We start from the raw sequence: 72,089 nt of genomic DNA, 5'->3' as shown, positions 1-72,089 counted from the left end.
ATTTATGGTGGCTGGAATGGGATTTTCTGAAAGTCAGAGCTGCTGCTGTGCAGTGCTTCACTTTCCTCTCATAATCCACATCATTCTCTAATAAGATAGCTTCACACCTAATGAGAACCCTTGACTGCAAGTCTCATTAACCCCCTCTGCCTCAGGTGCTTATTAGCATTCTCCTCTTGTATGTTTGCTTGGTGAAATACAGAACAGAGGAAGGGCATTACAAGGGAATGGAAGATAGTGTAGAACTGCTGTAGTGAGGTTGTTTTGAAAGATCCTTGCTTGGGGGGGAGAATAACAGATGTCGTATCTTATTGCATCTTTTAAAACAGAGGAGTTGTCAGTGCCCTGGTTCATTTTAAAACGGAGAAAATTTCGTGGGTTACAGAAATGTGCCACTGACACAAGCTACCCTTAGATAGACTAGCATGGAATGGATTAATGAAAATAATGTTATTGGACAACTTACAGTACAGTCACCGACCTGAAAAATAAAATTAGGCAAGGAAGAACATGTGCAGGATAGAAGGGGAATACAAGTGATCTTTTGTGTCCGGAGAACAACTTCAAACTTAATGTCTCATGGGGTGGGGAACAGGGCAGAACCAAAAATTCTTGATCCCTGGGAAGGCTGAATATCCGTATTCCCCATGCTTGATCATGCATATCAGTATGTGCCATGCTTGTATTCTTACTTACGGTATCTTTACCAAGAAACCATGTATTGATGATGGATCATTGAGGGCACGTACACATTACGTGTCTAGTTCTACTAAATGGTGAGTTGTGAGGGTACAAACGTTTAAGCCCTGGAATTTGATATGCTACAGAGTGTTTCATCTGTTTTCTTTGGCTTCCATGGGCGCTATCCATTGTCCACTATATATGTCTCTTTGGTCGTCTAACAAGGGCTTTCTGCATTAGCCAAACCAATTTTCTGTATTGCATGGCAGAAAATCAAGGTTGAACTCTGCCAAATTTGTATGGGACAAATATTTGAACTTGGAGGATAAAAACAAAATCCCTATAGCTGAAAGGTAAAGGTGAAGTGTTCCTTGCACTGGCCTGTACAATATCAGCCTTCCTGTTTAATTTTAGTTCTTTTGTTTTTCCCTTATTGAAGTATGTTGTTTCTTGTACTATTGATAGGACTGTTGGAGTCTATGCTGTTGCTTGTCTAGCCTGTGAGGAGATAGACTGGTCTTGTGTCAAGTATCCTGAACAGGGATTCTCAAGGAAGTGGTTCTGTTCCCAGACGTGGTGCAGAGATATCACATGTAATCACATACAATTCTTAATCGGTCTGTATTTGCTCACTTGTGAAATGGGTGCAACATTACTTAATAAGAACTCTTTGGAAGTGAATGACAACCATGTGGTATAATAGTAAGAGAAGAGAAATTATGAGCCCTGGGTGCTATTATGGCTGTACCTAAAAAATATTTTCTTAGCTTTGTAGCTATGCTTAACTGTTGCACAAGTTTTCCTCAATCAGCCTCTGTCTTCTTTGGGTTAAGTCCTCCTTCATTTATTTATAAGCATTTCTTTATGCTCATCACAATTAATTTAATAGGAACTAATTGTAGCCAAGAATCAATTTATCCAGTGGCAATTTTTTCCTGACTAAAGCAGAAAAAAAAAAAATTAGAAGTGGAAGTTGTATTTTTAAGCACCAGATGATTTAGTTTCAGAGGTCTCGATCAAATTAAATGGAGGATCAAATTAAGTGCCAACCGGTGACTGAATTACACTGAAGATACTGTACTTGAACCAACTAGTTTTCCTTATGCAAATGCTTGTGAGGTGAAAATGGGTAGTTATTCACAGCTGTAGCAGCTGTGTCTCATATTTTTGACTCACTCTTTCATCTGTCTCTCAGTCACTTTAGAGGAAATATTTCTTCTCTAGGAGACACATTCAAACTGCATGTTCCCCTAATGCAGCAGTTCAGTCTGCTTCCAAGAAATGCCATACAAGTAATGCAGTCACTCTGACTCCTAAACATGAGGCAGTAATGTAAAGAAAGTAAGCATGTCAGAACTGCCTGTGAATGAGCGCATGAGCTACATAACTTGCAGGATACAAAACAGAAAGAGCTCAGCAGAAGCATTGTATAGTGTTTCCTATGAAATACTGCAAAAATCTCTTGTTCACATTCTTAATATCCATGGTTTTAAAGCAATGTAATTTTTTTGTCATATAACTCAACATTCTTCTTTCAGAAGTGTAATTGATTTAAGTACCGTATGGAGTTCTGTACCTTTGCTAAGAGAAGGAATAAGCATGAGAAAATGAATTGTGGTCTCATAATGTGAGATTTACTATTTTAACCAAAACTGCAAATGGAGAGTAAAACATTTTATTGAGAAATAAACCAATATTCAAAGTGTTGTTTTTCTTCTGTGTTTGCATGAGGCACCTCAGAGTACATGCCATCCTTGGTGCAGCTTCGTTTCCTTTATGTAGCCATATGGTGTCAGGCGTAGCTAGTAACTAACAGCTGGGAGGATGAAGTCTAATCAATAAGTTCTGACAGCCATTTTGCACCAATCACATTAGACAACTCTTTGCTCTATAAACCCTTACTAAAAAACCTGACCACAGCCTCCTCTAAATCCTGTTCTTTTTGGCTGCTGCCAGCAGCACTTCTTTGAGAGGCCAGTGGCAGATTTGTATCTCCAAAGTCGTGAGGAATGTGAAAGCTCTCTTCTAGCCTCACATGCCTTCTCATTTGTCTGAGCAAGCAGCAAGTCTTTCTATTAATCCTATGAATCAGCTGGTCAGTGTTTTCAGTCTCCAAAGGTATCCATCTTTCGTGCTTTGATCTGCTGATTACTTGGGGCAGAGTATCTTGCTTGTAAAATGGCTGGAACGGAAATTCCATTGCAATATTGGTGTGCCCCTTGCTTTTAACTGTCTCTTGGAATGTCAAAGATAACACATTTATTGAGGAGAAAGCATGCCATTTCTACAAAGAAACTTTGCGTAACTCAGCCTTTGTCTGAGGCCTTAAGCACAACATATACTAGATTGAGACTGACCCAAAAGCTTGCCTACAAACTCTCTCTGATAATCCTGTGGGATCTGAAATTTGGGTCTAACATGGTCAGAGTCCACACAGAGAATTCATACAGTGATCATGAAGTTTTTTTCCCTTCACCTACTCTCTCTTGGTTGTCCTGGTGTGCATATATTGCTATCTGAACGGGTAGCCAGAAAGCATGAAGCTGTCTATGTTTGATCAAGGAGGTTTCAGATAGGAGCCACTGTTTCCTTCTGGCATACTGTGTAAGCTATTTGAACCCTACACATTGTGTTCAACAAGAACTCAGGTGATAATGTCTATTAGGGTAAATAGAGAGCAAGGCTGGATCACTGCGGATTTACAGCTGATGGTGTATTGATTTAAGTAAAAGAATGTTGAAATTTATTGTAAGAGATGACAGCGTAAAAGCAGGATGGAAGATAAATGTTAGCGAAACTAATGGGATGTGTAATGGCTTAGGAAAGAAAATGGTGAGAAGAGAGAGTCGATAATCTTTCAGGTATAGGATAACTTCGTTATGTTCTCCCTCAGCTTACTGTGATAGTTAATCATAGTTTGGGATGTTCTTGGGCTATTTATGATATATCTTATAGTAATTGGTCACAAAAATTGTAAAATACAAAATGGTAACATTAAAAAAAAAATAAAATATGGCAAGTCTGTCATTGTTTCATCCTTCTGGATTTTGGGTTCTAGTCTTTGTCCCAGCTATTAAGAAAATATGTACTGTAACCAGTAGACTTATTTAATGGAAAAATTTTTATTTACTAAGTTCTTCTAATGTATTTCTTAGCTCTGTAATGCAAGTTGTAACATGTAGTGCTGATAAATACAGTGTGTTGCAGAGATTTACTTTCTCAACAGATAGCAACAAGGTGATAATGCCAGTAAACTGTGGACAGCTGCTGTTTTGTGGTAGTTTTCAGTGGTCTGTCTAGTGAAGCTATTAAAAGGTTTCAGTGCTTTTTCTAGGAAAAGAAATCAAATGCTTTTGGGTTTTCATTTCTCTCACCAAAATTTTGTAGCCATGTAAGGATAGTTAAATTTCAACCTTGTGCTGTGTCACTCCCTAGGTGACTCAATGAATGTGGTGGTCACCCACTCCAGGGATAGTCAGAGGGTTAAATCCTAGCACAGGCATTTTTTCTCCCTCCTAATTTCTTAGATTTTTGGCATTGCTTCTGAAATGTTGGCAATAGATAGCCTATGGTTTTTCAAATTGCCCACTCTCAGTAGACATCCTGATTTAAGATGGCCAGCTGTTCATCATTACTCAGGGCCCTCATTAAAGCCCAAATATGCTGGACTCATCATTACACTCCAGTTATGGAGTGCAATGTAAATTGGAGTTAAAGCAAATGCTTAAATTTTTGTTAATTTAATTTTGTTAATTTGTAGACTTTATTTGATTTTTTTTTTTTACAGTTTAAATAATGTTTCATAATGTATTATGATTTATACAAAGTAAGCAATGGCTTGTTATGATTTTACTGAAAATTGTCTTAAAATTAACTCAGTTTAAAGTCATAGATTTAACATAGTTATTCAATTACAATAACTTGAGATACTAGCAAAATTACTGTTTATTGTACTGCTTATATTATTACTGACTATAGCTTTTTATAGTAAATCAGTAAAATCTTAGCATATGGAACAATGCTGCTATATTAGTATATACATTACGGAAGAGCTATTTGTTATGTCTGTGGTTGCTAAAGGTTTTAGTTGTGATTATTAGTCATGTACTTACCAAAAGAGTAAACCATCTTGCTAAGATTGCAGTAGTGGGACCAAGCAGCCAACAACATCTGAGCACTCCAGGTAGATTGAGGTATTTTGGTTAATGCTGGACTGAGCAGAGTACATTGGGTGTGGAACAGTTTGTCACTTCATTGTTTTATGGCAGTGATACCAGGATGGTATAAATATCAAAGGATGCTGTTAGATGAAACTTGGCTTGAATCTGACCCTTAGATTTTGTGAAGTGTTACAAAAACTTGTATTAGAAAACTTTATTTGACTGGCATTTTGCATTAAGACAATTTTTTTCTTTATTTTGTGTGCTCCCACCCGAGCACTACAACTATAATGCTGCGCTAATGTGCCTAAATGGCATCAAAGACCCAATCTGACTTTTTGTTTGTTTGTGGGTTTTGGGTTTTTTTTTTCTTTCCACACTGTATAAACTGTCAATAGGAAAAGGCGTAGCAGTAGGATCAGTGTAATACTCTGCGGTTTTTTGTTTTTTGGTTTTTGTTTCCTTGCTAATTAATCTAACTGTTCAGTTATCTTTATTGTTCCCTAAATACATCCCTCATTCTACTCTGAACATAGCCAAACAAAGCTTCAAAATGCTGTGGATCTCATAATTTCTTTGTCTGCTAAATTGAAACGTCGTCTTCTATCAAACTTCTATTCTGTTTATATGTTGGTATACAGTCGAAACAAACTTTAGTATTCTCTCTGACAGTCAAATATCCTGAGCTCCTTTGATTGTTCATTATAAAGCAAGTTTTCTAGGCCTTTAGTTGTTCTTTAGGTTATATTTGAAACAGTCTTATTTAACACAAAAAAAAAAAAAAAGAGCCAGATCTGAACTCTTCTATGGTGCTTATTACACCAGTACATAGGACTTGGTTATTTCTTCTGTATTTCAGAGCTGGTTGCTGGAGTACTTTCTTTCACAGCAAGATTTGTGAAAACATTTCCTGAAGTACCTGGATTTCTTGAACTGCAGCAAAGGGTTCTGGATGATTAACCTGGGAATAGAGGTTGTGTGGCTATACTCGATACCTGCCTCAGAAGTCTGTGTTTTTAGATGTATAATCTTTTTAGATGTATAATCTTATGCTTGGGGGGAAGGGAACATTTGAAAACTTCCCAGGATGATCCAAATTGTCTTGGGCTTCCTGTACATTCTCCCTTTTTTGGGGGTGCATAATCTGTAAATTTACTGGCTATAATCTGGGATGTTTCTGTCCTCCCCTGAGCTGTTGATTTAATATGCAGGAAATAGCTCAGGTCTCAAAACACACCTCCAGAAGCGCTGCTGTTCAATGGAGGCTCTACGTTTAAAACAAGGTCTATTAGGGAGGTTTGAATTTTTGTAATGTGTGCCATGCTGATCTTGCATAATTATAATTCATTATTTCAGGTCAAATCTAATACTTTACAAAAAATCTATCACATTAACAAGTTTACCCTCCTATAAGCAAAAGCTTGTTTGAAAGCAAGAGTTGGATTTCATAAACCCACATTCATTGTCTTTGATTACACTGCATTCCTTTTAATGCCTAACTGTGCCATAAATTAGTCATTGCATTATTTTGTTGGGATTGGTGCCAGATCTACTGATTGCTGATGTTAAACCGGTCAGTCCATTTGCCTTTGTGAAGTACTGTACTATCACCACTTTATTTTCTTGCACTGCTGAACTTTTTAGGGCTCCAGAAGCTATTGAAAGTCTAGTTTAGTGATGTAGGTTGCTGCCTATCCAGCTCTTTTTCTATGGCTGCGGGGGGGGGGGGGGGTTGGAATGGGTGGGTGTTTGTTTTCCTGAGGACTTTGTTTCTGAAATGTTAAACTGGTATTTACATTTGAACAGTAACTTAAGATGATGCAGAAGTATTTTGTTATCTTTAAAGGATGCAAATACTTTATACCTTTCTATCACAAAATTCAGGAGAAAAATGCTTAAGACCTCTGCTTTTTTATATATCTGTATTATTGTACATAACTTGCAAGTAATCTGTATGTGCTGTTACTGAGATCAATTTGTGTTCTTGCTGTGCTTAAAAACCTTTTAAGTGTTAGTCAGAGAATTACTTTTATGTCTATTGTTTGCTGTATAAAATTCCTGGTCTTTCTAGCCTTTAATACGTATTCACTGTTATAATGCTGTCATCTCTGTGTGAGTGTGTGTATTTATTGACAAACTCTTCTTGTCTTTCTAAAAGAGACATTTCTTAGTCCACATAATTTTAATTCATAGCAGATGGATTGTGACTTTTGGGGATATCACATAGTTGTTCAAAATGGTTCTTAACTATTTTGACTTAACTATAACTTGATATTTTTCCTTCTCTGAGATGAATAGACTCTGATGTTTTTGACCTTGGTAAATGGATATATTTACAGCCATTGCACTTAGATTAGTAGGTTCATGTTTACACCTGTTGCAATGGTTGTTATCTTGTTTTGGGAATGCTTCATCTGTCCGGGTAATGGCTGATGTAGAATGACCATGTGTTGGATGTGAAATATTTGTGAGTCAGTTTTTTTAATGTAGAACAAGTATAAACTGCAGAATATTTTAGTACTAACATTCTATTATTTGAAGTTAATGGTTCAGCTTGGTTTTTTCTTTGCAACAGATGATTAAGCAATGGAGAAGGTTGCTGGTCTGTAGGAGATGCCACCTGGTATCTTAGATGGTGATCGTTCATCTGTAAAAGTTTGAGAGTTCTTGCTTCAGAAGTGCGGTAGACTTGGAGAGAAGCAACGTTCTCTATTTTTCTTTCCCCACCTGATTCTTATTGATTGCCTCTAATGACTTTTTAAAAAACATTTCGTTTTAATTCACTGATTTTTTAATGCTGACTAATGCTAACTACCTATGTAAATGAGGAACTCTTCTTTCGTATATGGGTCCTTCACTGGTAGTGTAGCCATAATTCCCTCATTTCAGGCCATATCATCAGTACAGTGTCCCACTGGAGGCAGTTTCCATTAACATCTTGTGGCACTTTTCTTCCCAGAAGTTCTCTGAAGTGCATATCTGTATTTCTTGAGTAGTACATAGAAACATGGGCTCAGAGAGGAAACAAAGTTAATCCTACAAGCAAAAGACCTCCTGATATCATGGTGAGAGTGATTTACCAGCTCTCAGTATGCTTTTAGTGTTTGCCCTTGCAGGTTGTCTGTGTGCAAACAGTAAGAGGAAATCTAGGAGGTTATATTTGTTCAAATAGATGCTGATTCAAACGAGGACTTAAGTTTGTGCCCCATTCTCAGGATGCAAGAAGGCTCATCTCTATTCAACAAAGCTTTTATGCCACCACTTAGATAGGCACATGCTCAAGTGCTTCACTGAAATAGAAACGTAATTATTTTCTGTGCATTGACTTAAACTCTTTGCTTAGACTGGCACTTGTCATGTCTTCAGTAATCTGCTCCTGATTCCTAAACAAATCCCTCTGTCCTTTTCAATAAAGGGTTTAGTACTGAGTTTTACAATACGCATACCTGTGTTTACAATAATGAACTTCAATGACAAGTGGAGAGCTGGGGTGAGGAAATTGCAAGCTATGGCTAACAGACACCCTTGCTTGCTTGCTTGCTTTCTACCTGCTTAATCAAGTAGATCATGACACCTGATGAATTTTCCATATCAATGCTAGAAAATAGCTTTCTTAATATATTAAAAGTGCTGCCTTCAGAAAATTTTGTCTTGTCTGGTTTTTTTTATTTGTTGGTGGTTTTGCTTTTGCTTTTGGTTTTTTGTTGGTGGTTTGGTTGTGGTTTTTTTCCTAATAGGGTTTGATGTCGTGTTTGTGTGGCTGTCGAATTATTTTGGGAGAAGGGAACTGCATTAACACAGAAGGGAGCACTTGCTTAATTGCTGAGGCTTGTATGCAACAGAACAGCACTTCTGTTCATTCCCATGGTGGACAAAAAACCAAAGAGTGGTATTTTTCAAAGCTACCTAAGGTGATGTGAGTGTGCAAGTCCATTAATATCTTTCTAAATGGATTTAAAAAATGTAGGTGTCTCAGGGAAATAATTTATGGGAAGTAATGGAAATGGACTTTTGCAGTGAAGAAAATAGAAATATTTGTTGACTTGTTTTGTTTGTGCTTTTTTGGTTTGGGATGGGTATTTTTCTGATTTGTTATGTGAAGTGCAGTGTAATTACAAAGAAAATCTGCGGGAGTATCACTCAGACAGTTGGAGTGGTGGGCATGGAAAACTATATGTATATTTATTTTTATTGATAAAGATATACCAGAAGTTCAAATCTTCCAGAGACATTTAGAAATAGTCAGAAATGAACCCCTCTGTTCTTGCAGGCACAGCCAGCCAGTACTTCAGTATGCTATTACTGAAATAATATAATAATATCATGCTATTAATTTCTAATCTCTAATGCTCACTGCAGTATTACACTTCTAAAATGTCCCATGTAGTGTGACGTGAACCAAGTTAATCAAGAAAATGGCATTGAACAGTGAAACTGTGTTTGCTTGGCAAGCAGATGTTTCACCAAGCTTGAAGAACAAAGTCTGATTTTGGTAAGTCTGGGACTGGAACTTGTCAAGTGCTTCTGCTTGACGAGCTTCCTTCTGAGAGGCTTTCCCTCCAAAAGTGTCCAAATTAATTGGATTCGAGAATCAGTCCTTGTCAAATTTTTTGATGTGTTTTAATGCTGGCATGACTTTTGGCAGACAAAGTTTTCTGGGCTGCATTAGGTGTATAGTGTCCTTGGACAGGGTTCTGCTGTTGAAAAATTATATACAAGCTATAATCTCTTTTAGTATAGAAACAAAGAGAGAATGTGAAAGACAACTTTGTTCCTGCAAAAGTCTTAAAAGAAAAATGTCAATTTCTTATGAAATGTTTTCCCCTCGGACAATTTGAATGCTGAAGTTCTTATGACATATTAGAGTTAATGTGTTCTTTTTTCTCCACCCCTCTTTTTTCTTTTTTTTTCTTTCCATTCCCCTACATGTGGCAGATATAATATAGAGGCTTTTTGTAGCTCAGCACTTCACTCAAGACTCAAGCAAAATGTTATCTGGACACTTATGGGTTTGTTGTTTTTTAGCATGCAGTCCATACTCCCATTATTTTTAGGGACTGCTCATGTGCCATATTCCTTGTGTTCTGCATGCGCTTCTGTTCCTTCACATTTTAAAGCAGATGGGTTGGCTCATTCTTTATCCATATATTCTGTTCTCTGCCCCTCCGGTACCTGGTGGGGGCCTACAAGTATGCTGGAGAGGGACTCTTCATTAGGGGCTGTAGCAATAGGACAAGGGGTAATGGGTTTAAATTAAAACAGGGGAAGTTCAGGTTAGATATAAGGAAGAAGCTCTTTACTGTGAGAGTGGTGAGGCACTGGAACAGGTTGCCCGAAGAAGTGGCAAATGACCCATCCCTGGCAGTGCTCAAGGCCAGGCTGGACAGAGCCTTGGGCAACAAGGGTCTAGTGTGAGGCATCCCTGCCCATGGCAGGGGGTTGGAACTAGATGATCTAAAGGTCCTTTCCAACCCTAAATATTCTATGATTCTATGTATATCTATGGTTCCTCATAGCTAAAAGTACTACTGGTGCTTGCATGACTGAATGGTAGCACACTCCTAACCTTTACTCATGTCTAGGTACAGGCTTACCTAAAAGTAAGTTATTGCGTATCAACTGCTATTTGATATTAGCCTGTACCCTGAACTGAAGTGTATGCCTGTATAATCTCAAGTGGCTTTACGAAAGTGTTCATATTTTGTTGATTTTCTACTAAATTCTGCACATATTTGTAGTGCATGGGCCTGACTGCACTAACACCATCGCCTTGTGCAGGCAGCAGAAGCATCTAAATTTGAGGAACTCAGAACGATGAGGCTGGCCTGGAGGAAGGGATGGGACAGCAGGAAGTCCATGAAATACTATCAGGGATCTGGGATGGATTGTATCTTGCCCTTGCCTTCCCCTGTGTTTACCTTTATTTAAATCTAGCAAGGAAAGATGAACAGAGCTGTGACACTGTTAGGGGTGGCAGTGCTGATATTGAAGATATCCTAACCCTGTCTGCCATGCATAGGTGACTGCCAGAGTTTGGGGGGCCCAAAACCTGACTTGGAAAATCAGACACAGACAATAAAATATTATTTTGATTAGGTTAGCAGCAGCATTAAAATGATACTCCTTTTGAGGTATTTAGCCATATGTTTGGCTTCTGCTTCAAGGGTTTCCCTCATCTCCCTGCGGTTTCCCTCATCTCCCTGCAAAAGCTCTGTGTTTGTGTTTTAATGAACTGTATTTTTTTTGTCTGTGCAAGGGACCTTCCAGGAAGATTCTGTCTTTTTGGGGCATAAACCCCTTCCAGCTATGAGGAGAGATGACAAAGTCACCTTTGCCCCACTGGCTACCTTTATTGGAAGAGAAAAAGAGAAGAAATGGCTAGAGGCAGAAGTGTTTTTCTTTCCCAAACTTCCCTACACCCCCACTCCACGGGATTTCTGAATGTGTTTACTCATCACAGACCTAGGGTTGAGCTACTTGTTACCTCAGGGCAATGAAGGTCTTAAATTACTGTGGGGTGGAAGTCAGACTCAGCCACCCTACTGCAAACACCTCAGTCCCCCTCACCTTGTTATTCCTGGTCTGTGTAATTTGCAGCCTGCTTGTCAATAGGTGGCAGTGCTTTATAAGGCAATTGACGTGGGTAAGGGTGGGGGTGAAGGAGACAGAGGGAAAATGATGCCTCCAATTTCGCTGGGAAGGAGGAGATGGGTTGCTGAAAATAATGCAACTACTTCTCATCCTGGTTACTGTGCTTCTTAGAGGCTGCATGTGCTCCTTAGCCTTTATGCTCAACTCTCAAGCATCCCACCAATGTGCAGAACCACAATGAAGAAAAATCCCTTTCTTTCTCCTGGCCGCATTTTCTCTGACAGAACAAGTAGTGGTTTTTAGGTTTGGTGCTCTGTTGTTGTTTGCGTTTTGGGGTTTTTTTTTTTTCTTTTTTCTTTTCTTTTCTTTTTCTGTGTTGGTTTTGGGTTTTTTTGTTTGTTTTTTGTTTTGTTTGTTTGTTTGGGGTTGTGGGTTTTCCTGACACTGAGCTCTAGGAAAAGCTAAGAAAACTCAGCTCGAATTCGGGTTTCTCTGCCTGTGGCCCAAAACCTGTTCTCGTTTATATCAGCAGAAGAGCACACACAATATGTGAAGTGCTTAGCTGGTTAGTCAGGTGTTCTGCTCTATACCACAGCAGGTTAGGCTTAGACTCAGATTTTTGCTTTTGTTTAAAGCATTATTTTTGCCAGCCAAACCCTCCTCCTGCATCAGCCAGCAAGAAAGAGAAGAGCTTGATTTTGTTGGGGAAAAAATCACCTTTAGCATATTTTCTAATCAGGTAATGGGAAACTCACCAATTTTCATTGAATTCAGTTATAGCAAAATTGTGCTTTGGCCATGGACACTAAAAATAATTCCTCAAGCATAAAAGGCTTTAAATCAGCATGCGTTACATAGTGCCTTCCCTGTAACTCCATAAAATAAGATTGTAGCTCTTTCTGTTTGTGCAGAGCTTCTCTCCTGAGATCTCTGATGTACAGAAAGACTGAAGAGAAGGCATTCGACCATTTCCTTGTGGAATGTCATCATTGTAGCAGGTTCCAACTCAAATCAGGTTATTAGACTGGAGAGATAATCAGTATGTGCATCGTTATTTCACAGTCATCTGTCTGAGACTTAAAATACTGTGTAGATTACAAATTAGTTGGGAGGGTGGGGGGAGTGTCTACCCATGCCAAATCTAGGCTTCTGCGGTCCTGCTAACACAACATTTCACAAATTACACAGTGCAGGACACAAGGTTGGATGGGCCATAAACTTTAAAGACCCTCAGTGGGATATGTTTGTTTTAAACTCTTAATTATGGCAAATTTTTTCCCAATGATACAATGAGTTTAGAAATACAGACAGTTATGTGTGCTTGGTGTTCTGGATGGGAGCACACCATGTAGCTATCTAAAATGAGAGCTAGTTGGATGTTGGAATTGAAAAATAACAGATATTGTAGGCATCAGAGATGATCCAAATGAGAATTGATGTTTCTCAACTAAGCATGGGCGAACAGGCAGGGTTAGGGCAATAAACATCTACAAGTATCTGGAGGGTGTCCACACCAAGCAGAAGCAAAAGTGTTGTTTAGGGTGGTCCAAGAACTAAAATTAAATTAAATTTGGCAAAGGAAGAGGCAAGCTAAATATTGCAGATGATAAGGAAACAAAAATCCCTGAAACAGCAACATTCTCTTAAAGAAACTGAAATCAGTTTTCACTTTATTTTGAGGTATCTGGCTGCTGGGCTGTCTATCTAGTTTGTAAGAAAGAATCTTTGCATGTTCTGTCTTATTAAAGTGTAATTATTCTAACTGTAGGGTAATGTTTTTCACTAAAGCCATTAAATGCTTCTGAAGAGTTATGTTTAGCATATGCTATTCTCTCCTCTCAGATGCAACCCTTCTAACAGGAATATATCTTTTCATTCAATACAAGAGAGCTTGGGTGGGTGGGTGAACTTTCTTTTTCTTTTACCTCTTCATTTTTTTTTTTTTTATTTTTTTTTTTCGGGTGGGAGGTTTTTAAATTCAGGCTCTGAAAGCTTTCACTGTATCTCTGGTTTTGGTGGGCCTGTAGGTAATAGATAGACAGATTCCCAGTCACAGAAGAGATGATACCTGCTGAGGAGTGAATTGAATGGGAGGATGTTGCCAGCTCTTTACTGTTCCTTAAGCACTCCACACGGTGTCCTGAAGAGAGTTTTTCTTTCTAATGTCAAGCCAACTTCGGCTCCCTTTCTTTCTTGTTCTCAGCCTCTTGCCCAGGTCTTCTGCAGCAGACCTTAAGTTTAAGAACTGTGCTAGGAGAGAAAGCTGCTGCTGCCCACTCCCTGCCTCTTGTAGTCCTGTGTTCTCAAAGGGTGTTTCCATGTGAGTGATGCATAAATAAAATTGTTGTAGCTTGGGCTGCAGGTTAGGTGGTTGTTTTCCATGTTCTGCTGAAATCCTGTGGCTGCTCCTTTTCATCTCTGCTCTCTTGGGATGGGAAAGTTGAGGTTTAAAGAGGTGAGACTGCTGCTAGTTGTTGCTGTGTAACTGAGGAAATTGTTTCTGTCCTCTGTAGTTACTATCCCACAGATATATTACTGTTTCTGCTGCTGGGTTTGGTGCTGGGTACTCCACTGACAGAGATGTATGCTGTTTTGTACTGCTTGATGGCTATCTTCTTGACAGGCACTAGGTCCTGAATAAGCATGGATCTTGAGGTCAAGGGTTCCTTTGTTGAAAAAGTTGCAACAGATCTTGGGATTTTTTTCTGCGTATGGAGCAAGAATGAAGTGTTTGGAATAGGCTTTGCTTGTACCCCAACTTGTCTGCAAAAGTAAGGTCATTCAGGCTGTTCTTAAAGGTCAAACAAGGTAACATGAGGAAGTATAAATTGATTAGGCTGACTTCAGCAATGAAAAACTGAAATGGACTCCCTTTAATGAAGAATTAAATGCTGGAATATACATTCTGTAAGCTGGCATACAGAGTTGGGAATGCACTTAGAGGGAATTTCTTCCATTCTAGAAGTGGGAGATGCAAAGAGGATGCTGGAGAGCTGGTCTTGGCAGGCATCAACAGACATGAAAATGAATTTATGAAATTTGACTGCTGTTGCTTAGAGTGGGGAATTGACTTGCTACCATGCAGTAAATTATGCAGGACAACAAAGGTGCAGTTATAAGTGCCTTGTGAACTGGTAAAGGGACAGATATCAAAATCCCTAACAAGGGGGACCATCCCTGAGTAGATGTTTTTTGAATGAGGCTGTGAAAGCACCAGTATTCAGTCCAGACCTGCCTGTTCAGCACTTTCATTGGTCATCTAGCAAGTAAACATGAAACTGGTACTGAAGGGGAGAGCAGCCAGAAATGCACACTGGGAGAGGGAGATGAAAGACTTTGGTTTATCAGAAAATTGTCTCAGGAACATTTGCAGTGTAGTACATAAATACAGAGGGGAAAAAATGGTTTCTGTAATATATTTAATCTAGTGAGAGAAAAGGCAAGGACAGAACTAGTGGCTGAAAGTTTAAGGCCAGCAAATTTAAAATGGAAAATCAGTATGCACACAAAAAAATGCTATTGAGACTGACCGTAGGAACAAATAACCATGAATGAAAAAGGATTTTCCATCTCTGTGTTCCCATCAAAACTGTCTGGGGGATAAATTTTAGCCAGAGTTTATCGGTCTTAGGGGTACATGGACAGACTGTATTGTTTTTAGATATAAAGGTGGCCAGAGTACATAATTTTAACAGTTTTCTTCTGGTTTTAACATCTTTGAAACCACTGCCAGCAGTGGTTTAAATTCACTATAAGTCTCTGCTACTTGCTTTTTGCCTCCCCGCAGGGGCGGAAAGTGGTTATATGTCATGGTAGAAACACATCAATTTAAATAGCACGATAGTGTTGTGCAAGAAGCAGGACTATCACGTAATATGGAGCTTTCTTACCAGTGCTCTGTTGTCCGAGTAGATACATGCAGTTACAAGGTTTGGTCTCATGTTAACAGTTCCCAGTTTCTGGGATCAGAGTTTCTAACTCCAACGACTCTGCTATGTGTTTGGGGGCATCTGAAGAAGGTTTTTGCAGAATGTTCTCAGCTTTACACAGGAAGAATTGGAGCAGTAATGATGTAATATTAATGTGAGAAGCTATTCTTTTTTCCTTACTGTTACCGCTACAGATAAACCAGTCCTCTATAAGGCAATGTAGCTTTAATTACTCTGTAATTATAATAAGGCACCAGGAACTTGCTGAATAGGTCACAGAACACTTCCTTAGAATGAGGGTTAACTGTTCTAGTAGTAAGGAGCTACAATGTCCTTTTCTACAGAAATCTTTGTCTTTTGGAGGGATGGTGTAATAAGCAGGGTATATTTGGTATGAAATTACATAACCCCAACAAAAAACAAATGACACCCTTCCTATATCTATTTTTAGGTAATGGTGATTTATTTGAAACTATTTGAAAAATAGTTCAGCTTACAGCATGGTAGTGCTTGTAAATGGCAATAGTTTGTTTCTCAATATCTACAAAAGAAGACAAACAAGTAAGGCCTCTGTTTAGAAACCTGTCTTGACTCTAGAAAGTTTATTTGGCGTGCTCAAGATAGCCTCCAAAAATGGGTGGCCTTCTGAGATTCAGAAAACACAAAATTCCAGGGCTGATTGGAGATTGCTGAATTTGCCAATTAAAGTCTTGTCACAGCCTTGGGGAAAAAAAGAAGAAAAGTACATAGGAACATATGCACTCACATGTCTCTTTCCCTGCCATCAGAAAGGATTTGACAGAATTAAGTGAACCATAGTGAAAGTATACCATGGAAGCATCTGGTCTGTGGTTTCAGCTGAATGCCCTTCATTTCATTGTCTGTTTGCTTGTGTGTGATGAATTTCATGGACTGGCTCAGGCTGTTCGGACTACCTTGCAGGCAAAGGATGTTACCCTCAAGCACAGCACTCAATGTCCTTCATAACAGATTGACTTCCCAGGAGAAACACAAGTATCATTCATGCACAGATGATACAATGGAAAGCACATTCTTATGGTTTTGTGAATTGAAAGAAATTGCCCTGTTTCTAGTACAAATGAACATTCCAAATAAAAATACAGCATGGAGAGACCCAGTCAAGAACAGGTTATGTTCTTGGGTTATAGGTCACTTGTAGGCAAATGAAAGGAAGCTAACTGGAAATCTTTTGTATAACCCTTGCAAGAATGAAGGTGAAACTAAATATCTGTTCTGTCTCTAATTAGCACATTATCTTTTTGCAAGACAACAAAAAAGCCCAAAACATAATGGAATGCACAAATGAAAAAAAAAAAAAATCAGAAAAAAAAAAGAAGATAAGTTCTAGGACTTCTCCAAAATCTCAGATGTGTGAATAACACTGAACTTTAACCTTTTTGTGTGTGTGGTCAGTTGTCCAATTATATTGAATGAAAACTCTCAGTGAAACCCTTGTTATTTTAAATGTGGTTTTGTTTGGATCTTTTGTGAAAAAGAGGTTCACGAGCAGAACAATCAGGAACCTAAAGGAAATAAAAGTACCACTGTGGCCCTATAAGAAATGGATTTGATGGCAGCTATCCCGTTAAGGATCTGTCCGGTTTCCTCTCTCTCAGCAATTTATAAGAGAAAATGCATACGTTTTGGCAAAGGCAACGCTCTACCCCTTCTATTATGTGAAAGTGATAGAGATAATGCAAAATTTTGTGGGCAGTGGAGATGCAGGAGTATGTATGTTCATGAGCATGGCTATTAAAATGTAATTACTTTTATTGACTAGTTTAGATTAGATTTCCCTGTGAGGAAAGCTGGATTTCAGGAATCCATCCAGAAGTCATATGAGGAACAGCTGAGCAAACCGGGGTTGTTTAGGCTGGAGAAAAGGAGGCTCAGGAGAGACATTATTTCTCTCTACAACTGCATGAAAGGAGATTGTAGTGAGGTGGGTGTCAGTCTCTTCTCCCAAGGGCAAGAGGAAATGGCCCCAAGCTGTGCCAGGGAAGGTTTAGATTGGATAGTAGGAAAAATATTTTCACCAAAAGGGTTGTCAAGCACTGGAACAGGCTGCCCAGGGAAGCGGTTGAGTCACCATCCCTTGAGTTATTTGAAAGACACAGATATGTGACTTCAGGACATGGTCAAGTGGTCGGCTTGGCAATGTTATGTCAACAGTTGGCTCAATGATATTAAAGGACTTTTTCAACATAAACGATTCTATGATTCACCTTTACAAAATCAATTTCCTTTTCATTGTGCCAGCAAGATAAATTTTCCTCATCCATGTGAATTCTTCCTTTTGCAATCTGACATATGTGTCCTTTTCTTGATATGTGAAATCTTACTCTTAAGTTTTAGACCAAATCCTTCTTGAAAGGTTTGTGGTGCTCAAGTGATCAGTTATTTTTCTCCTCCTCTCCACAAATAGTTTTTTATTTCCAGATAGGAGAGAGACAAAATACCAAGTTTCCAAACCAGATTTCCTTTAGCTGGGAAATATGGGGGATTCTGCAAAGAAAACTGTTCATTTGAGAGGATTGCCCAAGTCCGCAGCTTCAAAGACTTGAATAAGCTTTCAAAATAGGTTTATGTGTACCAAGAAAGATTCACGAATTTTCTGTTTCCAGAGTCTTATATTTAAAGAAGTGCACACACACACAAAAAAAAAAAAAAAAAAAAAAAAAGGCAAAATGTGTTTGATTTTGTTGAATAAGCATACGCATTAGGAGATGGGTTTTTTGTAGCCTGCTAAATGTGGGTAGCAACAGTGAATAATAGATGAAATATCTATCCTTGGTGTACTATAAAACTACAGAAAAATAGTGCTAAATAAAATTTTGTTTGCTGTAACCATAAAAGCTCATTAACAATAAAGACATTGTGAAGTGCAGCTTTACTTTAAGTGGAATAAACTGCCCATTTTCATAGATTTCATGGGTTTTTTTCCTTATTTGAAATCTCAGTAAACTTCCTTGTGAAAGTTCTTTCTGATATCCTAATTCTGCAAGGAAAAGAGAAGTAAAACTACAAATATTCAGATTTATGGGATATAAAAATGCATTTTTTTTTTTTTTTTTTACACCATTTGGAATGAAAGTTATTTTTAATCTACAGATAGGAAGAATGTGAGGAACAAGCTCCAAAAATAGAGACAGATCAATATTTTATCAATCAGTAAAAACAGTTTAGAAATAAATTGTTCACAGTTAAGTCTTTAAGTCTGTGCACTGAAAGCAGAGATTTTTTTCATTGTTATAGATGGAAAGATGCCTTCAGGGTAACGCTCAGAATGGGACCTTTACTGTAGACTTCATAATGGCAGTGTTACCAAGCACCTCTATTATCAAGCTGGAAAGATATTTTCATAGCTAGAATGCCTGTTTTCATTATTCTGTTTCAGGCCTCAATATGAAAGATTTAACTTTATTTCTTCACTATGAGAGGCCTGAGGCACTAGAACAGGTTGCACAGAGAAGCTGTGAATGCCCCATCCATTAGAGTTGTGGTAAATGGCTCGATGTCCAGTTGGAAACCTGTAACGAGTGGTGTCCCTCAGGGATCGGTGTTGGGACCGGTCCTTTTCAACACCTTTGTCGGCGACGTGGAGAGTGGGATTGAGCGCGCTCTCAGCAAGTTTGCTGACGACACCAAGCTGTGTGGTTCGGTTGATACGCTGGAGGGAAGGGATGCCATCCAGAGGGACCTTGACACGCTTGTGAGGTGGGCCGATTCCAACCTTATGAAGTTTAACCAAGCCAAGTGCAAGGTCCTACACCTGGGTGGGGGCAATCCCAGGCACTGCTACAGGTTGGGCGGAGAAGACATTCAGAGCAGCCCTGCAGAGAAGGACTTGGGGGTGTTGGTTGACGAGAAGCTTAACATGAGCCGGCAGTGTGCGCTTGCAGCCCAGAAAGCCAACCGCATCCTGGGCTGCATCAAAAGAAGCGTGACCAGCAGGTCAAAGGAGGTGATCCTGTCCCTCTACTCTGCTCTCGTGAGACCTCACTTGGAGTACTGCGTACAGTTCTGGTGTCCTCAACATAAAAAGGACATGGAGCTGTTGGAGCGAGTGCAGAGGAGGGCCACGAGGATGATAAGAGGGCTGGAGCACCTCCCGTATGAAGACAGGCTGAGAGAGTTGGGGCTGTTCAGCCTGGAGAAGAGAAGGCTGCGTGGAGACCTCATAGCAGCCTTCCGGTATCTGAAGGGGGTCTATAAGGATGCTGGGGAGGGACTCTTCCTTAAGGACTGTAGTGGTAGGACAAGGGGTAATGGCTTCAAACTTAAACAGGGGAAGTTTAGATTAGATATAAGGAAGAAGTTCTTTACAGTGAGGGTGGTGAAGCACTGGAATGGGTTGCCCAGGGAGGTTGTGGATGCTCCATCCCTGGCGGTGTTCAAGGCCAGGTTGGACAGAGCCTTGGACCACATGGTTTAGTGCGAGGTGTCCCTGCCCATGGCAGGGGGGTTGGAACTAGATGATCTTAAGGTCCTTTCCAACCCTTACTATTCTATGATTCTGTGATCCCTGGTAGTGTTCAAGGCCAAGTTGGACGGGGCTTTGAGCAGCTGGATCTCGTGGGAGGTGTTCCTGCTCATGGCAGGGGGTTTGGAACTAGATGATATATAAGGTCCTTTCCAATCCAAAACATTCTATGTGTCAACTATATCTTCAGCACACAAATATTTGAATATGAAGAGACCTTTGCCTTAAACTTTGATTTCAGTGCTTACAAAATGTTAGGCTATATTTTTCTTCTTGAGTCTTTGTGGCAGATAAAGACTCACCCTAAACAGAGGAGGGGCAGGTTAGACAGATGTTCTGTGGTTGAAATTTTTGGGCTTTTATTGGTTTTCTCTCCAATGATATCTTTCCTTGGGGTGACTGAGTGTCAGACAAGGCACACAGTGTGCCCGGGTAAGTGGTCTGTGCTGGACTTGTAAGGCTTAAACGTCTTGTGAGGAGAAATTGTGAGCAGCAAGTGGATTTTACCATCATAGTCACTAATCGTTCTGCACTTAAGCAATCACCACTCCTTATAAGTGAGGCCTTAAGAATGAAAGTCTTTAACACAGAAAGCGAATGCTCAGTTCAGAATGTGTACTGTTCTGAACAGCTCGCATCACAGATTGGGTTACTTGGTTAAAAATGGTCAGAAGCACTGCATATCCATCCTATGGCAATAACATTTGCTGCTTTTTAATAGGCGCAAGAGGTTTCCTAAAGACCAATTCGAAACATGTGTATAAATGCAAGTCCTATTGTTTAGCTTTTAAAATGTTTTTATTGCAAATGATTACTATCTTCCAGAATTTTGTTTTGTATATAAATGTTTCCATTTAAGACTTAAAGTAATGTACAACCCACAATGATATCAGCGTGTTAAAACTATGAGTAGCCTCAGAAGTAATTATTATAGCATCAGAGAAAGGTTTGGGTTGGAAGAGACCTTTAAAGATATAGTCCAACCACCCTGTCATTGCCAGAGACATCTTTCATTAGATCAGGTTGCTCAAAGCCCCAACACTTCCAGCGATGGGCATTCACAATTTCTCTGGACAACCCATTCCACTGTCTCACCACCTTCATAGTGTAAAAGAATTTCTTCTTTATGTCCAAACTAAATCTGCTTTCTTTCAGTTTAAAACCCTTGCCTCTTGTCCTGTCACTACAGGCTTTAATAAAAAGTCTCTGTCTTTCTTAAAAGACCCCTTTATATAGGGGCAATTCATTAGTAGGTGGAACAATTTCTTCCACCTACTTCCAGCAAACTCAAGCTGACGGCTTTCCAGAAGAAATGAAGTGTTTAGTAGATCTGATTTCTGAAAAATAAGGCCTGTCTACACTAACAGTAAAGTCCTGTCACTGTTTCCCAGAGAGGTGTTAGTGGAATTTTTTGACTACAGAAGACAGTATGCCAGATGATTTTTATTATCAGCAAATGTCTTTAGTTCTCAGTCAGGGGTTTGAATAATACATAAATTCATTTATTTAATTATATGTCATGTTCATAGTTGTCTTTAGTTATACATATCTGAATATAGAGGAAAAAATATCAAGGAAACTGATGAAAATAATACTGCTTCTAGCAAAGTCACTTGTCTAGTAATGTTACTAGAGTACTGAAAAAATGTCATACCATAGCATTACTAGTGGTTTATATTTCTAGCAGGATTCATATTTGCATAATTCCTTTACCTTCATCTTTCTTAGGACTTCAAAGAGTAAACAAATATCTATAATTGGTGCTCTCTCCATTAGCATATTTACAGAGCAGACTGTGGTCATCGTCTTAATATGCTGGCCATACCACATTCTGTACATCAGTGCCTCAACTTTAAAATGTCTACTCTGGTCTTTTAAACCTTTGATAAAAGGGAACATAATTACTGAAGAATGCCTCTGTGATATTTTGATTCAGCTGTCTGTTCTCTGTTCTTCAGGAGATGAGTTAGGCTTCTTACATTGGAAGATTCTGTAATAGTAGCTCCTCAAATAAAGACTTCGCTGTTTCTGATAGTTGTTTCAGATTATTCTTCCCTACATATTTCACTTTTTTTAAAAAAAGTTTGTTCTATCCAACGTTTGTGTCTTCAAGTATTGTATTAGCCCAACCTCTTGTTTGGTGCTTATTCTAAGGAGAATAATCCAACACTTCCATTTGCTGCTTATTGCACTGAGAGAGACAGGATTGTAGATTTCAAAGAAAAAGGAGAAGCTAAAGTGTTGTGACAACTAGCTGATGTGTCCTTGGCCATGGGTATGGCAGCTAGTGTCCTGCATGCTGGATAGGCAGGACCCAGACTGGGCAGAAAGGAAAAGAGATGTGCTCAGGGGAATTTCACCCATCAACCAGGCTGCAGTTTGGTGGGATACGGTTTCTTTTGCTCAGAAATTTTTGCCTAGACATATTGTGTTGTTTTCTTTCATGTGTTGGGTTTTGTTGTTGTTGCCAACGGTTGTAGCCTTTCTGACCCTCCCATGCACCCCAATCTGCCTCCACAAATCATAGGTCTTTAATGTGACAGGGAAGCAGTGAGGGTTTTGGCTGCTGTAGTCTGCTCTTTATTTTTGTGGAAGCGTACATCAGCAATCTCTTTTTATCTTTTTTTTTTTTTCATTCGAAAACCAGATGTTACCATAAGAATCACATAAGAATAAGTTTGGGTTTGTTTTTTTATGATTTATACATATATATGTATTTAATCTTTAGGACTGCAGTCAAGGACACAACCACATAGATTTCTATAACATCACAACTCTTGCAAATTTAGGCATGGAGTACCTCTGGCATTCTGTCAGAACTCTCTGAGAAGTTGGTCCAGCAATGCTTTTGTCATATTTCCTGTACGCTCCATACCTAGTGCATTTCACAAGTTCCTAAAATGAACATAAGAGGATGGTACTTGCTGCAGCTAAATGAATGTTTTCCTCCATTAGTGTGTAAGGTTTGTAGGTTGCCATATCTGAATATAGATGGAGACAAATATGATAAAGCATCACTTCAGAACTGGGTTGTGTGAAAAACAAACCAGAGGAAACAAACTACTAATTTGAGAATATAATGGCTCATCAAAATTACTTTTAGCTGCTGAAATTGTCTCAGGCCCTATCTTAGGTGGGGAGACTTTCAACTGCACTCTGATACCAGCTATAATGAATGGCTTCATCCTAGCACCAGTCATCTGTGGTACTTTGGTGATAACAGCAGTGTCTGTGTGATATATGATCTTTATCAGCTCTGTGCCTTTTCTAACATTAAGCTGTGTTCTCAAAAGTCGTTTGTGCTGTAATGTCATCACTATCACCAGCAGATCTTTACTTGTGAATGGACTGAAATTGAAGCACGCCTTACTTTTAGAATTCCATATTTTTTATACTAGCAGATCACCTAGGTTGTTTTCATTCAGTAAATATTATGCTTTGTTTGGGTCAAATATCATATCCCAAGTCTCTTGCTCACTGTTCCCCTTCAGGCAATGAAATCTCATTCTGCGGTGGTGGGATCTGGTCTTGCATAAGTTCTCTGACCTTCACAGGTTGCAGTAGTTCCTAGGTAAAGCTAAAAATATGTCCCTTCCCTACCTAGGCTTTTACGATGCTAGTAGACTGGAGCTCTAGGACTGGTACCCTACCTGAACTCTGTCTTGCAAGGAACTCTTTCTCTAGCTTGTTTGTGTTCTGTAAAGGCTTGATGCATCACCATACTTTGTTAACTTGTTTCAGTAACTAGGACACTAGATTCATGTGGTGTATTGCTGTTAATTTCAAAAATGTGTCATTAGTGGCTCAGAAAAGACATACGTTAATTCAGACCCAGTACAGCTGAAACGCAAACAAGCAATATATACAGCCCTTACCCAATGGTATTACAGGGCTGGCACAACTGGTTTGTGTTTCTCTAAGTTTGCTATTTTTCACCTACGACATTCTGAGAACATCGGATAACTCTGGCATAAATAATGTACCCTCAGTGACTATTTCCTTATTTATACATTTAATAAACAGTATTTTTAAAATTCTAGGCTTATACGTTAAGTATTATATTTTCGTTACGGTATTAAACAAGGAGATAAAATTATATTTTCATTACAGAATAAATCAAGGGCACATAAAATTAAGATCATCTGGAATTGCAGTGGGTGATGAAGTATTATTTAGCATTGGGGGATCAGAATAACTTTAACAAGTTCGTTTGCTGACCTTTTTGTGTAGAACAGTTGTTCTGAAAAGTAGCTCTCTGCAGGAAAAGGAGTGATTTCTTCTTAAAGCAGCTGATACTTGGGAAAAGATAGGTAATTGGCTTGACTGTCCCTTTATCGGATGAGTTGTTATATATTGGCTAGAAACTGTAAACCATGCATCCAACCTCAATTCTTCCTCTATAAGTATGGGGGCTTTTTGAGGCTTTTTGGGGTTCTGTTTTGGTTTTCTTTTTTTGTTGGTTGGTTAGTTGGTTTTTTGTTTTGTTTTTGAGAATAGATAGTAGTTGTAATAATGTTTTTATGAGACATTTTGTCTGGACTACAAGATGACTTTTACTACTTCTTACATAAAGTTTGTTATTTTTGTGTGTGTTACTAATAAATTTACTTGGTTATTTCGCATGTTGCACACAGAGAAGGAAGTTTTTATTCCATGATGATCTTCCCAGCTAAAACCTAAAACCCCTTAACATGATACTGTTTATCACATCACTTAGTGTTACTTACAGTGTGACAGAAGAGTACAGACCCTGAAAAACCTTCCCACACTTTATTAACAGCTGCTAAAAAAAATTAAAAATATTAATGAGAATTCATTTCTTCAATAAAAAAATGATAAATATTAAATGTGGACCATCAGATAAATGCCATGAACAACCTTGTTCTTGCAGAGCCCCCAGGCCACAGTCCTGGGCTCCTGACCTAGTATTTTTTCTTCTCCACTGTGTATAAGAGAAGAGGTGGTTGTAACATGAGCTGGACTTCTTGCTCCTGATTGAAAATGGAGGTTGGATAGCACTAAATGTACTTAAGATGGCCGTTTAGTTTGCTTGTTTTTGCTGTTGCTGTTCTTTAACCATCTGACTTGACACATTGTTTCATCAATGATACCAGACTTTGACCCTTAAAAATCCTTAACAGAGATATTCTGTAAATCTTCATAAGATTTGTCCATGCGCTAAATTAATGTCTTCACTTTCACCCCCTATGTGGAGTATCTGGAAAATCCTATTCGCTTTCTTGTCATCAAGGTGTTACTTTCTCATGTAAGAGAGATGGAGGGAGAAAGACCTAGGGGAATGGCTGTGCTGTTTGTGGTGAAGCCATTCACCTCGCAGTCTGCTGACCATCTTGCTGGAGACTGTGGCTATTAACCATTGGCTAGTAGCCACTGATCCTTATGTCCGCCCTTTGTGTTTGGTAAGTGTGACGGAGTCAACCACTTCTTTTTCAAAGAGTACTGCAGACCTATATGAAATACAAAACCATACTGACCTGAGGGGGGGGAATCTCACGATTCAAAAGGTGTGCTGACCCCAGCATTTTCCCAAAAAGCAGAAAATTCAGTACAGTATGTGCTCTCCTGAAACATAACAAAACAGCCCAGATAAGCTTTTCCACATGATGCTGTGAGCCTTGTTTCTGAGACACTCCTGTTTTCCTCTGTCCTGAGCAGCTCCTTGCTTTAGCATTGATTCCAAATCCATGTATGCTACTAAAGGAAAACCAAGAAACCTCCTAGTAAATTGTCAGCACTCCATAGCCAATTAATATTTGTTGCTTATTCTTTTCATAGTGGCAGCAGACTGCCCACCAGGGATCTGCATCAGTGGCAAAGAAATCCTTCCATGTCACTTTATGGTTTAAAAGCTTGATCCTGCTCATTTGTTGAGCTCCAGCATGCTTGTTCCTTTGCATTCCTCGGGATTATAAGATTGCTTTAGAAAAACAGAAGAGCCTGGCTTAGTTACTGGGTGGTGCTTGCAATGTTGTGTGTCCTATACCTGATTTATACACTCGGTGTGCCTAGAGGGATATGAATTATCTTATGTCCAGGCTTCTCCAAGATTAGAAAATATAGGTCTGTGTGACCCCAGTGCAAATCATTTCTAGCATCTCTCTGCTCTGAACTTTCAACAGTCATGGCCCAGTACATGGGCTAGCCCAAGGAAGCTGGGACCAGAGGCAGGAGCTTTGACAACTTTTTTTTTCACCTGGGCTTTAAACAGCTTGCTGCAAACTGTGGATAATGTTGATCTGGTACCAGCCTTAGCAAATTAATTGCTGCACTGTAGCTCTTTCTACTCATTATGTGTCCATGTGTTTTATATTTAGAAGGCGACAACCTTAAAAAGACCTTGAAAAATTTCCTAGTTCATGCTTCTGCCCCTGAGGCAGATCAGCTGTGCCTCAATCTTCTTTAATGACGTTTGTTTGCCAGGCCTGTGGTCTAAAACCCTTCCAGTGGTGGTTCTCCCAATGTCCCCAGACAACCTCCTTCAATGTTTTCCTCTCCCTACTGCTTGGAAAGATTGTCCTGAATTTGACAGCAAGAGAGATTCAGGTTTGCAAAACTATTATTGTTCCTTGACAATAGAAATTGGAAAATCATTGATTTTCTTCTTCTTTGCAGCAATCTTTAACCTACATGAAAGCAATTGCATTTCAGCCCTCTCTTCCTTATGCTGGACAGCTCCAGTTCTTGTGTACTTTCCTTAGAGAGCAGGCTTTGCAGCTTGCTGATCCCTTTTGTTTCTCATGTGAACTGGCTTCACCTTCTTGAAATATGATACCCAAATGCAGAAAATAAGTCTTTTTAGAACTGATCTAAAAGATAGTTTTCTGATTTTCAGGCCATATTTCTGTTTGCAAGTCCAGCTGAATGCATTCATTTTTTTTTCAGGAACAGAATGAATGTTGTGTGGTTCAGCTTATGGCATGCTGTAATCCTCAGATCCCTTTCTAGAGAGCTATTGCACTTAGACAGTCATTCTCCATGTCATATACTCCTTTGGGTAACACTTGTTTTGACTGAATGGCAATCTCTGTTTCCAGATCAATTTATCCACATTGGCTAGATCACCTTGAGCTCCAATGCTGGCTTTTGCAGCTTCTCTATCCTCAATGCAATGTGGTAGACAGAATCCTTGATGCTATTTGCTAGGTTCTGGAAGAGATTTAAAGAAGATAACAAGTGGTTCAAAGCATGTGTCACAAAGAAGCAAGGTGCTCTCATTGCAAATCACTTCAAATATTTGTAGTAGAGCCTGATACTGGTCTGGAAGCCCAAATAAAGCCTAAGTTAATGTATTTTAGTGCTGTGCTGAAACAGGACTCGAGAGAGCTCATTTCAACACTTTTCTAAAGTTCTTGATGGTGAATTCTGCAAAGCAGTGATGGTCGTATTCTAGCAAGAGACTTTCCCCATGTACCCTCTGTGATAGTAGTGGGGTCCCCATGTGTGATGTATAAACCTGCTCCTTCTGGGAGCATGGTTTTATAAACATATAGAAACCATATCCATCTAGAAACTGATTTCTCTAGTTTCCTGATTAAACTCTTTGCTATGCTCAGCTGTGCTTCTCACTCCCACTTACATGAGGATAAGCTGTAAATTGAGGATTTACTTGAGAAAGGAAGGATCCAAAGGGAAAAATAATCTTATGTCTTTTCTGACACTTGGAGGAGGATATGTTTTTCTTCGAAATGAGTAATTAAAAACAAATATCTAGCAGAATATCAGAAGTGTAAGGACTAGTGGCTTTTTTGTTCTAACTGAATTATATTTTTTAGTCATTAGAGGAAAAACTTTCATACTGATCTTGACTTCTTGACTTTCTAAACCATGAGTCTTAGTGCAGTAAAACAATCCTAGCTTCGTAACCCAAGTGAGAGGCCCAGAGCTGAGCAGTAGGCATTTACTATTGGCTTGCTTAAGGAGATCTATAAAATATGGCAGGTAAATGCTCTATTAAAGCATTTATGAAGTTTGTAATAGAATACCATTCTTTAGTTGAACAATATTATATATCTCAGAAGAATGAGGGATGTGTTATTTAGACCAGTAGAAAGTAGATAGCTTCCATGAGTCCCATACCCAGCCATGGCCTTTTAGATGACTTAAGAATGATGTCTTGGCTGGAAGCTCTCTACTGTAAACAAGCGGGAAGGAGTGTTTCCAGAGAGTAATTCATATGATCCATCTTGGATACTTTTACTGGGGATAAATGTCTTGATGTCTGAGGGTACGTAGGTTTTCCCTTTGGCTCTAAGTGGCCCTGTGTAATTCACATGGGCAACATCCTGATCTTAGTGGCTGAAGTCCTACTCTAAAATCCTCAGAAGAATGAGAGAGTACTTCTTCAACATACACTCAGTTGCAAATTGTTTTTTAAGCACTCCAGGATTTAACTCTCTCTTAGTGTAGCTTGTACAGCTTCTAAAGTATTTGGGGTTGGAATCCAACAGGTAAATACAGTCACTTGCTTGTTTACTTCTCAGAGATTTAGGATAGCCAGGGAATGGCTAGTTGAAAGAATATAGCAGCAGAGTTCTATGCTGTCTAAGCATTTTAATTTCTTTACTTCTGCTCAGTATTAAAATTATAACTCATTGTAACTAGCTTTTGCCTCTTCACATGGGCAACAGGTAGGCCAAGGTAGCATTGAATAAATCTCTGAAAATGGTGATAGGCAAGAGAGGAAATTGCTGGCTTGGAGTAGGCATTGTAGCTATCATTGGTAGGAAGAAAAATAAAAGGGTATTCTGTCTGCAAAGCTGACTAAATTTAAGAAATGCATAGGAGTCTAGAAAGTTTTAAATCTTCTTCCCTCCTCCCCTTTTCCTTGCTTCACTGACGCAGCCTGATACAAGTGCCTTCCATTTCTTGGTACTTGATTTCACCTTAGAGAATTAAAGGAAATAAGGCAAACCTTAGTTTTAATAGACCTCCCCTTAATTCTACCACATAATGCAGACTGATACTACTTTAAGATAGTCATTTGGAATGTTAATGATCTTAATAACCCTTTAAAGAAAAAAAGAAGGTGCTAAACTACCTTCTAAGAAAGCCGAATTCTACTACGGGTATTCAAAAAAATTAATCTTCTGAAGAATTTTACTTTAAATATAGAGATCTTTCCTGGGTGGGTGAATTTTTTAAGAAATAGAGATCTAGTTATGCTAATTAAAAACCAACCAACCAAAACCTTTCTAACCTTTCTAGCAAAATCAACCTAAACAGTGTAGTCAGTATTTTAGGAAGGAAAAACCCACTGGTCTTGAGAATTTCAAAATGGACAATTTCTTCTTTTAAAATATATGTTCTTTCTTTCAGTGCAAATGCTGTAAAATTGCAGCTAGAAACCCTCACTGTGCAGAGTGCTTTGCCTTTGGTTGGAGCTACAACCGGAGCCCAAGATTAGGAGGGTTTGAGTTCGGAAATAAAACTAATGTCCAATATCCTCCCTCTGGTAGTGTCCATCTTTCCTCTTTTTATGCTCTAAGAACTTGGGAGTCCCTGTCTGTTCTTCAGCTTTGACTCTTTTAGGTTTCTGTTTTGGATCCTGTAAGGAGGTCACTGGGAGCTTTGCCACTGACTTAGCAAGACTTCTGCCTTACCTTGACAGAGCTGCGTTGCAGATAGAAGCAGTGGCTTGCATTTGCAGTGGTTGATGGGCTGATAACTCACGGAGGCTCTTGCTGGCTTAGGAGTTTAACAGCTGCTACAGATCAATTGCTCGACTATTTGTTTCGGTAAATTGGCCTTCTGTCTTTCATGTCATCCAGTATCACAGAGAAATGCCACTTTATTATGAGCCAACAGAAGACTCTGAATCCCAGCATAGAAATGTGTGTATGTGGTTTCTTTGGATTTCCACAATAATTTTAAACAAGTGTGGAGAAAGCACGAAGAGGTTGCAGGCAAAAAACCTGTAGTGGAGAAAATGGACAGGATGTGCTCATGACTCTGGAGATAGCTTTGTTCTGCTGGCTCAGTGCTCAGAGAAAACAGTTCTATTGCTGTATTAAGAGCGTTAGCTGTTACCCAGAGCAAATGGGTAACATGACACACCTGGCCAATGGCCTAACCAATATTTTTATACTTAGACACAAAGAATGACGTGTTTACAAAAAAAAAAAGTCCCCCCGTGTTGTTTTTGGGTTTTTGTTGGTGAGTTTGCTTTTTTTTTTCCCCTACTTTTCCTTAGGTAAATAGTATGTTTCTAAAAAAAAAATATATATATATAAAATGTTAGATTTTAGATTCTTTCTTAGAGTTCTGATGCCTTTTTTTTTTTTAGAGATAAAATACAGAGGAGTCAAAGTGAAAAAAAGCTCAAAACCTCAAACCCACAAGTGCATTTTGCAAATTAAAATAATAAAATACAGTGAAATCCATTAACCTTTTCCAATGGTTCCATGGAAAAATCCATGAATTTTCTAAGGCTAAAGGTATTCCCATTGCTGCTGCCTATTTCTGCCTCTATGTCATGTCATGCTGATCCACTGGTTGTGCCATCAGCACTGTTTTGCGGCTTTGTGCTGTAGAAAAATTGTGAATTTGTCACTGCTTCTCTCTTTACTAGTGAGGTTTCTGGCCACAGTATTAACTGGCCCAAAGTATTCCAACATGGGGAAGCAATGGCCAGAAATGACTGCCTCCCTGTCTGTCTTCAGCTGTGTTCTTCAGTGGTGGTGTTATAGAAACTTCCTTGCCCTACTATGATATTGTATTACAGAATCATATAATGGTATTTTAATATTTTTATGGTTTCTTTGCTTTTGACCTTGTTAGCATTTGTTCTCATATAGTGACAGAAGTACTTTCTGCTAAGATGGGGGCTTCTTCCTGTCCAAACCTGTGTTATTATTAAGGATTGAGGAGTGCAACCGTAAGAGGATTGTGAAGGTGCTAGAAGAAGAAAGAGGTGTATACTTTTAAAAGCTTGGGACTGCTGGTACTGTCTGATTTGGGACTCTCTCATGAATCTGTGCATAAAATGTGAGCCCAAGGGTGCATTTGAAAACTGGAGCTTGGCTCTGTTACTTGTGTCAGGCTGGACTCTTGCTGTAGAATAAATAATTTCTGGACTGAGGTTATAGGGGAGGAGAATCACAGAGAAAACTGTCACTGGAGATATGAGTTGTTTTCTCCTTTTACTATGTGAGAAGGTAAAGGTAGTGGGTAGCATGTTATAATTTTACCCGGCATTAAAGGGGGGAAAAAAAAAGGTACCCCTGAGTTTTGTTTTCAAAGGGACCTATTTCAACTTGAATTGTCTTTGAGTTATGCAATGCAAAGAGGGTGAGATGGGGACACGCATGAAAGGAAGAATCGGCGTGCTATATGATACAGTTGGCTGTTTCCTAATGTTTCTTAATGAACAAGAGAATGAGAGTGGGCCTTAAAATAGAATTTGGGGGAGGGAGGAAAGAATAAAGTTCCCTAAAGCATAATTAACTAGAGAGACACTTTTCTATACTCATTTATATTAATCTTCAAAAGTGAGAATAAAAGTAGGAGAAAAAATATAAAGGAACTAGGGTAAAGTAATTTTCCCTACTTTCTTCATACTTACAAATTAAGTCTTGCTGAAAAAAATAGGAAAAGAAAAGAAAAGGTTGACTTCAAGTAAGGGCCTTCAGGGCAACAATATAAAATTATATGGATATTTAAGTGCTCTGTATCACGGTATTATAATTAAGACAAAGTACCTTACAATTATTCCACCAACTGGGTTAATACATATAGTGACTGTGAATTCCAAATTACTATATATTAATCTTGAAGAAGATTTAAAAAAAGGCAACCAAAACAAAACTCCCCTGAAACAACATGTGAGTATATTATAAGATTAACAGTTTAAATTCAAAGATGAAGAATCTGCTAAGTACTCTCTCACACTATAAACAGTGTGGTGATTAGTTTGCGTATCTACTTCTGTGAAGGCAGTTAGCAATGTTTGTCATCAAAGACTTTTTACCAAAGCATTAAAATGGTTGCAAAACTGTGAGTTGTCTGTATGGTTTTGTATGAATTTCTGAAATAAGGACACTGAGTGAGAGAAGGTAGAGTTTTGTTATAACTATCTGTCTATATATGTGAAAAATTAAGAATCTGAAGGCTTAATATTAGGTTTAATGGTGAACCATGCACCTCTAAAGCACATGTCCCTGTAGTATGGTCCCGAATTTCAGAGTGATTCCACCACTGGGTATGAGCATGGCATTCAGCCAGATGTGTGTCTCCTGGGATGTATCTGATTTTGTAAAAGTGCAATGTTTTGCTCCAGTTAATGGCACAGAAATGGGAAACTGGGGTGTTCCTGTAGTGAATCTTGATTTCGAGACCCCAGCTAAAAGAAAGCAAATGCTCAAAAAAGCATGAAACTGGATGTGGTCCATACCTCCATTCCTTTGAAATACTGGTTGACTCAGTTGATGGGGAAGAAAAGCTGCTGCTTCTCTCACTGCTCAGTAGGTCGCTCTCACAGCTGTGAAACTGTTAAATGCTGCCCCGGGAGGGAGTGCTATCTTGCTATGGAAATGAATTCAGAAATGTGACATTTTGCTGGCAGGGACAGGTGGTGTCTGTGAGAGCCTGACTGACTGCCATCAGTTTGTCTGATGGATTGACTCCCATCACTGCTGAGCCAAAATTCATTGATTTTGCTCTTTCTCCTCCTCGGGATGACCGTCTCAAGAGGGACACTGTGCAGATTCTTTACTTTTTTTTCCCCTTATCCTTCAACTCATCCCTGATACCTTTTGTTTATTTCATTTTTTAAAAAACCACTTCCCTTAATCTCTGCTAATTATAGATTGAAGATAAGGGAAGTAAGTCAATGGGATGAATAGAAGAGCAAAGTGTGCAAACAGCAGGTCTTTGAGAGTAGAGTCGGGCTGTTGCAGCTTCCTATGGTTGGGAACTGATGTATTGTCAGAACAATCGTGCTGTCGCCCCCCTAAAAATCTTTGTCATGAAGAGGAGAAGTGGGGGGCAGACAGAGTAGAAGTAAAAACCTTTAAAGTGAATTCAAGATCAGATCACCTCAAAGGTTGGTGTGTGGTGCTTAGTGACTGTTACTTCCACTAAAAACAAAAGTAAACCCAGAGATTGCTCAATTTAGAAAAAGGACGGTGCCAGAAAGATAGCTTTGAGTCTTCACCCATAGAAGGCTTTTGTCTTTCAGGATTACGCTGCTGGGATTGTGCACGAGGGCTTTGTTACCAGCTATGGAGGGGCAATTTGAGGGCAGTTTCAAGTAAAACAACCAGTTGACTTGAACAGATTTAGACTGGGGAACTGAGATAATCTGATTTTACCTAAAGCAAAGGAAGGAGTTTGTCTGAAGCATCTGGGAACATCTGGTCTCTGGATGCTGGTGGAGCAGGAGCAGATACAGTGGGAACTGCAACTTTTTCTCAGATTTTTCTGATAGTAGTACTTCTGTGACATGGTTCACATCTTATCTAGGGACAAAACTGTGCTGAAAAGACAAAACTGAAGGGAAAGTAAAAAATATAAACTGTTAAAAAAAAAATCTGGTTTGTCTTTTTTCTGTCTCCTTAAAACCCACTTCAATTCATGCAAGTTGTAGCTGGAGTTTTGACATCTGTTAAATGAAAGTAGTGATACTTGCCAAATCAAGGCTTTAGGTCCCATCTCTGTCAGGGATCTGAAGGCTGACAATATACAACTATTTTTACTGTTGTAACTACTTTACAAATAACGATTAATGTATCGTTAAGTGCCATATAAAATGTATTGAATGTAAGCCCCCCAGCCCAGCAAAGTCAGTATTTTATCACACGTCAGGATTTTTTGAACAACTTCTCCGCAGAGCAAGAGAAGTAAGGGACAACCTGACACATGGACAGACAGGGTGGCAGGGGAAGGACATCCTGAGGAAGAAGGGAATGAGGGATGTAAAATAGAAGGAAAGGGAATCTCCTTTGCCCCAAATGGTGGGTTCCAAGCCCTTGTCTTTGGTTAAAGAGTGTGTGGATCCCCTGTCATGGTGCCTAGGGAAATTTTAAGAACTCTGAGTGTGAAGAGCACTGAAGGAGGATGTGTGGACAGGGGACTTATGGGTAGTGGTACCTGGGAAGAGAGTGTAAACCCATCTTTTACCATCAAGGCATTATGGAGGATATGGGGAAAGGTGAATGCCTTAAATGTGAGCCCAGCAGAGACAGGAAGGGCAGTATGGAGATTCCTTTCAGTGCAGCATCAGGAAAAAGGTTTGGAAGTGAGCTGTGGGGGCATGGAGGGATGCAAGGAGTCCTGAGGAGCCTGGAGGTACTAGAGGGAATGTGACTGTCAAGGCCTCTCTGCCTGCGCTGCTTGTTATTCTGATCACTGCTGGAAGCAGAGGTGCCAAAATCCCCTGAGCAAGATTGTCCTCGTAGGACTGCCAGTTTGGTGATGCACAGTGAGGAGATGTAGGATGAGCCATCTGCAGTTAGAAGTGCTTTTCCTCACTGAACACACACTGATTGGTCATTTCTGTCAATACATATTTACATCCAGTTACTGCTTGCTGGTTTGAGTTCAAGTTTGTAGCTCATTTACCTACCCATACCAATTTGCTTTGATACAGGGGTGGTATAAGGCTGGGATACAGCCTGCTGTAACCAACGACCTCATTACAGCATGTGCTGGTAAGATTTCTCATAGGGGCAACTGTAGTTTCAGCATCCAAACCCTCATGATGCTGTATCTTTTCATTCGTCTTTTTCTTCTTCCCTCCCCCCCTGCCCTTTTCCTTTTTAAAATAATAGGCTGAGCCCTTTAATTACACTTGCTGGTGATAGGATTCTTAGTACAATGCAGAAACACACTCCAAATGACCAGAGTATAGGTAGCCACCTCTTTCATATCCATAGCATAATTCAAGGGGAATCTAATGTACTACTCAGTAAAATGCATTGGCTATGTCAGCTTTACCTTCACTGGAAAACTGTAAACACCATATTGAAAATGTTACATTCAGTTCAACACAGTCTGAAATGATTGACAGTATCTGCTTCAGAGAGGCCCAGGACTGAGCTAGCATGAACACTACATTACTTTGTGCTCAAAGAAACTGCACCATATCACTGGGAAAGTCATTTGAAGGAGCCCATACTGTGTAGTGGTTTTGATTGCATTGCAGCTGCCTTCGTTATGTACTTCCTATAGGTAAGAGACACAACATTTTCAGTCTTGGGGTTTCATCAGATTTCTTGAGCAGCCTGTCTCCTCCCAACCCAAATATAAAAAGTCCCTCTGACAGCAAAGTTGGTAAAACTGGAGAAAGTATATTAGGTTTTGTGCATTAGAGATGGTGAAAGACTAGTCAGTTATTTATAATTTATAGCACTTTCGAAAGGGAAAGAGAGAGAAACCTAACTTTTAATTAGAAACTTTCCAAGGAGAGAAATAGTTGTCTGTTTTCTGAAAGGAAAAAAAATTCTAACATTTTAACATGGCAATTTCTAGCAAGATTTTTTCTGTTAAAAGAAAAAGCAAAATAAAACCCCAACTAACAAGCTGATATGGCATTTCACTATAATGAAATTTCATGGCTGATGTGCTTGGGTCATCAGTAACTGATACTGTTTTTCCCACCCCAAACAAAAACATGTTTAACAAGTAAATTTTTTGTTTGCGTGTGTGGTGCCAGGAACTTTGAAAGAAGGTTGCTTCTGATGGGAAGGGAGAGGAAGACTGAATGCTTTGCCTCAAGGTAGCAGGGAGGGACACAAGAGCTGCTAACATCTTTTTCATGCCCTGCAGCTCATCAGCAAGGATAGCGGGGATGAGGAAGTGGATGGATGAGGGGATAGCTAGGTATTTGGCAATAGGAGTGGATATTTCAAACAAAGCATTGTCTCATAGATGAGGTTGTTTTGTCCGAAGTAGAAAAAACATTTCTGGACCTAGAAGTGTGTCTGCCTCCCTGGAAGTAGATGGAGTGCTGCTGGTGGAGTCCTGCTGCAGAGTACTTGGTTTGAAAGGACAGTCTAGAAGGTCTAGTGGATTTTTGTGAGTGATTCTGGACTTTAAAGCAGAGCACCTACCTTGCACAGTTCAGCTGAGAATGAATGACCACAGCAACCTATAAAGCAGCATGAGCAAGTTGGCTGAGTATTATTTGCTGAATTTCCTAAGCAAGCCGAATAGAAAGTGGTAGAGCTATATGAGAACTGACCTGGAAATACATTAAACCTAGTAGGTGGAAATGAATAGGGAAATGAGAGAGAAATTTAATACTTCACTGAGGGGAAAAAATAAAAGCACTCTAATTACCCAAGCTGTTTGGGTAGAAAACATATTCTGAAAGGAAACGAAAGATTTAGGTCTCTCAAACTTCACTGCTGACACTGCTATAAAAAACCTACAGCTGCAAGTTAAGGGGTTGAAGGACCCTAAGGTCAGGCCCTGGGATGTCCTTTGGTGAAAGGGACGGAGAAAATGCTCCAGGTCTGACACGGTGCCTGCTGAACCTGCTGAAAGTTTTGGTGCTGACAGTCGTGTGTTCTGATACAGTTTTAAAGCCCAGCTCTGCTGCCGCAGGACTTCTGCAGTTCACATGTGCCTCTGAGCATAATTTGGCACTGCTGCATGGGGTGCTGAGTGCCAATTCAGAGAACTACCAAGTTACCCTCTCACTTGTGCTACTGTGGGAGGGCAGCTAAAATTTGTCTGTTCAGGCACAGAGGGGAAGGAGACCCATTAGCAATGCCAGCAGTGCTTCTTGTGGGCATGCCTATACAGGGAAAGTACATAGTTATGCACATGCAGCGTTTCTCTGGAGGAGAGAAAAATACTGTGGAAACCTCTATATGGTTGCTGAAAGCAAAGCTTTTCAACAGACTGTGAAGACATAATACCTTGTCTGGGTCTCTGCTAGAAAAATGTCTCCAGCCATCACTACTTGGGTGATGCATCTCCTCCTCCTCTCTCTCCATCACCGAGCATTTTGGCTTTTTAGAGCAGAGATTGCACTTCATGTCAGATTGATGGAAAGCTGAGCTGTTTATCAGAGGAACTAATTCTCAAGATTTCATTCTGCTCTATGTGAGTCAGTAAACTTGAGAGTGTAAAAATCAGCTAGGCTTTTGCTAGAGAAAGAATCTGTAGCTTTGGCTCTGTATGTAGGGGTTGTTTCACCAGTGACATTTCCTGCGTTTAATGCATTGCCTTTATGAAATGCATGTATGGTCTCTGAGTGTGCAGGAGTGTCTGTGTGTGTTTGGTGCAAGATATTCTTTTCAGTCCCTTTATGGTGCTCTGGTCATTGGGATTCACTTGCAGTGGTCAGGAATACGTTATTTGTCATTTGGACAAATTGTCATCTGAAAAGTCACCTTGGTAGCTGGCAAGGTCACCAGAGTCAATATATATCCCAGCTTTCTTGCCTTCCCCTCTCCCCCCCCCCCAAAAAAAAACCAACAAAACACTGAGTGACATATATATGCTTTTTGCAACTTCAACGACCTCATCTGGATAGTTAACCTCACTTTGTTTTTCCTTCATGATGCTACAGTATGGAAGGCAGAAGAGTTTTATGTTGAGCAAACTTGAAATGTTTTATGTCCTGCAAAGTTTAAAACAAGTCTGAGCTGCTCAGAGTTAGGGCTTAATGTGCGTGGACATCTATGCTTTTGCATACATAGACATATTCAATAGAACTTTATAATAGCATTTTGAGGGGAAAAAAATCTTTAAGAATATAGAAGTGGCCTACAACACTGGGTAGAATATTGGAAGCTTGTGTAATACTTAAGTGCCTTGCTCTTTTTTTTTTTTTTTTCTTTTTTCTAACAGTAGCTTTTGAATTTAAAAAACACAAAACTAACCGTGAGGGTAACTTCTCAATTTGCACATGTAAATTGGGGCTTTCCCCACCCACCTCCTCAGCTCCCCAGATATATGCACCTGTCCTTTCTCTCTTCCTGCCTCCAGCTGTATTTGTCTGGAGGTACCAGTTGTGAAGAAGCTATGGAAATCCATTTCTAATTTTGCCAGATAGCAGGTGGAGAATTAGCATAGTGACTTTCATTACGGGAAGCAGGAGGCACAGAGGATCTAGATCCAGAATCAGACATTTTGATAAACCTGTATCACAAATGGAAGGCTCCTGAGATTTATGACTGTTTAGTGGTAGTTTGTTCTCCCAGTTTCTCTCTCAATAGCTTTGGAATGTAGTTACATCTAACACAACAAAATAAGAAAGCTGGAGTCAGACAGATGCTTTTAAGTGATGAACTTAAAGATATGGCAAGAGCTGTAGGAGTTGATAGCTGGGCAATGTGTTCCCTGGACCAGCCGTAGCCATGGGTGCCTGCTGTGGATGAGGCATGTCAACAAGATGATGTAGTCTCGCAGAGTGAGGGCTGGTTCTGGAGTCTGGGGACCTGCAACTCTAAACTTCTCTACTCCCAACTTTTCTCTGTGGTTGCAGGCAATTCCCATGGTTTTTGTTCCCCTTTCTCCAACTGCAAATTGAGGAAAGTATCATTAGCTTTTCTCACAGGGTTGGAAGATAAATTCATTAATATTTGTGAAACATCAGATACTGTAGTGATGAGTGCCACAGAAAAGCCCATGAGGAAATAAATAATTAGGTATTCAGAGCAGGGTATGGATGTTATGCAGTAAATAAGGTGAGGCTGCAAGTTGAATGATGAGGATAAAAAGAAATATTGAATAGCTAATTCAGCCCCAGAGCACCATCCAACTTGTGCACTGATTGAAGGAAGAGTCACGTGGATACTTCCTATGCAATTGTTTTATTAAAGATTGTATTGCACAATACGTGCACCAGGGCTGTAAATTAAAGTCACCTGTACAGCATGAAACGTGATGTTTTCCTAATATTTGATAGTTTACTTTGTATCTGAACTTTGGTTTAATATATCTCTTCAGTTTCTAAAATAACACTTCATTTGTAATATATTTGGGGACGAAAAACATGGTACGAGGGAGAAAAGATGTTGCTTTTTAACTGTACTGAAAATTGATTTGAATATGTACTGAGATGAAAATTACCTCATCACATGCCCTTTCAATAACAGGAACAAGGCTAATCTGAAAAAGCACCGTTGTAGTCAAACAGATGGAAGGTGAATTACTTGCTGATAACTGCAACTTTGAATTGAGCACCAAAAGAATTTAAGTATGGTAATCCATGTGTTAAAAGTTGATACTTACTAGGCAAAGGACTAGTCCTACGATGCTATAGAATATTACCTATGCTTGCATAACATAAAAAAAGGAAAAAACAGGTTATGTAGTGTTTGCTGGGTGTGCTAGTTTAGTTAATTGTAGTGCTGCCAGCCTCCTGTTCTTATTCCTGTAGACAAGATCCATATGTGCATTAGCTACAAAGGGATAAAATCTTGTTGCCACAAATAACACTCATTCCAGTTAACAAATTTAACAACAGTGCAGCTTACTTTTGGAATTGGTGAGATAACTAGAAAAATAGTAGCTGGATAAATGATTGAATTAATTTCCTTGATATTTGTTAAACAATATGGTTGCTGAGAGAGCTTGGCCAGCTGTGGCAGAAAATAGTATTTGTTAAATACATTTGACAAATACTGGTGGAATGTGGCTAATATTTGAGGAATGTAGCTTGGCAGGCCCCTCATTATCAGTTACTTTTTATAGCCTTTTAATTTTCGTAGCATGACTCCAATTTCTTTATTCTTTTTCCAGTAAGTACATTTATGGATTTCCTGATCCTAATGTTGCTCCCTTACTTTTACCATAATTATCTTATGTACCCATTTCTTCTTACCCACCAATACTTGACCCTTCTGTACCCTTTTCTCTCTCCCTCACATGTCATGTTTTCTCTCGTACATTTTATATTCTTCCTTTCTGCACTTTTCTCAAATTCTCCTTCCATCTGTAAAACCAGTGACTCTTAACTCTCATGTGCATGTCTTGGAAACATGCCACATATTTCATAGTTGTGAACCACTAGGAAATAATCATGTTGGCACTAGTCAAAAGCTGTGTTTAAATGAGAAATCACTCCTTTTACTACAGGCTTCTGGGAAAGAAAAAGGGCACTGAGGTCTTTGTGGTGGTGATGACCTTCTTGATGCTATGCATTACACTCCTGGCTTGACTGGGTGAAATAATTCCCAAATTCGCTATATCGGTTTATACACACAGGGTATTTTCCTGAATCTGCACCCCTTTGCTTCCAAACCATCTGCTGCTGAGAGGTTAGTTGCAAGTAGCTGGTATCTCACATTCTAAAGTGATGGGGCCAGCTCTGGTTTTACCTCCTCCCCATTTTTACATGTCTCTTGCTGTTCCCACACATGCTTGGTGTTCCTTGCTCCTGCTGCTGCTCATCAGGGAGCTTCCCCCAGCAGCAGTGCCAGTCCTGTTTGAACCTTATTGGTTTCCTTGCTCTTTGGTGTTCTGGAAAACACTGTCGGCAAGTGGTAAAATCCTGACAAATGGTAAAAGCCTGAGTGCTCTTCTCTTGGTGGCTTAAGAAACATCTGAAGAGCAGCAGAAGTCCTGAAGCTTCCCTACCAGAAATCCTGGGAAACAAGAATGCTTTGTTTTCAGACCAGGATATTTTCCTTGCCAATGGCAAAGGTAGAACATTTCTTTGTTGGTTTGTTTTTAACTAGTAAACTTAGACTCTGCAGAATTCAGGAGCAATTGTCCAAGAAAGATGTGTAATTATCTAATTTGCTACATAGGTCTTTAAAATGTGTTGCCCCTTCCTCTAAATCTGTGTTTAAAGGGTAGTTTTCAGCTCTTATGTCTTACTCTTTTTCAGGTAATTAGCAATTGCTTTTATTTTCTACAAAGGTGAGGAACAAATGCTAAGCAGGGGCCATTGAGTTGAGTAAATTCTCTCTGTGAGGCCAGGACAGCTAAGGCTGGGCTGCTGTATCTACCGCTGCTTTGGGATCAGTGTTTCATTCACAGCTTTGTTTTCTTCTCAGGGATAAAGCACTTCCACTTGTCCGTAATGCTGGCAGGTCTAAAACTCCTCCAGCTGCTGCCAGTGTTGGGTAGCTGTATATGAAATGAGTGCTTTACTGCTGTCTCCTTCCTGGAACACAGCAGCTGTAGGGATTTGGGAGAGTCCAAGTATTTAGGTTGCTTACTTTAATATTTTTTATTCTCTGGACTGATCAGATACTGATTTTGCACAGTTAAAGATGAACTGATGTAGAAAAGTCATATAATATTGTTAACACAAGTTAACACAAAGTGTTACAGAAAATATATTTTTGCATTGACTTAAAACTTAATATCTAGTTGTAGCAAGCTACTCATATCTGATATTCAATAATGCTGGAACAAAACTTACAGAGGCTGAAATAAGCAGAAATATACTTAAGATAACGACTATTTTTTGTTAACCACTATGACCTCTAAAAAAGCTTTTATTCGTGGGTGAAACTAAAAACTTTCTAGGAAGCTGAATTTGAAAAGAGCACACACAGTGGACTCTGTGAAACCTGAAGTTATCTGTATATAGTTATTATAAATGTGTCATCTGTGGGTGTGATAAAGGTCCATAACATTTTGCAGAAGTGCCTATTATGCACCTGTTACAAATTTTCTGTTTATAGTGCCAATTCCTCACATGGTGCTTAGGTCTTTAAAGCTAACATGACTGAAATCAATGCTCTGTGTTGAAACATTCCCAGTAACGCCTAGTGGAGCTGCTAGGCATGGTCTCTATACACAAAGATACTCAAGTAATGAGTTCCTGGAGCAATGTATTTTTAAAATATAATTTTCTTTCTGTTCTGAAAACAATCTGCTGATTAATTTTTTTTTTTTTTTTTAAATTAACTAGTCCAGGGTTTTTCTTGGTCAGGTTTTATTTCAGAAACATTCATTACAATAAAACACACAGACTGTGCAAATACACAGAATCAGTAATCTGCTACAGCTCTCCGTGCTGTAACACCAATGTTTTAGGTGTTTGGCTGCTGCAGGAGAATGTATAACCTTACCAAGAGACATCAAGCTTCCCTATGCGACCATTGGGAAAGCTAGATGTCTCAGAAATAGGGACTGACAAAACCCACTAATCTCTGGGCTGGTTTGAGCATTAGTCTTGCGATCAGACAGTTATCACCAAGGTGCCTCAAACCTGCCAATATGGATTGGCTAGAGGCTATCCACTGCAGACAATGTTGTTTTATGCAGCTATGGGAGGTGGAAGAAGAATTGAAGTTGCCATCTCTTGCTTTCAATGAGCTTCTTACCCTTTTTGGAATTCACTATCTAGAATCAGTCCTTATAGTAAGTGCCTATGCATTTTAAAAGAAAAATTAAATCATAATTATGCGAAAGTCACTTCTTTCAAGAAACAAACATAACTAAGAATAAACCCTCACACACATGGAGGCTAAAAGGAATGCAGGGTTCTTTGCTTTGTACTTGAAGACAAGAGCATTCATCTGTATGGGTGGGGAGGGGGAAAGTTCAAAGTCATGCTGTGCATTGGCATCTTGAACTCATGTCCTGATGTCTTAAGAGAGTCTTATTCCGTAGATTGTAAATTATGCTGGGCCGTGGTAATTCACTGACAATATCTTCAAATTCTGTGGTCCAGAGAAGAGCTGCTCGTTCGAAAAGTGCTCCTCATTTCACTCACCACCCTGCTCCATGGGCTTTGTTGCAGGTCACAAAGGTGAGATGCTTCCCAGGACTGGGGGCCCCAAAGGCAATTTTTAGGCCCCTTGTGACTCACAAAGCTTCTATAATGGTCTCTCAGAAGGTCTTTATATCAGTGATTCTAAAATTAACTGTGAGAAGTGGGTTTTAGATTACTTTGATTACTCTTATTGTGCAGCCTGTTAAGTGGAAGTAGGTGAACAACACTGGGATTCACCACCTTGGTGGGTGAGCGGTTTTTTTAATTGGAAGAAAAAATTGCAGATACTTCTCCAAAACTATGATTTGAAGTGTGTCAGCTATTGATTGAAGTAGACAGAGAAGGGGGTGTCTGGCATGCTGCTTCTTTCTTCTTCGTCTATCAATTTTATTTTGAAGGAGGTGGCAGTTGGTGCTGTAGGTTTGCAAAAATAAATCTGATGGTGTTGCCAAGACCATGTGCTCTAGACTGAGTACCTTCATCCTCTATCTGCCTGCCCTGTTGACTGACTCCAGCATGGTGCAAGCACAATCCAGATGCTGATTCACTCAGCCTTGTCAAAAGTGGAATCCTCTTCCATATGAACAAATGCAATTCTTGGTTGTCTGGAGAACTTTGATGTCGAAATGGGAGGTACCTCTAAAGTTGGTGACAGCTAGGCAGGTGGTCTGAGGATCTCAGGTCTGGACTTGTAAATCCCACTATAATCCAACTTCTAAATATAGAATCCTCTTGTGGATTTGGGCTAAAGTGATTACTAGAAGGAAGGAGAATTAAACACTGAAATGGATTTTATATAGCAAGGTTGTGTAATTTCAATTACCAGATGTTTCTTAGCCTGTGTTAGAGGTCTGCCAGCATTGATTGATGTACAGTAGAACTCTGCCTTGGAGCAGGGGTGAACTGGGTGGTGTACTGGGGTCCCTTTCAGCCTCACTTTCTGTAATTTGCACTTAGAATAAAGCACTAGCTGTTCTTCTTCTGGCCTGCAAGGTGATGGTGAGTGGTTGGTTTGTGGGGTTTTTAATAAGAAGTGCAGGTTAAAAATAAAGAAAATCTGCTGATCGTTGTTCACGATCTCTCAAATTTTGAAGTCAGAAAGTAAACCTGCAAAGCGTCACAGAATTCATCTGAAGATTTTCACTCTTTACTGCAGGAGACATATCCCATTATGATTTATATGCTATGAAGTTATGCTAAGGCATATTCCACTCTGGAGCAAAGCCGCTGAGACCAGTTAAGTCCCCTGGATTAATGCTGGTCCAACTAAGAGTGGAATTTGGCTCATTGACTTCTCTGGGACTGCATAAATATGAATTGGGATATGTTTTGTTCATACAAGTGTAGGTGATTCCAGTATTTAAATGCGTATGTAGCTGATTACAAAAACACTGTGTCAGGGCACTACATACAAGTTACTACTGTAGAATGAACAAAAATTACCCTAACTGCACCTGTAATAAGGAGAAAATTCACTGTGTTTGCTTGCTCTTCTTTCTGTAATACACATTTCCCTAATCTGTGTCTCCCTCAACATGCTTACTTAAAATTCTATGAAAGAAAAATCTGTATTTAACAAACAGCTTTGCTCCACAGATTCTTTAGAATAAGAGTGAAAGTGCAAAAACTTTGGTTACCTGGCCTAGAGTACAGTTGAAAGGCAAAGTGCTGCTAGTTGTCCAGACAGGATTAATTAGATTGGAGCACTGGGTATTGTCCTTAACTGTAACACTGCTGTCTTGTGTTTTCAGGTATCATAAAATGGAAAGTATTTAGCCTGGTCAGCACTTGGTTTCATAGAGAAAGGCACACTTGTGACTTAGTAGGTGTTTGAGTTAGCAGTGTTCCAGCATGGGATTTGGATCATTTGAGGTCTGCTGCTTATCTCCAATATGGTAAAAACTTGTCTGTGACCATTTTAGTTGCTAGAAATTCAAGCCAGTTTTAAAAGTTTCTTTTTTGTCTTGAAAATGGTGCATTTAGAGAAGTGATTAAAAACGAGTTCACACACAAAAATACACAGATTTTAAAACTGGGACTCAAGTATCACTTTTTGTATGCCAGAGAGCTAACCTAAGTGTTTGAGTTGATATGAGATATGCTTCTGCTATGTTTTCCTGTCTTCCATAGTGCAAGATGAAGCCCATGAAGAACACTCTAAAATTTTCAGGATTCATTTATTAGAGACGAATTCTTGAGATATGCTGAATATTACTGCCTTCCTTTTTAATCGGCTATAGAAAGTAATGGAATTATTTCAAAGAAGAACCATTATTCTCCTACAGTGGAATTCAAATAGCTAAATATACATCTCATCTCTTTGTGGTGGTTTGACCCTGAATGGATACCAGGTACCCACCAAAGCTGCTCTATCATCCCCCCTCCTCAACTGCACAGGGGAGAGAAAATATAATGACAGGCTTCTCAGTCAGGATAAGGACAGGGAGAAATCACTCACCAGTTACCATCACAAGCAAAACAGACTCAACTTATGGAATATTAATTTAAGTTATTGCCAATCAAATCACAGTAGGACAATGAGAAAAATAAACTCCAAATCTTAAAACACTTCTCCTCACTTCTCCCTTATTCCTGGGCTTAACTTTATCACCACTTTCTCTAACTCTTCACCCTCCAAGAGTGATGCAGGGGGATGGGGAATGTGGGTTGTGGTCAGTTCATCACGCATTGTTTCTTCCAATCCTTCCTCAGGGGGAGGACTTCTCACACTCTTTCCCTGCTCCAGCCTGGGGTTGTTCCCGCTGGAGACAGTCTTCCACAGATTTCTTCAATGTGAGTCCTTCCCATGGGCTAATGTTCACCATGTACTGTTCCAGCATGTGTCCCTTCCATGGAGTGCATTCTTCAGGAACAGACTGCTCCAGCACACAGGCTTCCCATGGGGTCACAAGTCCTGCCAGCAAACCTGCTTCATTGTGGGCTCCTCTCTCCATGGGGCCACAGGTCCTGCCAGGAGCCTGCTCCAGCGCGGGCTTCCCATGGGATCACAGCCTCCTTGTTAGGCATCCCCCTGCTCCGGTGTGGGTCCTCCATGGGCTGCAGGAGGACAGCCTGCCTCACCATGGTCTGCACCAGGGGAATCTCTGCTCCAGTGCCTGGAACACCTCCTGCCGTTCCTTCTTCACTGACCTTGGTATCTGCAGAGCTGTTTCTCTCACATTTTCTCATTCCTCCCTCCTGCTGCAATTGCTATTGCACAGTAACTTTTCCCGCTTCTTAAATTCATTATCCTAAAGGTGCTACCACCATCACTGACAGGCTTAGCCTTGGCCAGCAGTGGGTTCATCTTGGATCGGTGAACATTGGCTTTATCGGATGTGGAGGAAGCTTCTGGCATCTTCTCACAGAAGCTGCTCATGTAGACCCTCCAGTTACCAAAACCTTGCCATGCAAACCTACCAAAACCTCTTTTCACCCAGAATCACCTTACATATTTTCCCCTATGTGTTCCTGAAATATCCAGCCTTCTTGTGGTGTTGGTCTTTTTTGGTTTTGTTCTTTTTTTACTTTTCTTTTTTTTTAAACAGTCTAATATTAAACTGCTGTCTGCCTGAAAGCGTATTTGCTGAATTCCTTCTAAAGTTTTGAATTCCTTCCAAAGTTTGATTTAACAAATAGTGATGCTGTGATGGCAAATCTGTCACGGGGAGAGTGGAAGTGGGAACTTTGCAAGCTGCAGTACTAGCTGAGCACTGCTAGCAGAGGTGAAAGCAAGCTCTATTTAGACTTTGAAGCTGATTTTCTGCAGTTGCAATGAAATTCCTTTGGGTAGCGCACTTTTCCACAGCACTGCATTATTTTGTGAATGCACAAAGTCATGTGCTAACTAGATGGGTTTCACTTATGGCATGTCATGCTTGAACAGACAAGCCAACTGATGAAACTGCAAAATTTTGCATGCCAACCTTAAAGGAATGAGACTGCCTCCTAAATGGTATTTCTGTGATCTATGAGTTCGTTTTCTAGCTGGAAGCTAGAGCTTCAATCCACCACCACACCCACTTCCCCCTTCCCCGTCTCCCTTCCCCCCCCGCCCCTATTCAGTTGTTTGTCCTAACGCTGATTGCAAATGCTGGCGTGCTCTTCTTGACACACTTACTGCTCTACCTTGTACTTGCTGGATAACAGTTGTAATCGAAGGTGAGTAGGCTGCCTTCCTTCCCAAGCAGATTGTATCCACTTCCTGAGATTGTATTCCCTCTCTTACCTGGTTACAAAAATTATGCTGGAAATGCTGTGGTGTTCTTGGGTAGAAAAGCTATCAGGAGTCTGAGAAGTTGGAGCAGGGGAATAGATTTATTAGGCCATCCAGAGAGTCTCCTGCCAATGCAAGATAGTCCTCTATTCATTTTCACATACTTTGCTTCATCTAATTTTAGAAGCCCCCAATAGATGGGACTTCCACCATTACTGTTGAGAGACTGTAACAGGTTAATACAGCTCACATCGAAGAAATTTTTCAGGGTGTTCAGTGTAAATTATTTCACAGATGAAATATACCATGCTGTCAGGGAGCAGCCTAAATTTTCACTTTCTTAATTTCATCCCATTACTCCTCGTTATAGCCCTTGTACCAACCTAAATAATTCATCACCCTTCTTAATGTTTATACCCTTCAAATATTTATAGGCAGTTATCACGTCTCCTTTTAGTCAGAGCTTAGCTGAGCTGTTCATATTTAGACCTTTTAATCTTTCTTCATAAGCAAATCCTTCTACATGAGATTGAGGGCCTGATCCTCAAAGGTTTCTAGGTGCCTGTCATTGACTTCAGTGGAATTCTGGCCTAGATGTTACTACCATTAGGCAGCAGGTTTTTTCCTCATCTCTGAATTACTACTAATTTGTCAGTATTAGACACTGAGGAGTACAGAACCGAATATGATATTCCATGAGCATCTTGGCCAGTGTTCTCTGTTTTGCTGTGTTGTATATCACCTCATTATGTGCATCTCCCAGGTTATGTTGCAATTCTTGCTAGCATACAGCACTGAAAATTTGTTTCTAAGGTAGTGTTCAGTATTTCACTTACTTTGCCTTTGGACTTTTGTGTTCCAGATTTCTTACTAGTGAATATTTGACATAAGCTTCTCATTTCCAAAGATGTACCATCTGTTTTTAGACTTTGCATCCCCTTATAACATCACTTTCTCTTCACTAGAATTTACAAGACCTCCCAATCTGCTATTCTCTGTGTATGTATATTTCTTATATATGTATATATATAAAAGGTACTTACTGCCCATTGCCTGAACATAGATGAAAATTAAGAGGCTCTACTGAACATTAATGTCTATAGCACTACACCATATATTTTTCCAACTTCATATGGTAACATTTATCACTACTCTTTGTTTAGGGATTTTTTTTTTTTTTCCCAAACAATTTATTGTCGATGTAGCTCTGCTCATATCCAAGCCAATTTGAATTAAGTTTGTAAGGCAGAATCCTTATATCAAATGCCATACTAAAAACCAGCTGCAGCAAATCTAGTGCGGTATGTATTTCATTGCTCTCAGTGGCCTCTTAGGTCCTTCCGGTATGAATTTTTGTTTAAATCTTCCAATTTTAGCTTATGCAGAACCAATTATGACTGGGCTACCTCCACTGGAAAAAGTCTATTTTTCCAGTCAAAAATGGAGATAGTCATGCAACATTTAGGTTCAGGTTAGACTGAAATTTTGTGAAATAAAGTGTGAATTTCCACCATCTCAGAAAGTTTGAACACACAGACCTAGGTCTGGAAGCAGTCAGAGCTGGACAGATCAGCATACCAGTGCAATGACTATGTTTTTGCGGACTTGTTAAGAAACATTTTCCTTTCTTCTTACAGTAACAGATCAAACACTATCCCCCCAACCAATTTTTAGTTGTTTTTATCTACAATAATGAAATAATTAAAACAGATATTTTGAATTTAAAATCAAGTACTATGTAAATAAGTAAAAGAAACACTTTTTTTTTTTGTGTGTGTGTGTGTAAAACTAAAACTAATAACCAGATTTGATTGAACTTTAGAGAGAGTTGTTGGATACATCACAGCTTTTTCTGAGTAAATAGCTTTTGCACAGCTTTACTTCCATTTTGCATCTGGCAAACATGAAATCATATCCTGGGACTTGATACTGCTATTTTAGATGCCACAGTCCTGATGCAGAGTGATGCTACCTCACAGTCTGTATAGCACCCACAAGTTGCCAAACCAAACTGTTTCTCCTTTGCTTGTTTTTCTTTCAGTGTTTGGGTGGTGGATTGGGATTTTTGCCTGAAAGGGCTTGATGCTTGTCAACTCTGTAAGAAAACAATACAGACTTCAAAATATAACATTGTAGTAGCACCAAGTTTGAATCACTTTCCTAAGGCTGACTAAACTTATTTACGCAATTTTGCTATATGACCTTATTTTATTGCAAGGAGCACATTTCTCTGTTAAATTTTAGTATTCACTACACTGTGTTTACCATCCTTCATATCTCATTATCTCACATTTGCTTATTTAAAATCTTGTGATACAGATTGTAATCTACAGCAACAGTGTTTTGCTATAGACTCATTTAGATCTTCTACAGAGCTGCTGTGCACTATTTTGAGTTTTTTACACCACTGCCTTCCAGACGTATAGAATTTTGGCTTCAGCTTTGCAAAACTGGCTTGGTTTTAGTTTTTTGTTTTTTCTGGCACCCCATGAATTCACCTTTTCTTCCCTTATTTCAATTACTGTTCAAAAAGCTATATGCCTAAGTGATGCAACTATGCATATGTATGTCCTACTAAAGACAACCATACTCTGCCTTTTTGTTTGTGACCAGTGCCATGTGAGGGACTATTTAAGGCTACAGTATCAAAAGAGAGCTTTAGACAGTATAAAACCTGGTCTTCCTGACAGTATTGGCCAATATGGCTTTCCTGGGAAATGCTTTTAGGTATAGGCAAGGCAATTTTGTGTGACCTTTAGCTGAAGCAAAGTGAACAATACAGAAAGGAAAACTCAGATGCTTCTATGAGAGACCAAGAGCTTAGCTGGGCTGCATGCTGGCTTGAACCAAGCAGGATCATTCACATCTGGGGAATGAGGAATGTTTTTGAAAAAAGCAGTAAGCAAAATGAACAGGAAAGAAACAGCACCTCCTAAAACTGGTGTGCTACTGCTTAACGTGTAATTTTACATCTCTGCAAATGTGCTATGTGCTGGATCATAGCGTTCTTCTGACAATGAGTTAAGGAAATACCAACTAAGAAAAAGTGCTCAGGAGTTAAAGGAAAAAGTATTGCACTCACTCTTATAACTTCAAAAATCACTAAGATAAATTTATTGCAAAAACCAGTTTATTTCAATGCTGTATTTTAAACTCTGTCCAAAGTACTATAACTTTCCACTATGTCACTAATCAAATGGTCATTTCTTTTCTATGTAGGAACAGAATGTTTGGGTTTTGATTACATTGGGTTATTTTCTTTTACTGATTTGAGTTTGAAACTTCCAAATTTATTAAAATAGGAATGGCAGGAAGTTGATATACTTTCTCTCTTATTAGAATAACAGTGTTAGTGTCTTTAGTTCTAGAAAATGAATAATGATGCCAATTATTGATCTTGGGACAGGTTAAGAAGAATATTATAATAATTCATATTAGTCAGCTCAACCTTTCATTGACTTGACCTTTAGCTTCTCTGAGAAATAAGATTAAGGCACCTACCTAACTTTGTGCTGTGATGTTGAAATTCTGAGATGGCTTGGATTACAGTTAGGATACTATTAAAACCCATTTATCTGTCAAATCATTAATCTGTATCAGTAACATAGGCAGATAGAGATGAGAGGCTTTGCTCAATAACTGGTGAAAACAGTGCTGTTGGGCAAGGGGAGTTATTGTTTTGTGAGTTTTGTATTATTTTTGTTTGGTTTTGCTTTTTGTTTTGCCTTTTGTAAGAAAAAGGTCCTCCAGAAAAGAGGACCTGAACACAGGAATAAGCAAGCCTTCCAGTTCAACAAACAACACAGGCTGCTTAATGTTGGCTGAATTTCAGTCCCCCATTCCACTATGCCCAAACATATATTTTCTTGCTTTTCTGTGGAAAAGGCTAGTCTTGTTTGGGTTTTGTTGCAGCAAATTCTACTAAAAAGTCAATTTAATAAAAATATATCCTACATGAAAAAATTCAGGGCCTGCAAATCATGGAGGATTAACTGGTTTAATCTGGAATATTTTATCACAAAAAGTTACCTTGGTCCCTCTTATCCAACAGTACCTGACCTCCCTGTAAGTTTTGTGGGAACACCGAAGTATCTCTCTTATCTATCCCCATCTTTCTGCTGTGAGAGGGGGAGATAGACATGAAGGGGAGGCAAGGTGGAGCAAGTAGTACATCTATCTACATGGGTAAACAGAAGGTTATTCAGGCAAGTGCATGTGCCCTTGTGGGAAGGACCACACTTTAAGATCAGCTGAACATGCTTTTTAAAAAGGGAATGCCTACAAACTGAAGTATGAAATTACTCCAAATAAACCTTGTCTAAAATTGAGGAAAAACATTTTGGTCAAGACTGTTTTCCATGAAATATGTAGACTCTGTGCAATATTCAGAGCAGTCAGAAAAAAAGCGCTAATCTTGTCCTCTAAACGGGATCTATGTTACCAATGACAGGCCATTCCTGCCATCAGCCTTTCATCTGAAATAGCAGAGCTCTCTGTAGCTGATGTGAAAGTTACAGTGCTACTGATGACCAGTATGATGCCTTGGGATAAACTCTTTTAGTTTGCCCTCTTAAAAACGGTGGTGACTGCACACATACACATAGACCCACATGAAAAGACAGTGAAGTTGAAAAAAACCTGCCAAATGTGCAAAAGCTAGAAAATGTCAGAATTAATTTGTTAGTACAATTTGGTGTGCACCATTACACACGTGCTCAATATTGCAGCCTACTTATGTGATCAGATGATACCCTTTTCTCAGAATTTGTGTGCAGAATGGGCCTATCTAAAATTAGAGAAGTGAGAAAAGTATAACAAAGGAGGTTATTACCTCGAAGTAACTTGCCTTGATGTCTGTATTCTTTTAAATATGTATAATGAATCGGATAGGCAGCTGGAAGGAGAGAAATTTCAGTTTCTTGGGCTGTAGCCTTGAATATTAACCTATAGAGATGGATTCTCTTCCTTTTCTTGCCATAGAAATCCTATGTGATGTTAGGCAAGGGATTTCAAGTCATTCTTGTCAGAGCTGGCAAGGAATTTCCCGCCATTGTTTCCTGCATGCAATTTACAGTGTTGATGGGAGCTCTTTCAGCTGTAACGGAATTTCTTGGAGCTGTGCTGTGAATATGAGTAATGGTGTGCAGCATTGGGCACACCAGGAAAAAAAAAGTCAGTGCCCAATTGTGAAGTCTAAAGTAAGAGAACTTTTGATCTTAAGAAATTTGCGCCCCTGTTGCCCATCTGAAGAATGGAGGGAATGCTTCTGCCTCACAGGCTGTGAATGTTCACTGCCATTCGGGCACTGTTACGGGGAGTGCCATGGAAAAGCCAAGGGAAAATTAATCATTCTGTTTCAGGAACAGTTTTAGTCATAAGTCACAGACCACATACTGTGAAGATACACCGCAATAATTAATTGTTCAGGCAGTCCCCACATTGACCAAAATGTGGATCCTGCGGGGAAATATTAAAGGCCACTGTGATTGAGCACTGTAGCAGAAAAGCTAAGCAATAGGAAGCTGAATGAAGTTATGTATAACCATGTTTTTTGCCACATAACTACATTTCATAACATTTTGGTGGTTTTCCTTGCAACCCTTGTCCTTACAGTTTCTTACAGATGATGGAGGAAGCTATGCTGCATTGTCTAAAGACCTGACTTCCCCAGGGCTTTTTGTAAGCTGTAACTGAGACCAGAATAACTTGAAGTTTTCAATTTCTAGAAAAACAAATTGGATGCAGACAGAGTTAGAAAAACAAAACATTATGGATTAGCAGAGCCTAGTCCTGGGTGCTCCAGAGGAATCATTGAAGGCCTGCCGCTGTGCTATTTCAGCTAACACTAGGAAAGCTTTTCATGGAAAACTTCATTTTGGTATTCAGAGATGTTTTGCAGGCTTATTGTGAGTAATGGATGTAAATCTAAGATGATTTTTTTGTTTTTTGATTTTTTTTTTTTTTGCTCATCTGCATAACCACAAGTCACCACTAAAATAACGTGATGAACAAAACCAACTTTTGGAGCTTCATGTGTAACGGGGTTTAAGACCTTGTATGACCTGCTCACAGAAGTACTTTTCTGCATGGCTTTGCATATCTGAGCACCCTACAATTTGTCAGAGCAAAAAATTCACATCATCCACCACAGTCAAAAACATTCAGGACTTAATTAGTTCTCTTCCATGGTGAGAAATTTCAAACGGGTAAATTTCATCCAGAAACAATTGGAATTCATTACCTATGTAATGCAGTTGCTTCCATACCTGTTCACTCTGCTCCAGGATCTTCTGTGACAGCTTATCAGCAGGAGTATCTATTAACTCAGGCTAATTAAACATGGTATGGAATATTTCAGCTATGCTCAACCTGTAGCATCCTTACTCTTACAGAGCAACTTTTGCTCTGCAAGTGGTGCTACTGAGTTTTGTCAGCATTCTCAGACTCTGTAACGTATTCCTACTTTGGGTCAACATTGGTACTGTAGGATGGCTCTATCCTGATAAAGTCCAGGCTGCTCACCAATTCATCCCATTATTTATAGAATCATAGAATGGTTTGGGTTGGAGGGCACCTCAAAAATCATCTGATCCTAAAACCTCCCAGCCATGGGCAGGGACAGCTTCCACTAGACCAGGTTGCTCAAAGCTCCATCAAACCTCGCCTTTAGCACTTTCATGTATGTGGCATCCACAATTTCTCTGTGCAACCTGTTCCAGTGTCTTGCAACCCTCATAGTAAAGAATTTCTTCTTAATGTCTAACCTAAATCTACCCTCTTTCAGTTTAAAACCATTATACCTTGTCCTATTACTACTCACTTTGGTAAAAATTCCCTCTCCAGATTTCTCGTAAGCCCCCTTTAGGTGTTGGAAGACTGCTCTAAGGTCTCCCCTGAGCCTTCTCTTCTCCAGGCTGAATAACCCCAGTTCTGTCAGCCTTTCTTCATAGGAGAGGTGCTGCAGCACTCCATGTTTTGTTAACTTTGGGCATTATTTAAACAGCAGCAGCAACAACAAAATAAGGGTGAGTAGTGCTTCTCTGCAGCAAATTGTGCTTTTTAAGTGTTCATGTCTTGGCAAATGTGTGTTATTCATGGCATATTACCAGAGGAAGGAAGAAAAGGCCAGAGGTATAAAAACGAGCTAATGCAGTAATATCTTTTGACATGCGTTTATATTCACTGAAGATTCAGTGCCTTGGAATGGTGGGCTTTTGGGAGGCTGGTAATTAGACAAAACAAATTGATTCAGAATTGTGTTTCTCAAATGGTTTGCAGTTCTATTAATTGGCATTGGAAGAAGGGAAGTGCTAACAAGTCAGAATTTATCCTGACCAAGTAGAAGACCTGCTTATAACAAGGGTCTCTGGTTCTGCTGCTATCAGTAGGACCAGCAGGAGCAGGAGGAAGAAGATCTTTGGTGTCCTGGAGCAGATACTACTGTACCAAGGGAGTTATGACAAAGATTTTTGCTGAGCTGTTCTTGGCTTTTGGTATCAGGTACAAAGAAATAAAAAAACAATGGTTCTTAAGTAATATTAAATAAGGTCTCCTGTGGAAGTATATACAAAAGTGAATATGTGCGTAGTAAGAATGATGGAGGACAGATCCAATGGTGAGATTTTTGTCAAGGCATCTTGCTTTTTAACAAAGAGTTTGTGCAAAGATCTTCACCGGTACAGATCTGCAAACTGGCATAATATTTGCCTTGGCTCTTCAGTGAGATGCTGAGGAGAGTGGAAGTGCCAAGTGATGAATGGGAAAAGAATGTCAGTGTTTAACAATATCCCAGCTTTTGGAATCCTGTATGGGAATTAGGTACAAACATAAAGGGTTTGATATCTACTCTCTAGCTTAGTGGCTTATCTTCCTAAAAATTGAAACCCACAGCTAACCCTTTTGAACACTCCTGTCTCATCATACATTCTCACTGCTGCTGTTTTGATCCATGCCATTTAGGGTTTTGATCTCTTCTCCTTCTTCCTCCCCCTTCCCCTTTGCCCATGATCAGCAAAGATCTGCTTTGCTGAACTTTTGCTGAACTTTGCTGAAGAAGCACGCTGAACTTTTGAGCTATTATCCAATTGGTTATTCAATTTGCTAGGAGGGGAATTCCTATTTAAAATACTCCTTTTGTGCCTTTTGGTGCCTTAGCCCAGATAAAGCAATCATTAGTAGTTGTGTGAATCTCTTTGGAACGTTCCTTTGAATGTATTGGGAAACACATATTAAATACATTACATCCACATGTGTAATATAAATTTAATCTTCAAGCCACTAACTCCCAGGTCTACCTCCCGCATCCCTTAGGGTGAGAAGCCTTGTAAGCTAATTAGTGATAGCACATAAGCCTCAGCCCTGAAGGACATTGTTCATTTTATTGCTTGTGCTGTGCTGAATAAGGGAGGATGCTGCTGGATGATAAAGTGCTTGGAAGCAGAAGAAACTTGGCAACAGAAGAAAGCTTCAGTAATGCTCAGACATCTTACTACAAGGCCATCCCACAGTCACATGTTACACGTCTCTGGTCAACCCATAGCTGAATGGTTTTGAGAAACAACTACAAGACAAAACTTTAATATCTAGATAGATAGATACATAAGAACTCTAATTGCCTCCATGGGACTCACTGGAGTTCTCAAGGGCTTGTGCTATGGCTATCCACTGACCCCAAGCCCAAGTGCTACGGTACATTGAAAAATAATATCTGCTGTGTCTCAGTAATCTAGGTAATAAAATATCAATTGAACCTTTTCCTGAAATGCACTCCTGAAAATACTTTATGTAGTTACACAGGTATTCATCATTTGTATTCCTTTCTCAAAACATATAAGCAAGGATTAAAATAGTAACTTTTGTTTTCTCATGTACATTGGCCTTTCAAATCTATCAGGCTTATTTTTCCGCTGGGATGCTGTTTTGGCTTTTTATTTCCTTATATCTTTCTGGTATGTCTTTTGGTTACCTTTCACTTCGTAAGGTTTGTTTTCTGAGATGCTCCCTGGACTGTAAGGTCTTGGAGAATAAACACTGTTTCAGATATGATTGCAAGAGGATTAAAGACAAGGGCACCTGTTACTGAGTTTCTTCTCTGTACTACGTCAAAATTCTTTGGTGTGAGTTCTCCAATGTCTTTAGAAAGATTATTCAGAATGTGTTCATGCCTTTGCAAACTGAAACATAAGAATGGCTACTGCATTTTAACAGTTGCCTTGGGCTACAATTGCGTTTTTCTCATACAAACTAAAACATTTCACATTTTGAGGGGATTCAAAATCACTTTGGAAAAAGGTGACAGAGCAGCAGCGATGTAAGAATTTCCTTGTTTAGGTATGAAATATGAGTAGTGCAGGAAAAGTCAGAACTTGTCACCGCCTGTGTAACTTCACTGTTTATCTAAAAGAAGCAGCTCTTAACAGTGGAAAGGGAAGCTCATTTCTCAGTCACTCCTTGGCCAAGAGGCTCCAAAACAATGTCCAATGCAAGGAATTTCCTGAAATCATCTACTTGTTGGATCATCAATATGTTTATGGTAACACTTTTAAGCTATGAACATTGGGGGCTAGAAATGAACAAGTGACTCAAATAGAATAAAAATTCGGTTACATTGCCAGTTTCCTCAGATATTTGGCTTTTACTCTGTATAGCTTTGGTTAGTTAATCACTACATCTAGTGCTATTATCCCACCTTCCTCTCCTCCCTGAGATCTGTGTTGTTGCCCTACTGTATGCCTTTGCTTTCTGCTAGAGCTTTAGCACTACTGGAAGCTGGCTGCTGAAAGATTTCTCTTAGAACACAGTGGAGTAATAAAATATCATTTATGAATGGGGGAGGGGAAAGTGGGATGTACAGCACAGAAAAATGTTCTAAAATGCAGAAATTAGAAATAAATTATTCAAAAGCAGTAGTATTTTTCTGGCACCGTGACCGCTTCTTCTACTGGGGCTTCTTAGAGAAGCCTAGAAATAACAAAACATGTGGGATATAAAATAACAAAGGCTGGATAAAATGTTCACTAGTGAGATTAAAAACTAGGCTTGGAGATTAACTTGCTCTTTGAAACCTCTTTCTTCTTACAGAAATAACCAGTAGCAGTCTCAGTGGCTTCTTGTGCCCTTAGTGAAACTGAGTGAGTTAGAGCACATCAGGGAACCACAGTAACTTTCCAAACACACCCATGTCAATGCAAATTAGCCACTAATTACTGCAAACCACTTTCTATATCAAAAGGTGTGTGGGAGTTCAGTTTACTCATGCCCCTTGTGTATGTAGTAATGATGTCTCAATTACATGTGTACGTGGGTCTGAGAAATGCATGGACACCCATTAATATGCCTATGTACTTTACTTGTGTTTGTATACAAACAGCATACATTTATGTCAGTTCTTGTCAGTGATTCATTTATTAGCTGGCCATTTTACCTGTTCTTGTGTCAGTATTGAACTAATATTCCAACAGAGGCCTACGGGGTGTTGTTCTGTCTCAGTTACAGGTATAAAGCCAAGAGCTTGGATCTGCGAAATGCACTGGGACTTTTCTGGTGAAAAGAAATAAATGTTGCTCTTGATATTTTACATTATTTGTAGGAAGGCTCCAAAGCCCAGTGTTGTGGGCAGTTTCAAGTGGGATGGTTTCACTGTCTCTCAGGGTGGGATCTTTAGCCTGTTCTTGAACAAGTCGGTACAGACAGCCACAGAGTACATTCTCATCCTATTCACCCAGTATAACAGTTAATTACAAGCAGAATGTAGGATGTATGCTTGATGGGAAAACAAAGTGACAACGGGAGTCCTCTAGTCCATTCTCCCAAACTTCCAGCCCTGTTTGCAGCATAAGTTTGTGATCAAGCACAGGTACATTTGTCTGGTCCCCAACCCCCCGAAGCTGATCTATGCATACTAGAGTCTGGAGTGTTTTCACAGGCTCTGTATTACACCATGTTGCTGCATGTAGTTGAACACCCTCATGCTTAAAGACTCCAGCTGAAGAGCTTTTGAAATAAGATTTCTTAATGCAAAGTTGTATAAGAGGCTGAGCAGCCCAGCTGAAGATATTGGAACTTAAGATTGTTGCAAAATCTGAACCAAAGTCTGGGTTGCTAAACAACAACCACTTTTGAAATGAAAAAAACCCCAACTATAACTTATTAAATGGAAACTAATGGGCACTCATACATGTGTTTTAGTTTTCCTTTATTGTTACAGGGCCTATGAAAGTCTTTTAGTCCCATTTTGTAGTACATACAGGAGCAAAATAAATCTATATGCAGAATACCAACTGTAACATGATCCTTGAGTACACTATGCGAGAGAAATTGTTTGTTTGGTTTTGGGGTTTTTTGGGTTTTTTTGGGGTTTTGTTTTGTTTTGTTTTACATTATTATGGAATGTTTGGATTAGTAGTAAAATTAAGCTTGAGCTGAGGCCCAGGTAAGTCGATTGAAATGTATCTTCCTGCCCCCCCCCCGATCAGATCTATAAGAAGCTGCTCTTTTCTAACACATTATCGTTTATCTTTCAGAGTCTTTAAAATGCAGGGTTTAGGTAATGTCTGTATGTGCTTTGTTGCTGCTTAAAATTAGGAAAAAAATCTCCATATGCAGGTCCCTTAACATTTTGGAACATTTTTAATTAAAAATATATTCACATTATTAATTTCAGATGAATGATTGTACAGTGATAGACAGCTGGGGGGGTTCTGCACTTGGCTGTAGTCCATTAAGACTACACAACTTGTAATTAGAAATAAGCTAATGCCAAGCTGTTTTTTTCCAAAGTCTGAGTGTGTTTGCAGATGAAGACTGTATTTTAATTAATAATAGAGTGGCCAGTAGCAAAGTTCAGGTCTCCTACAAAGTGTAGCAACATACAACTCAGCAAAACACATAAAAGACTTGTTTCCCATGACATTTATGTGACCATAAGAAGGTTTTGAATTTAGTGAGCCCTAAATATATACTTAGAGTTTAAAAATTTAGAGATTTTTGCTGACTTTTGACATTGGATTTACAACTTTGATTGCACTCATTTGTATTTAGCATAATTATAAATGAGGTGATGTAGAATTTTTTTTCTTCAGATTTAATAATGTTCAACCTTTTCACTAGGATTTAATAAAGTCTCTGGAATTCCTTGTCCTTCCTTTTAAAATGTGAATCACCTGATATTTTTCCAGCAATGAATTTCATGGACTCCGAGCAGTAAATAAGGCATAAATTGTCTATTGTAAGACTGTGAATTAGAACTTTTGTGATTTTTGAGTACCTATGAGTAGTGGAAGTGGAAGACACCCAAATCATTCTTATATCAATGATTACAATGAGAGTAGAAGCTGGTAATGCTAATAAACTTCTTATGGTCTCCTGAGTACATACTTATTCCTGTTTCTCTTCAGATGAATGCCATTATAATAAACCCTTTTGTTTACAACCTTTCTTCCAATCCATGAAGTATTTGAATGCATTCAGCATACAGTAGAGTGGGAAATATTAATCTGTCACTGAAGTACAGTCACCTCTGAGGTGAATCTTAGCAGCAGTTCTTACATTAAAGCACTGCTGATAGTCTGATCACCTTTTTTTTTTTACCTTTTTTTTTTTTTTTGAACAAGATGAAGCAACACCACAAATCAGGAAATAACTTTTCCTTTTCTCTCTCTTCCTATGACTTCTTACGCAGGAACCAGCATAGTTCTCTGTCCTTTGTCAGTGCTATTTTTGAAAAGAGACTTTGAGCTAACAGTGCTCAAAGCCAAAAACCACCACCATACAGATTTCTCACTATGTTGTGAGATTTAGGCTACTGAGGCTATTATTTTATTAAGGTATCTTAGAGAGAAACACTCCTCTGTAAACAGCCCTTGTCTTTGGAAAAGACCTTCCTCTACTCCTATATTTTTTTGTGCATTGATGACAGACCAGGCATTAAATCTGGGCAAAGATAATGCCAAGTGATAAATTCTTTTACTCCTGACCTCATAAATCAATTGGTAGAACCGTACACTGCTTGGTGTAACAGTGTGCCATTTTTAATTTGTTACTACTGCAGTGAAAACTAATTTTAGCACTTTAATGCATGCTCTGTGCTGCAATTTGCAAAGCAACTCCAGATTAAAAGCAATATAATAAGTGGCTATATTTATTGGCCTTATACCAACAACTGACAACAAGAACATCACAACTGATGCCAGCATTAGTGTTGCTGCATCTAGGTGCTAGTGAAAAACCCAGTCAGGCTTCCATTGCAAGAAGGACTAGATTTTTTTAAATCGAGTGAAAAGCCAAAAACAAAACCAGAAAGAAGAAACATTCATATTTCACTCCTGCCATATCTATTCTTTCTGTTCATAAGAAAATATCTGCTGTAATTTTTGTTCTTCAAATGAACTATGGGAAACTGTATCTTACTGTAGAAAATCAGAATGGAAGTGAGGGAGGGAGAAATGAAGAAATCTGGGCCACAGAGGAATGATAAGCTCTGAGAAGCAATGGACAGTCAACAATATGAGCTACGAAGACTGCAGTTTAGTAGTCTGCAGGTCCTTAAGAAGTGGATGTTCTTGTGGAGAAACTGGCAAGATTATATAAATAAATAGCTAATTCCCTTCAGATGAGCAGAGAAGGCTCACAGAGAGTGATGGCCCTGAACTGAGCTGGTGAGTCAATTTAGAAGAACGCAGTTTGAGGCAAATCCCCAAATGGCCCATCACTATGAGACAAGAATATTCAATAAGCTCTCTGTGTCAAAACAAAAAAATTACCACATGCACAAACTTGTGCATGTAAGCAGTTTTACTGATACCGTCATCTTTGAAACTTATATTAACTCTCATGTGTACTTACGGATTGTGAATATCTGCCTGTGTATTAATACTAAAGTGAGTTAGCCATGAAGTACAACCTGTTGTGTTAACAAAATGCTGGAGTGATTTCTAGCTTCTGACTTTGGGGATATCTTTGTGCTTACAAAAAGATCAGGGTCACAGTACCACCTGTGTGTGCATAGCTTATTGTGACTTTGGTTGTACAAGAATGCAAAAAGTGCCTTCATTAAGTCTCTGAGCGTTTAAAATTTGTAGGTGTTATATGATAAGATCTAGATGTAGAATGTTTGGGTTAAAATGAACCTGTGGCTCTCCTCTGGGGCTGCAGATGCAACGCAGGGTCTTTTAGCAAAGACCCTTCCTTTATTGACAACAGGGTGAGTCCATACAGCCCTCTAGGATTCTCAAGTCCTGCTATTGCATGCACTTTATTGTATATCTCTATATGTAATATTGCTGTAAGTTTATATATTACTCTTATTATATGTTTATGTATATATTGTGTATTCTATCATGTGATTGGTATCTATATATGTAATCTCTATGTAGATGATATATATGGATTATAAGTAAACTGCCTACATCTTTTGTAAACTATCTTCTTCTGTATATCACATGTGTATATATAAATACATGCGTATTTAGCATTCTGGATATGGTCCTAGGCAACCTGCTTTAAGAGACCCTGCCTGAGCAGGAAGATTGGGCTAGATAACCCCCAAAAGCCTATTTGACTTCAGCCTGTGATTCTGCAACTAAGGGAAACCTTTGTTTTCCACTCAGTAGTAGAGCAATGCCCTAAAGAAAGAAGCTGAATGTCAGCTAAAATGAAAAATCATAGTATTTTTGGATATACTTTTTAGAAAGAGGTAATTTTCTTCTTGCTTTGGCCAATCTCACTATTCATTTTTCTAGTTTTGGACATCTCATTTTCCTCTGCCATCTGGCATATCTTTTCACATCAGCAATCCTCTTCTTTTCTAGCTTCCTAGATGTGGACTGAAGAAAAGAAGCAGGAAAGAACAGTGTGCTGTAGTATCAAGGTCAGCAAAACCCTTTTCTCTCCACAGCCCTTTTTGCAGGCTTCACAAGAAGTGTTTCACTGTGCTGTGGCTTGCTTAGGAGAATAGGCAAACTGCAGCTAAAATATTAGTCAGCAGCAATTCAGGGAAAGTAGAATTGAGACAAGGTCATCTCCATGCCAGTGACATAATTGCTCCATTATCTTCTTTCCCCATTTATCCTTGTTCCTCACAAAGAATGAAGAATGGACATACTGTTTACGTATTCTACAGATTCAGTAAAAACTGTTTCTCTGAACTCTTAGTGCTTTAATACAAAAGGAAATACCTGTATTTTGCTACATTTCTTTCCTTTTAAAGTAGGCTAAACTTTTGTGTTGACTTAAATGTAAGCACTATCTGGCTTTTAGAATGGAGGTTTGACTTTGAAAAGCCATGGTGTGGCTCCACTCTGTGAGCTCACAAGGCTCTTGAGTTATATACTTCAGGGGAAATGGCTCTCTAAGAAAGAAATGGTAAACAAATGGAGATTGAGAGTAACAGTACTGTTGTTAGGTTAAGTATGTTTTTTAAAAGTATTTCATAGAGGAAATATTAGGATAGTGAACAAATGACTGAGCTAGTAGGTGGATAGATGGCCATGAAGTCATTAGAAACTCCAAAACTGTACTAGTGAGGTTTAGGTACATTTACTAGGGTGTGGTACAGGTGAAGACAAATAGGCATTCCTATTATTATGGCCCATAAACCTCCTTGTTCTTTACCTGAATGGGTGTCTAATCAGTCATACTGGTGAAAGAAATGATCTGTCCGTAATCTCTCTGGCAAGAGAGACAGGAACTCCCTGTAGTGCAAGCACAAATATTTTATTCCAATATGAACTTGTTTTCCAAGAAATAGGGCCTGCTGGGATGTTTTAGAGTATCAACATGTGTTCTGTTTTGTCAATTTAATTATGTATTCTCTGCTATTTTTAGTCTTCAACTTGAACTGAAATTCCAAAAGGTGTTGACACGAGGGAGCAAACAATGATGAACAATTAAGGGTCATTAACATAGAGTGACTTTGTCTTTCTGACACCAGTGGTATCCTCAGAGTTGTTGCTAAAGTTCAGGAAATACTTTTGTTTTCTACATGGGATTTCAGATCGGTGGCAAACTGATAGGTTTCCTTGGGAATTTTGCTCTTGGGAACTTTTTCCATATGACAAAGGGTTGTGTAGGATAGGGGAATGAAAATTCGAGAAGGACAGGATCTGCTTAGGTTACTTGCTCTGCAGCTGAAACAAGAAAGCAGGACTGAGGAAAACAAATAATAAAAATGCTGAAGGAAAAGATGGGCAAGTGGGACCCCTGAGAGTACCGCCATGCTCCATGCAGAAGGGAAGAAACTGCTCATGCACTGCATTTTGTGCTTTCCCTTACAAGTGCTTTAATTCTGGAACAAATTTAGGGGATGCTTTTTAAAAATTATATTGATAGTAGTGTTTGTGTCCTGAGGCTGTGGATAGAGTGTATTCTACACCAAAGTCTAAAAGCATATGGATCTACTGTATTAGTCCCAGTACAGTTTTCTGTACAATTCCCAAAGGAGAGGTTACAGCCTATACCAGGGCAAAATCACCAGCTGATTTTTATGTAGGAATCCCTTTAATGGCAGCAATTTACCATCGGTGACAAGTAGAAACAAATTTGCAGATAATCTTCGGAAATAGGCTCTTGCAGACGACACAGTTTCATATACAGAAGTCATTGCCATTTGTAAGAACATCCTCAAAATATTCCATAAACTTTTGAATATCAGCATACATTCTAAGGTCTATTGCACAATTTCAGAACGGTCTTATAAAAGCATTTATCTACTCTAATCTTCTTACTCCCTTACACAAACGATTATAACTTAGCAATTTAATACCTAGGGTATTCCATTATCTTTTGTAGCTGGCTTAAAAAAACATGAACCAACCAATGACAAACCCACCCCCTTACTTCTGTTGTTGAGTAGCCATAGCTGTGTACAACATCCTTGTGTTACATCAACATTCTTAATTATCAGTTTGTTATCCAAAGATAAGTCCCTGAAAGAGGCCAGTGTGGGCTGATTTCACTGCTCTCGTTACAGTGATAAAATCTGGATTCAGGTTTTTTTGGTCAAATAACGGGAGCATGGCGTTACGTGAGAAAAACATGCTCTTTTTCCTATCACCATATCCCACTGGGTGGATAACCATTTTTAAAAATGGAGTAAATTTTTTACATTACTGTGTATTTTGTTAATAAGTAGTCCATGTCAGCTTGAACAACACTTTGTTGGAGGATACTGACTCATTGAAGCAAAAAATTTGGAGCCAAATTTTTAAAAGAACAACAAAAACTCCAACTGAGGAAGCCTTCTTTGGGCCTAAAAATCCTTTCAGTGCTTTTGTTTTATTTTGGTGTATGTCATAGTTTAAGCCCAGCTGGTAACTCAGAACCGTGCAGCTGCTTGCTCACTCTCATCCTTTCTTCCCCCCCACTCCCAGCAGGACAGGGAGGAGAATCAAAAGAATGTAAATCCCCACGGGTTGAGATAAGAACAGTCCAGTAACTAAGGTATAATAAAAATCTACTTCTAATAATAATAATGATAAGGGAAACAACAAGGGGAGAGAATATAAAAGTAAAAAGGGAAGGAAAAAAACCAATAAACAGCAGCAATGCACAGTACAATTGCTCACCACCCACTGACTGACACCCAGCCCGACCCGTGTGACTCCCTCCAGTTTATATATTGACATGATGTGCTGTGGTATGGAATACCCCTTTGGCTAGTTTGGGTCAGGTGTCCTGTCCCTGCTTCCTCCCGGCTTCTTGTGCCCCTCCTCACTGGCAGAGCATGAGGCTGAAAAGTCCTTGATCAGAGTAAGTATTACTTAGCAACAACTAAAACGTTGGCGTGTTATCAGTATTGTTCTCAGACTAAAGCTGAAACACAGCACTGCACCAGCTACTAGGAAGGAGAAAAATAACTCTTACAGCTGAACCCAGGACAGTAGTATAAGTCAATATCCAGAGTTTTTCTGCTTTGTGGGGAAAACAAATGTTTTCTATCCAAAGTTTCTATCACATTTATGGAGAGGGAAGGAGAGTTCGTCCTTATGTTAAAGAAAAATAACAGGGAATCTGTTCAGTTTCTGGCTTACTACAAACTCCTTGATGAGACAAAGTCATATTGGGCCAAGTTGTCTTACTGTTGATTCTTCAGCACTGGAGCAGTTGCATATGATTCAAAGAGAACTTGCAAGGTGCAGGCTGCAAATCTCTGCAAGTCAGATGCTGGTTTGTAACTTCACTTGTCATCAAGGTGAAAATGGTCTGGACCCTGAGGTTTTTTTAGGTTCTGAAGCTGCAAATTCCACCTAGTACTCACCCTCGCAATATGCTACTGTGCTAAGCATATTGAGGATGCTTGGTGTACAGTGATATAGGGAAAATGCCTTGTTTTTGAGACTGGGGAACTGGTAAATGGTTATAGATACAGTGAAAAAGAGACAGCAAATGTAACATGAGAGCAACTGATACTGTATTTGGTCTTTGCATTTTCATCCAGGGTCACATTAGAAACAATATGGCTAGTGAATGCAAGATTGAAATCAAAGGGCAATGAATAAATAAGCACTGATTGGGCTGACAGTGAGTTCTTTTTAAAATAGGAAGGGAAAATTTTAAATGAGTTAGAAGAGGGCTGAAAATAGTAAGTAGGATAAGATGTTTGTGGTTCATTTGAGATCCCAGATCCTGCCAAATCAGAGAAAGAATGAACCAGGAAGGAAGTTTAGGGCATGTTCCTTTAAAGCAAGAGTAGAAAAGTTTACTAATGGCAGAAATAGAAGCTGCAGCTGTGAACACATTCTAAGGAGTGTTAGATAAGCACTTGAGGGGAAAAACACTACAGGGTACAAATGCTAGACTTAATTGGCTACATGCCTTCCTTCCATCCTGAAATGTCACTATGCAGCCAATGTCAGCTTCTCCACTCATCTCTCCAGGGGATAATAAACCCAGCTTTTGTACATGTCAAAATTGTGTTCCTTACCATTACTGTTCAGAATAAATCTGCACATGAAGTTTCATTTTCTTTTCCCTTTTGTTTTTGTTTGAAAGGCTGAAGTTACCCCTAAGTCCTTGTGCAACCCTTCTTTTCCAGGGGGGAAAAAAAAAAAAAGCAAGCCTTAGTGCTAATGTTGCTCTGTTGTGGTTATTTTAGACAGATCTTATGTGTAAAATAAGGACATATTTTCAGGTAACATGAACATGCCAACTGAACTCTCACCTGTCTCCTTCTCAAAACAACGAAGCCAAGGATATGCAGTTATCTTAGGTCCACATCACTTTATTTCCAGCATAGCACTATCATGACAATCCTTGAGGTACTACAAGAGAACAATAAATGGGTGCAGAGTGACTCCTCAGCTCTGTGAGATGAAGCCACCAACCTACATGCAATCGATATTTGTATTTTAAAAACATTATTGGTAACCATAAACGAAAATAATGTTGAAGTTAAATCCATGTCTTTACGTGATTTTTTGGAGGCACTGGAAGTAAGATGCATGTGTATTTACTTTATGGGATGGTAAATTAGAGCATTAGTTCACAAAAGAACACAAACTCACTCATGTAATGACAAGTTGCCAGGGAGAGACCTCTTAGGCATGTGTGAGAGGTCTTCTCTCTTCCAGAGAGCCCTGGAAGAGAAAGTTCATTTCTTGGTAAAAGTATGGCCAGCTAGCCAAGAAGTTTTGGTGGTCTTCCCTTTTGCCAGCAAGGGTGACTCTATGTGCCACAAGTGCTTAGAGGAGCAGCTAAGCTCATGACATATTACGGTGCCAGTGAAATCATGCTTCACATGGACAGGATTTGCTTTAAAAGAGTAATTTTTTTCAGTATTACTTCTTCCTTCCTTCTCTCATGGTCTTGCTGGCACTTTCCTGCAAAAAGTGCAGAGGATGAAGGGCAAGGGCAAGGACAGAAGATGGCAAGAGAAAGAATGGATCCCTAGTGTAACTTTTTGGTGATCTCAGAGGTCGGGGGAGTGATTATTTCTAAGACTGACCTTGAGGTCCAAGTCTTCTGCTGGTATATATGGCTGAAAACAAGTGCATTCTGTCACAACCAGGCATCTATGCACAGCAGGTGGCCCTTAAATTTGGTCTGAAACAGTGCTGCAGTTCTGATCAGTGGATCTTTTGGAGGTTTCATCATATTGACTTAGTATCTTTCGCATATGTATACTTAAAAATATTTGTATTATTAGTTTACAGAGCATCAAACTCTTATTGCCATAAAAATATTGCCAGCAACACTTAATTATTTTAGCAGCTGACTTCAGACCTCATCTTTAATCTGCAGTTGCTGTGGTGGCAACTCTACAAAGACTGTTTATTCTCCTTGCACAAAGCCCAGAGTATTTCTGAAGAATCCTCTGTACGTGGGCCTTCTCAGATCCAGTTGTTAGGCTGGGGATATGGTGGGTAACAGTCGTATCAGAGGTAATAACATCTTTACAAGTTCTTGTTTGCCTAATGTTCCAAAATACTAATAATGCACATTTGGAAAACCCTCATGAACCATCTATGATTATGCACCCTTGCATAATAATGTAATGATAAGATGCTGCCTTTCATCTTCAAAAATCTGGGTAAATACCAAGCTTTTTTAATACTGGCAATGGTTGGGCCATACCAGATATGACTAGGGAGGCATGTGCTGGGCAGTGGTGGTGAGGCTTCTGGGAGTTGAATGATGCCCTGCGAGGGTTTCGCCACCCACTTAATGCAAGGGTTGCAGAGGGGAGGGTGGGCACAGTAAAGGAGGATTTGGGAGCACATTGCTTCCTTTGCTCTAATAGTCAGATCTTCCTGGAGACTCAAGCCACCCCTTCCCATCCCAGATGCAACACGCAGCCTTTGCAGCATCCAAGCTCAGGTTGGCAACCAAACCCTTCAAGCACCAGGATTGCCCCTCCTGAGTCCCACCAGGTCTGCCTCTCCCTCTGCCTTCCTGAGGCTTGCTGACATGAACCTTGCCATGGGAGCTGGGAGGTACCTGAGCATCCCAGATGAAGTGGAGGAGGGGCAAAATGAGTTACAGCCCTTTGCTGCTGCTCTCTCAAGCCTATGCTTGCAACTTGCCATTAAACTTTGGAGGTCAATGCATAAACAATGAATTTTCCAAATCTAAGGATGATTGTTGCCCTTAACCTTATGGGATAAAGGTTCCCTTTATGGCTTTCAGAAATACTGGGTAATTCAAGTCAAACTGAGTCTTGCCATTCCATAATTCAGAGCTAGGCTAAGGATGCATGTCTCTGGTCATCACAGCAGTATAACTGCAATGATTGTTATGGTGTTGACAAAATGAGAATCTGGCTTCAAGGTTGTATCTTTAATCCTCTTGGACCCTTGTCTAAACAGCAGTTATTTAAACATAATTCTCATTACTTAGTCGTGTCTTTAATCTATTATTACATTAATTATACAATTTTTATGGTTTATAAAAAAAAATGTCCTCGATTAGGACATCTTAGTACACACTATTTCATTTACATGCATATTTCTGTACTCACAGCCTTCCGCGGCTCCAACTGATCAAAAGCAATAAAAAATTTATAAACTAAAAATACTCCCTTGGCCTTAACTTACACTACTTTTAATTCAATTTTAATTATTAATATTATAGTTCCTCTTTTGGGTTTTTAAGTTTTTTTGTTTGTTTTTTTTTTTTTTGTTTTTTTTTGTGTTTTGGAGTGTGTGGAGGCCAGGCTCTTGGCCTTGGTTTTCTGTCTTGAATCTAAGTGTTTAGCATTTTCAGCCACTCCTTTACTCTTATTTCATCATTTTCCTTTGTGCTTGACTAGGAACTATCTTGAGCCAGACAAAATCATGGTGCCCGAGGGAGGTATTTTCTGTTACAAGTTATCAAGGCACTCTCCATATTTTTGAGCTGTAATTTTATGGGATGTGCAGCACAGAGATAAGCCAAAGTTTTGGATTATTTTTTTTTTAATCAGCCAGTTGTTGCTTTATCTATTCATTTTGCTTATGAACAGGGCATACCTTTCAGGATGTGGTAATCACCTGTTGTACCTTACTGCTGAGTGCTCAAGGGTCGCATGATAGTGATGCTTCTCTGAAGGCAATGCTTCCCAGTAAGTACTGAGAGGTATTTTTTCAGTGCCTTAGAAGTCTCTTGATTTGTATTTGACTCTCTGACATTTTGAAATGAGCAGACTTGCCATATGAAAGAATGGGAAAAGAATACGAGACAGAGCAACAGATAACCTTGAAAGGTGCAATACACGGATTTCTGTAGTAGCATGGGTTCTATTTTTAACTCTACCACCCCTGTATTCACTGTGTATCCAAAAGAAAATGAGTTTCATCCAATGCTTTTTTTTGTCAGGATATATCCTTAACACATCTCTTTTTCTGGTCCTGGTTGGGGCAGAGGTGTAGGTACACACACACACGTACAGACTGCATTTGCAGAGCTTCTGGTTATTCCTTTTGTCAAATTATGGATAGATGCAGCAAGTTGCCTGAGGGAGAGAAGCAGAATAAAAAGGAGGGAGCATAGAAGGATACAAAAAATAACGTATAGAGGCAGGGGTTTCTTTAAGGCTGAAAGCTGTCAGTAGATCACCTAGTTTAAGGTTTGAAGTGCGGGCCAATGAATTGCATTTGGTTTCTTTTGTACTGAGGCTAAATGCTTGAGTGAGGTGGGTATGGACCGGAAAGGCTGCCCCTCAAGCATCTTGCAGATTTTTCTGCCTCTTTCCTGGGGAAAATGGGTTGAGGATAATTCATTAAGGTATTTGCCTAGAGTATTTAGTGCTCTCCAGATAGCTTGGGTCTGCCTAAGGGGATCCTGTTAAACCTAATGAGGTCTTCTGCTTTTCTGCCTTTCTTGCTAGTAATTCTTCAGTGTGGAAAACGTCTTCCTTCTTTGATTAGAAGCTAGTTATTACAAAAATAACTATGAAAAATGGAGATTTTACTAAAAACATTGGTGGGGGTGGGAATCTGGTTGACTACTCTGTTGATCACTGTTTGTAGTGGTACTTTTGATGAATAGCAGTATCCTGCAGGAAATATTCTGACAACAGCTGAGTTGTTTTACTGCACCCTTTGGCAAGAACGGGGAATTATACCTTGATGTCTCTTTCATAGTATGGAATAAGCTCACACACACATAAATACAGAGAAGAAAGAATGCAGGAAATAATACTAGTGTACCACAAATTAGGAAAAATAATTAGTATTAGGTAGTCTGTGTGTGTTTTCTGCAGTACATTCTTGCTGAAATTTCTGGCGAGGGTTTTCCTTGGGCAATATCTAGCCTTTGAAATACTTCACTGCCTGTGTATTATAACCCCTGTTTTTCGCTTGGGAAGGGGAGAGGATAGTGCAGTGAAACTCATCTTCTAGATAATTTTAAATGACATTCTGTGTTAGTTTTAAGAACTGTAAGTAAATAGCAGTAAGTAATAAAAATAATAAAAATAAGCAATAATGGCTTTTGGGCTTCTAATCTCCCCTTCTTTACAGAAGGGCAATGTAGTGAGTCCAGAGAAGGATGTGATACAAAATGTACAGATATTATTTCTTCTTTTTTGTGCCATATTTTATTCATATTAATAGTATATTCCTATTTAGGTTACTGTTTATCTAGGAAAAATGGAGGAAACAAGATTCACCTTCCTTCTACTCTACATGAAATTTTCCCTTGCAGTGTCCTATAGAAAGCTGAAATGTCACTAGTACTCTAGAAAATTCGCTTGCTTTTTGCTGTTAATAATCATGACCATATGTATTTGCTATAATGAAGCTGTGTTTTGCAATTTTTCTCCTTTCTTTTGCTGTGTCACTTCACCAACTTCCTCCTGCTCTCTATGTAAAGTAAAAAATCCTACCTGATCATTGCCCATCACATTCTTTTTGGAGGCATTAGTATACTCCGCTGAGCCTTCTTGGGTTTTTGTACTTCTCTGGGGAAACTGATCACATGAAATAGCAGTTTTCCTAAAGGGACCATAATAGAAAAGATCTGTCTGTTTGGGGGTTTTTCCAAAATTTTGATGAAACTGCTAATGAAAGAAAATACAACGTCTTACTCATTAGACCATTTACTATTTTCTCCCTGATCTGAAAGGAAGCCTTTCTATTGATTTCAGGTGTTTTGGATGTCAGCTTATGGCTCCAGGTTCTTGAGGATTTACTGGAACCAGCCCTTGAGATCAACACCACAGACAAAAATGTGTCACAAATGTCCTTACTTGTGCTTAAATTTTCATCTCCTTTTATTAATAGCGTGACAAATTTTGACTGCCTATATGTGGTAAATGGTGTAACATGCAATTATTAGCTCAACCAACTGATTGTTATGAAGTTCTTAATTTTTCTCGGCTTAAAATGAAGACATAAATGCAGTTAAAAAAATAAAAAAAGGAGAGACAGAAATAAAAGCTTTCTGCAATGTCAACAGCCACTAAAAGTATTTTACATATCACAGCCAGCTTGCCCAAGGCACAGCAGGAGGCATTGACCCATTACCAATGAGATCATGTGTACAGCATTCAAGCATTCATGACGGAAAATGTCTTTACTTCCCTCATCCTGGTTTATTTCCTAGCTTCTCCTCAAAAGTGACACTCCCCCCCCTAAAAAAAAAACAAACCACAAAACACCAAAATGAAAAAGCAAAACAAAATCACCTTCTTATAGTTTTTCCTTTTTTTTTTTTTCTTCGTTTTTCTTTGTGGCTCAGTACTCTGTGGGAAGTAGCTCATTTAATTTAGTTTATTACCAGCCCTTTATGTTAACCTAGGGCTCAGTGGTGCAAGTATCCCAAAGGGGAAGTGAGTTGGAACTTTTTTTCTGAGGGCGGATCAGAAGAGGTTTCTTGCATGAGGCAGATCATCACCTGGAGGGTGCAGGCACAGCAGTTTCTTTGCCTCCTGCTAGCCAGCTTGCGCTGGTGGTTGCTACTCAGTGATAAACCCAGCCTTGTTTGGCCTTACGTGTGCTGCTAGGGCAATTAGCATGTAACTAGTGAAAGTATTCTGAATTCTCCACTCTGCAGCTCAATCCTGTTTGCTGGGGTCAGGACTGGATCCCTCATTTGCTTCATTGCTTTCCTCAGAGCAGAACCCAGAAAAGAAGTTCATTGGAGAGTGTTCACAGATTTGAAAGAGTTATTTGATCTTTGTTTTTACTGGGCTAGAAACCTTTAAATTATATAGCCTCTGCCCATTTAGGCAGATAATGAAATTAGGTAGTGGGAATCCAAGGTGGGAATCATACTGGACCCACATCGAAGCTTTTACAGCAATTTGAACCCCAAATCCTTTTAACAATTGCATGTTCTCTGTGTCCTTTCTTTCTATGTATCAGCTTTAGACTTTCAAAGGCTGTGAATCCACATGGAATAATGAAAAAACAAATGCTCACAAGACAGGGATAATTGACCCTGCAGTCGT

This window comes from Strigops habroptila, chromosome 10 (genome assembly GCF_004027225.2).
Source record: "Strigops habroptila isolate Jane chromosome 10, bStrHab1.2.pri, whole genome shotgun sequence".
NCBI lineage: Eukaryota > Metazoa > Chordata > Aves > Psittaciformes > Psittacidae > Strigops > Strigops habroptila.
The sequence above is the reverse complement of the archived record's forward strand: the minus strand, read 5'-3'. Positions refer to the sequence as shown.